Source organism: Rana temporaria, chromosome 3 (assembly GCF_905171775.1).
Source record: "Rana temporaria chromosome 3, aRanTem1.1, whole genome shotgun sequence".
Classification (NCBI taxonomy): domain Eukaryota; kingdom Metazoa; phylum Chordata; class Amphibia; order Anura; family Ranidae; genus Rana; species Rana temporaria.
In genome coordinates this window covers 233,737,271-233,809,359 of record NC_053491.1, presented here as the reverse complement: position 1 = coordinate 233,809,359, position 72,089 = coordinate 233,737,271, and the positions used below count along the sequence as shown (strand labels likewise).

The 72,089-nt window shown below is 43.2% G+C and overlaps 1 protein-coding gene across 2 annotated transcripts; it reads right to left on the bottom strand.

The window, feature by feature from the left end:
* Window positions 1–41,362: 41,362 nt before the first annotated feature.
* Window positions 41,363–60,210, bottom strand: THOC3 (THO complex 3). 2 transcript variants are annotated; one of them, XM_040344470.1, is made up of 7 exons: window positions 59,980–60,210; window positions 50,845–51,001; window positions 50,649–50,684; window positions 48,324–48,528; window positions 47,324–47,485; window positions 46,261–46,361; window positions 41,363–41,769 (listed from the first exon to the last, which is right to left on the bottom strand). In XM_040344470.1, the coding sequence occupies exons 1-7, from the start codon at window positions 60,148–60,150 to the stop codon at window positions 41,606–41,608; spliced, it is 996 nt and encodes a 331-aa protein (XP_040200404.1). In that variant the 5' UTR covers window positions 60,151–60,210; the 3' UTR covers window positions 41,363–41,605. The 2 variants fall into 2 exon arrangements, with proteins under 2 accessions (XP_040200404.1, XP_040200405.1); XM_040344471.1 differs by lacking the exon at window positions 50,649–50,684 and having other exon boundaries at window positions 59,980–60,208.
* Between the last annotated feature and the right edge of the window lie 11,879 nt (window positions 60,211–72,089).

Below are 72,089 nucleotides of genomic sequence, written 5' to 3'. Positions count from 1 at the left end.
GTGATCAGTGATGTGAGGGACACACCGCACCATGGGTTGCCACAATGCGCTCCCCTGAGGTGCATCATATGATGTCCACTCAGAATGGGAAAACCACCGCCCGCCCGTAGATCTGTTATAGGCCGGGCGGGAAGTGGTTAAAAACTTGGTAAATGCTGCATATTGCACATGAGGTTAGATGTGTTTAAGTTAATTTAGGTTCATCAAGCAATAATAGTTTCCATTGGCCAGAATATAAATTAACTTTGGCCTATATAATGCATTAATGCTTAAACTTGCCTAAATAGGTCTATTTCTTTTTGCTCTGCAGCTCTTCTCCTGAATGGCCCATTGCTTTTTGCCCATTGCGTTTTTTTTTCAGCCTGTAAACGCTCTTGTTCTAATACACTTATGTGTGCATGGACACATGGGCTAACATAGAGGTGCTTTTTCAGGCTTTAAAAAATTTACGAACACCTGTAAAAGCAATGTTTTTTAAGCTCATAGTGCATGAGCCCCAAAAGAGCAGAAATGTATAAACCTATTACAAGACAATTTTATGATACAGTTGTAGCGCCTAGTGGTGACCGGAGGCCTGGTGGTGACCACCAGAGACAGGGAGGGCCGACATTCCTCCTCAGGGTGCAGGTTACTAGGCATCGTGGGTGATGTACCACCAAGATAACCAATCACATTTATGCTTGAACAAAGAGAAGTTTATTTCTCACAAACAGGAAAATGTGGGAGAGAGGGGATGGGGCACAGGACACCCTTAGTCAAAAATAATAACGATCCTTAGACAAAAAGGTGCAATAACAGTACAGCAGTACAGGAAAAGAGCCTTTAAGCTTAACCAGCAAATCAGTACGTATTCAAAGCATCATACAGAATTATCTCTGGGTCCTTGATCCATGAAGAGTCACATCTAGTACTTCTCTAGAACTCCATCCCTCTCCACATTGTTTCCAGGTAGTGAGCAGGCTCTTCCTTGCAAAACCTTGAACACATGGCTAGGCCTCAGGCTTCAGTCAATGGCAACCATAAAAAAGCGCTAGTCAGGCAGGGCAGAGGTGGACTGGATTGTTGAAGAATTGCTGCGGTGGCGGAACCCTCATGCACCCCTACGAAATCTACAAAAGCGGGGAGGGGGAGGATGAACCCAACTCGTGTAGGGACCGGGAGACAATGTGGAGCCTCGACTGAGTCCCCGGTAGTGAACAGCGGTGAATGGCAGTACGGCTAGCCAGTTGTAGGTGAAGAGGGGGTCGGGAGGCAGTCGGAACAATCTCCAATAGGAACCAGTGAGCAAAGGACTCCCGGGCGTGACGTCAGATTCTCAGGGAGACCAAATCCAAAACAAGGGTTGTGGTAGTGGAGAGCAAGCCAAGAAGAGCAAGGAGAGAACATGGCTGTTGTATTAACAATGCGTTATCAGTAAATCAATATATGATTTATCTTATTGACTTTCACCTGGTTATCTGTCCGCACAAGACTGTCCCGACTAGCGCTTTTTTATGGTTGCCATTGACTGTTTGTATTTATATTCACACCTCTCCTGGTGTGCTCATCCATATAGCTGCTTATTGGGCACAAGTAGGACTCTGATATTGTCCCCAATGCTACAAATGTCTCAGCTTCCTGGCGCCAGACTTTTTTTGTTGTTCTCAGGCTTCAGGCCTACCCAGCAGGAGCTGTTTCTAACACCACCTAGACCGCAGTCTGGGAGGAGATGACCTAGATCACCTGACTTTCTCTAAATAAATACCCTCTCCCAGCATGCTTAGCGGCCAGTCTGATTGGCTGAGAAATGTATGTTTATTCATAACCTGAACTCACTGTAACTCATAATACTAATGCCAAAGGCAACAGTGCCACCTAATGACAAAAGTGAGAAGCCACATCTAAAACAGGATTAATTAGGAGGAAGCCCATTTGATCCATGAAGACTACAAATTAGCCAGGCTAGCTACCACCCAGCACAGTTACATTTACTTGTAGCCATGTTTTAGGACAAGGGTGATATACAGGTTATAGAGGCCCTAATAAAAACAATGATTTTAATGACTGACAAGTATCACTGGATATGTGCAAGGACAATGTGGTGCCTACAGTATTTTTAAAGAGGGATCAAAGCCCTTACCAAGCAACTACAGAGCTGTTAGTTTACCTTCTATAGTCAAGAAAATATTTGAGAGTTTTATAAAATATCACATAGAAGAGCGTTTGCTAGAAAACTAAATTTTAGGTAAAAGTCAGCATGGATTTACAAAATACCAAAGTTGTTTTCTTCTGATTTCTTTTTGTGAGGACGTAAGCAAAAACTTGGACAAGGCAGTGGCTGTGAATATAGTATACTTGGGCTTAGAAAATTTGGAGCTAGATTCACAAACCCTTTACGTAGGCGTATCTATTGATACGCCACGTAAGTTAAAAGATGCGCCGTCGTATCTATGCGCGCTATTCAGGGAACTAGATATGCCTGAATTCCTGCTTCATACGACCGACGTAATTTTTAGTACGCCGTCGTATCTAGGGTGCATATTTACGCTGGCCGCTAGAGGCGCTTCCGTAGATTTACGCTTAGAATATGTAAATGAGCTAGATAAGGTATGGACGTCGGAACAGCCATCGAATTTTACGTTGTTTACATAAGTGGTATGTCAATGAGGCTGTGCGTAGGTTACGTTCACGTCGAAAGCATTGAGCCAACGTTTCTTAGGGAGTATTTGCGACATGATTCAGAGCATGCGCGTATGAACGGCCATTCATTTACATGGGGTCACCGCTAATTTAAATGAAGCACGCCCACTACCTGCCTACTTTGAGTTAGGCGGGCTTACGCCGGCCTATTTACACTACGCCGGCGCAACGTACGGCGCCAGATCTTTGAGAATACTGGTCTGGGCTCCCTGTTTTACGTTGGTGTAGCGCATATGAGATGCGCTACGCCGGCCAAAAGAAGCGCCGAGCTACCTGAATCTAGCTCTTAGTGTGTAAATAGATAGAACACTGGCTAAAAAAACACATTCGAGAGTACTGGTTATTGATTTATACTTTAGTGGGCTAAGGTTATTAGTGGTGTACCCCAAGGTTCATTGTTGGGATCCTTACCTTTTAACCCCTTTATAAATTATATATAGTTTGGGATTAAAGATACCATTTTAGTGTTTGTAGATGACACCAAGCTTTGCAGTGGAATAACATCCTGACATGATGTCTCCAACTTACAAGCCGACCTCAATGCTCTATTTAATTGGGCAACAATGTTTCAAATGAGGTTTAATGTTAATAATTGTAAAGTTACGTACTTGGGGGGTAAAAATATGAGTACATCATACATTCTAGGAGGAGTCAATGGTGAAGAAGGATCTGGTAGATAAGCTAAATAATAAAATGCAATACCAAGCTGCAGTTTCTAAAGCTAGAAAATACTTTCTTGTAATAAAAGTGGTATAAACTCCAGAGAGAGAGATGTAATTTTTCCCCTGTAAAAAATCATTAGTAAGATCTCATCTGGAATATGTAGTTTCTAGGGCTGTGCAAATTAACTTTTAATTAATCGATTAATCTTTAATTTTTTTGATCGATCAAAATATTTTTGATCGATTCTCACCTCTCCGCCGGCTTCTGGGCCTTCAGGGAGTTCCGTCGGAGATCCAGTAACATCACGGACACCGGCGGGGCTTACCGTGTCCATCTGAAGGGCTCCTTTGCTGTGCCTTCATATCTGCATGCCAGTGGGACCTTACTATCTGCCACATGCAAGGGCTGTTACACTTCCCTCTATCAACCTGGGATTCTACAACCATCCACTGGGAGTTGTGATAGTTCCCTTCATGGGACATCTACATGCCGATCGACTGATGTTAACCTCTCCTCATCTGGATTCAGCAGTGGTATCGTTGTACACATTTTTATACCAGTATCATACTTAGCTACATGTTTTTATGACTGCTTTTGGTACCATTTGGTATTACTCGCACCATTTTTACAGTTTATGTAGCTACATCGATTTTATCTCCAGTGCAATATTTATTTGGTTACCTACTTGAAGACCATAAAAGTTTTAATGCTATTCCCATCGAGCGCTGTCTTTGTGTGTTTTTTGTATCCTGCTATCCATTTTTACAGTTGTTGGTAGTTGCACTGGGAATCAGCCTGCAAGGAGATCAGCTAAAAGTAGTTGGATCTGTATGTGCGTTATAATTAATCGAAATTAGTCGATTAATCGATTAAAAAAACAAACGATTAATCAAACAGAAAAATTTTGATCAGTAACAGCCCTAGTAGTTTCGTTTTTGGCATCAGTTCACAAAAAAAAAATCTGAGAACTAGAGATAGTGCATAGAAGGGCAACCAAACTGATAGGAGGCATGGAGAAGCTTGGCTATGTGGAAATATTAGCTGCACTAAATGTATTCCTTCCCGAGAAGAAGCGATTGGGGGGGATATGATCACCATGTATATATAGAAAAGTGATCCATATAGTGAATTTGGTGTTGAGTTATTCGCTTTCAGGTCACTACAGAGTACAAGGGGACACTATGTCTCTTATAGAAATGCCTCTTCACAGTGAGGCCTCGTACACACGGACGGACTGTCCGATGAAAACGGTCCGCCGGATGCATGCTAAGAAACATTTGTCCGCTGGAAACCTGTCCGATCCGCCGGAAAATTGTCCGGTCGGACGTACAGACGACCGAACATGTCCGCTGAAACTGGTCTGCGGACCAGTTTCAGCAGACAAGTTCGGTCGTGTGTACGAGGCCTAAAAGCTGTGAAAATGTGGAATAGACTCCCTCAAGAACTAGTTTTGGCCAGCTCAGTAGCTTGTTTTTAAAAGAAGCTGGATGCATTCCTAAATGCACAAAATATTATTATTATAAAGGATTTACAGTGTATATAGTGCCAACAGTTTGAGTAGCACTTTACAACATGATGGCAGACAGTACAGTTTCAATACAGGAGGAATCAGAGAGCCTTGCTTATTAGAGCTTACAATCTAGGAGGGAGGGTCAAGTGATACAAAAAGTAATAGCTGTGGGGGGATGAGCTGTCAAAAAAAAGTACAGTTGTTGTTAGGTGGAGGCAGAATAGGTTTCTCTGAAGAGAAGGGTTTTCATGGATCGTCTAAAAGTGAACCGAAAAGATAGTCGGACAGATTGGGGTAGGGAGTGCTATAGGATGGGAGAGGCCTGGGAAAAATCCTGGAGGCAAGCATGGGGTGACAAGATAGCTAGAGAGCAGGAGATCTTGGGAGGAAGGAAAATAACAATTAGGTTGGTATTTGGAGATTAGGTTAGTGATATGGCTGGGGGTCAAGTTGTGGATGGTTTTGTAAGTTGTTGTTTGTATTTTGAATTTAATTGGTTGGGTTAGTGGAAGCCAGTGGAGGGATTGACAGAGAGGAGTAACAGACACTAAACGGTTGGTAAGGTGGATGAGCCTGGTAGCAGCATTCATGATGGACTGAAGGGGGCATACCCTATGTAAAGGTAAAAAATTGAACAATTTCCCCAAGGTTTTCTTAGCAGTAAATTAATTGTAGAGGATTTGATTTTTAGTAAAGTCTTCTATTTTATCAAAAAATAAAATTCTAATTCACAATGAGTTTAAAATAATAAGATAATCCATCATTCCTAGCAATAAATTGCACCGTGGAGGCAGTTGTTTACAATACATTACAACATTGCTGTCCACATGTATACCCCTGTGGACAGCAATGTTTAATGTATTGTAAACAACTGCCTCTACGGTGCAATTTATTGTTAGGAATGATGGATAATGTTTTGTACATGTCATAAATCAGAGCTCATATTTAAAATTCATTGTGAATTTAAATTTAATTTTTTCATAAAATAAAAGACTTTACTAAAAATCAAATCCTCTACAATTAATTTGCTGCTAAAAAAAACCCTTGGGGAATCTGCTCCATTTTTTAATTCTTTGGGGTGCGCAGCCTTGCTAACTCTCATATAGGTGTCCTTTTTTTCTACCCTATGTAAAGGTAATCCCAGAAGTTGAGGCAGGAGGTGAACATGGAGTGAACTAGGAGCTTTGTGGTGCCATTGTTTAGTAAGGGGCATATTTTGGAGATCTTCCATAGGTTGAGCCGGCAAGATTTGGACAGTGTGTCATGAAGATCCTTCCAGTAACAGGCGCTCCAGGTTCCCTGGTTCACAATCGTGGGTGCCATTGCGCATGTACGCACGCACCTAGTCCCTGCTGTCTGCTCTACAGCGTTGTGTGCCTTAAAACCTGATCTGTGACTGATACCTGAGAAAGACCCGGCTTACCTGTGCCATCCTGTTATCTGCCTGCACCTGATCTTCGGCCTGCTTGTGACTAATCTTCTGCCAACACCTCTGTACCTTTGCTGCCTGCCTGATAACCGACCAGGCCTGTCTGACTATCTTTGTGTGTGATCCTATCTGTTCCTGGTCCAATCCAGTCTGCTAATCTGATCCTGTCTGCTGAACTGCTCCTGATCCAGTCTGCTGAGCTGATCCTGTCTGCTGAGCTTTTCTGATCCAGTCTGCTGAGCTGCTCCTAAACCAGTCTGCTAAACTGATCCAGTCTGCTAAGCTGATCCTATATGCTGAGCTTTTCCTGATCCAGTCTGCTAAGCTGATCCTGTCTACTGAGCTGCTCCTAAACCAGTCTGCTAAACTGATCCAGTCTGCTAAGCTGATCCTATATGCTGAGCTTTTCCTGATCCAGTCTGCTAAGCTGATCCTGTCTACTGAGCTGCTCCTAAACCAGTCTGCTAAACTGATCCAGTCTGCTAAGCTGATCCTGTATGCTGAGCTGTTCCTGATCCAGTCTGCTCAACTGATCCAGTCTGCTAAGCCAGTCAGCTGCTCCAGTTCCTGTATCCCAGTTCCTGCAAGGAAGTTCCTGGACGTCTGGTCTACTTCCTCCACTGTTGATCCAGCCAGGCACTCGTACCACTCTTCATTTCGGAGCCTTCTGTTACCTTACCAGGGGACCGCGAGTGGGAGTGCATCAGAATTGTGTACACGCGATCGGAATTTCTGACAACAAAAATTGTTGTTGAAAAATGTGAGAACCAGCTCTCAAATTTTTGTTGTCGAAAATTCCGACAGCAAATGTCCGATGGAGCCTACAGACGGTCAGAATTCCGATCGTGTGTACGCAGCATTATTAGTAATAACACACTTAAATCTGTCCAAACAAGAGTCTAGTAGACACACAAAATCATAAATTATAATATAATAACTAACTATAAATAATTATAAAAAATAATAATAATAATAATACAATTAATTTCCCCAGGATTCACTATCGCTCATTTCTTCAAGTGTTCTAATTTACTATCGCTGTTTTTCTAGCTGGTCTAAAACCACTTTTGATGTAAAGGGATGCTTTTTGGTTGCCATGGAAAATCTCAAGTTTCCAGGCAGAAAAGAACAGTATATACTGTATAATATAAAACTGCATGCAGGGCATTGGACAAAGCACTAAGGACAACAGGGATGTGAAATGTTTCATACAGTAATGTAATCTATAAGATTACAGTGAACTGTATGTGTTATGAATTTTGTATTTATTTAATTTGCCGCCAGGCCCTGCCCCATGCGTTGCGACGCTCACAGGGAACGGAGCCTGGCACACAGAGGCATTGGGCGGAGGACACAGCCTGCAGACACAGCAGGGGGACATTGCAGGATCCTGGTAACAAGGTAAGTAACCTGAACCAGGATCCTGAGATGCAATCCTGAGTGTGGCTGCTAATGGTACTTAAATTTAACTGAGAGCCACACTTGGGAATAGCGACAGGAAGGTTAAATTAAATTGAAAGTTTGTTGTGTTTTTGCCCACCAATAACGATTTTAGTGTACTTTTAGCGAAAATATAATTTTATATTTGCTGGTGGGGTAGGCTGCACGGGGGCCCCATCATTTCTATCAGCAGCACTGGGTTAGAGGCTGCATTTGAGTTGCATTTGCCAACAACACAAATAAATCTCAATTGGACCTGCTGCATCAAATTACTGCATTGCATATTAATTGCAACCTCATAGTAGCCATTTACATTTAAAATTTAAAATTAAATTTAAATGAAAAACAAATGACTTCCTTTGAATAGCACTTCAAAAGTCAAGCACAGAAAAAAACCTATAGATAGAAGACTTTAAATATATTTTATTAAATTCTACCATCTTTATATTTTTTGTTTCCTGTACAGCATTATTCAGAGGGTAATGGGCAAAGGGCAGCACTGATAGGCAATTCGGCTTTACTACATTGTAAAGTACAGACTAGACAGCTTGCTGATAGAAGATGGCAGCTCAGAAATGACTTCATAAATGCGCTGCTGCGCCTTTATTATCTAATCACAAGTTAGGGCAGTCCTTGAGCAAGCTGTATTGCTTTTGCAGCAATAGAGAAAAGTCAGTTTGAGTATTGATAGGTAAGGCCGCTCACATTTAGACCTTGCAAATGTGAACTAAGCTATGTTTCAGAACTTTAATATTTGGTGTGTCTCTACCCAATTTAAAGCGGAGGTTCACCCAAAAAACATCGATATCAGACTAAATTCTTTATACTTCTAACATGTACAATTGGCATTGTATTTATTTTTTTAGGCTGCACATACCTTATAATCTATATTTGAAATCCGGCTTCCTGGTACTCACTCCTGCGGAAGTAGGCGTTTCCAAGCTGAGCCGCAATGTAATCTGGGAGTTCGCCCAGATGATTGATGTCCTTCATAAAATGTTCCCCCCGGCAGATAAGGCCCCCCCCCCCGTATTGCGTAGTTGCGTCACGAGTGTCACGGAGTTTCCGAAAGAACCCGAACATGCAGAGCTGCGAGTCAGCTCTACACGGCGCCTGCGCACCGACTAGGAGCCGTGTAGAGCTGACTACGCAGGCGCCGTATAGAGCTCACGCGCAGCTCTGCATGTTCGGGTTCTTTCGGAAACTCTGTGACACTCGTGTTGCAACTACGCAATACGGGGGGGCCTTATGCGCCAGGGGGGAACATTTTATGAAGGGCATCAATCATCTGGGCGAACTCCCAGATTACATTGCGGCTCAGCTTGGAAACGCCTACTCCCGCGGGAGTTAGTACCCCTAAGCCGGATTGCAAATATAGATTATAAGGTATGTGCAGCCTATATAAAAACAAAAATATGCCAATTGTACATGTTAGAAGTATAAAGAATTTAGTCTGATATAGATGTTATTTGGGTGAACCTCCGCTTTAAAAAAAGTTGAGTATTTTGTGTTTTTCAACCCTGGTTCCTGCTATAGCGCATGTATTATTTAATCGCATAATATTTGCATGTGCCTACATGTCTTTCACAGTACAGCCCCATTTACTGCGACGCAATTACAATATGCATCAATTCATTGCTATAATTGCACAATTCACACTCACATCAATGCCTACACTCACCATAATGAAATAACATTTGTAATTACAGTTGAATTTGCACAATATTAACCACAATTTGAATAGGGATTTAAATGAGGTTAACTTGTTGGTAATAGGAAGGGAATTAAGTACATTAATTTCCATTCACAATAAAATCTATAAGCAGTTTATTGTGATTTGGAAGTACATGGCATACATAACAGGACTGAATCCATTTCCGTCCTTAAAAGGCATCATCTCTCCAGCATGTAACAACGATTCCCTCTTGCATTCATTGACTACAAAGTACATTTATCATTTGCCAAAAAAGCTTTTAGGGAATAGAAAAGCAGCTTTTCTTCCAAGGACCTATGGCATTGTCCCTGTAGATACAGCGCCATCTAGTGTTCTTTTCTAATCCTTAGTCAAATATTTCTTTAAAAAACAATTTATAAAACAGCTATTTCAGAGTTTTTCAAACATATGCGAAAAAGTAATAAACTCCTTAAACTGGTGGGCATTTCCCAGCTTTACAGTGACACTAAACTCTGGTATAAACTAAGTCTATTCAAGGACAAAAGGGAGGAGGAGTGGGATTCTTCCTATCCCCCCAGAGCACCTTCCAGGTTCTTCACTCTCCTCCCTCTCTTTACCTGTCATGCTTTTAAGCTGATTGTATACATCTGTTCTCTCCAACTTCCCTAAGAATTGCTGTAATCTACTGGCCCCCTGGACCATTCCTTGAGTTTTTTGCCTGGCTACCCTACTTTCTCTCTTCGGAAATTCCCACAATCCTTCTTGGTGATTTCAACATTCCTGCTAATACAATTACTCCTGCTACTTCTAAACTTCTTAGTCTAACCCAGGGGTGCCCAACCAGTGGCCCGGGGGCCACATGTGGCCCACGGAGTCCTCTGATGTGGCCCGCGACCTCCTGCTCTGGGATGGCTGGTTGGCAAGCCCAGATTGCAGGTTGCCGACCTGCCATCCGAGAGCATCAGTGTTGTAAATGAACCTGAAGAAGCAAGCAGCTTTTCAGAACGTGCACCGCACCTGCAGGATATAATAGACGTCTATGGCAAAGTGCAGATAACCATCGGGAAAACTGCAGGTACACTGAACCGCAATAGACTGCAGACAATCAGTGTAAAAGCAGCCTTAGACCCCTTTCACACGATTGGTCTGACCCAATCAGACCCTCAATTCACCTCTATGGAGTGGCAGATGTAAACAGACTTTGTCCGTTTTACACCTGCCTACCTCCAATCCGATCTGCTAAAAAAAGTGGATCTGTCCCCTTCCATCTGATTGGATCAGAGGGCCCATAGAGTAGATTGGGTTGTGCCTGTATCTGCTTTGCATATGCAGGCATCTGCCCACTCCACTCATTGCGGCCCATGGCTGGTTACCAAGTTGCTTAAAGGGGTGGTTCCCCCTAAAAACTACTTTTTTTTATTACACTGCCCCCCCACATTACAATCCGTTTAAGGCTATTATTATTTTTTTGATGCTGTACATACCTTTGTACAGCATATTCACCCGTGCATCCGGGTTGCGAGTCCCTCGGGAGTGGGCGTTCCTAACATGTCTGTGATTGACGTTTTGCCCAAAAACGAGCTCCCCCCCGTCGCGTAAGCCGCGTCACGGTTGGCGAAAGGAGCCGAACGGCGAGTCGGCGCTATACTGCGCATGCGCATCGCCGTTCGGCTCCTTTCGCCAATCGTGACGCGGCTTACGCGACGGGGGGAGCTCGTTTTTGGGCAAAACGTCAATCACAGACCTGTTAGGAACGCCCACTCCCGCGGGACTCGCAACCCGGATGCACGGGTGAATATGCTGTACAAAGGTATGTACAGCATCAAAAAAATAATAATAGCCTTAATCGGATTGTAATGTGGGGGGGCAGTGTAATAAAAAAAAGTAGTTTTTAGGGTGAACCACCCCTTTAAGTGGCCCTTGGCCTTCCAAAGGTTGGGCACCCCTGGTCTAACCTCTTCATTTGACCTAAAGCAATAGGTACAGGCTTTTACTCACTCTCATGGCAACACCCTTGACCTTGTATTCTCCTACCTATGCACTCCATGGAACCTTTTCCAACAATCCTTTTCCTCTCTCCGACCACCACCTTATTAGTTTCTCCCTCCTCGTCTTCCACCACCTTTCTCTCCAATAGTCTAACCATGACCCATCAAAACTTTCGCCACTTCAACCCTTCTCTCCTCTATTCTGCTACTGACCACCTCTATGACAAAATCTCTCCCCTGTCCTGCCCCAACCAAGCCACTTCCATCTACAATAAATCCCTGTCCTCCACCCTGGACAAGCTCGCTCCCCTTACTACACGCAGAATCAAGCCTCGACCCCTACAACCCTGGCAAACAGATGACACCAGAATTCTCAAAAAACATAGTTGCACTCTTGGCACAAGACTAAGTCTCTCAAAGACTTCAATCAATACAAATCTGCCCTCCAAAAATACTCATCTTTCCTCCACACTGCCAAGCAGACCTATTTTACTACTCTTATTAACACTTTCTCATCCAGTCCCCTTCAACTCTTCTATACCTTCAACTCTCTACTTCGTCCTCCACCGCCTCTACCCACTGACTCACTCACTGCCCAGGAGATTGTTATTCACTTCAAAAACAAGATTGATACAATCCACAATGAAATCTCCACTCTACAGGTATCTCCCCCAGGTAAGACCCCATGTCAACAGGCACAATTGACACTCAGGGCCACCATCAGGGGGGTTCAGGCATTACACCTCTAAGGGGCTTGATTGTACCCAGTCCCCCCCCCCCCCCGGATGCCTGAAGCTGTGTGGCTGCCCTGCTGCTACTACAGACGAAGTTGCTAAACTCCTTGCTAACGCCCACCTAACCACCTGTCTCCTGGACCCTATTCCCTTTCAAATACTCTCAGCAAATAGCTTGGGGTTTATACTTTCCAAAAATTGGTCATTTGGGGGGGGGGGGGGTTTGACCTGTCCTGGTATTTTATGCACTACATTAGAAGCTTATTCCACACATCACCCACTCTTCTAACCACTTGAAGACAAAGCCCTTTCTGACACTTTTTGTTTACATGGAAAGAAAAATACTCTTAACCCCCAAACATTATATATTTTTTTAAAGCAAAGGCCCTACAAATTAAAAAGGTGGGTGTTGCAAAAAACTTTTTTTCACACAGTATTTGCGCAGCGATTTTTCAAGTGAAATTTAAAAAAAAAAAACACTTTTTGGAATTTTAATGCACTAAAACATACTATATTGCCCAAATGTTTGGTAAAATATAAAATATGATCTTATTCCGTGTACATAGATACCAAACATGACATGCTTTAAAATTGCACACAAATGTTCAGCGGCGACAAACTACATACATTTTTAATAGCCTTTAAAAGCTTTTACAGGTTACCACTTTAGATTTACAGAGGAAGTTTACTGCTACAATTACTGCCCTCGATCTGATGTTCGCGGTGATACCTCACATGCATGGTGCAATTCCTGTTTACATATGACACAAGGTCGACACTTGCATTCACCTTTGCGCACGAGCATGGAGGGACAGGGGTGTTTTTTTTTATTATTATTTATTTTGCTTTTTTATTTTATTTTTACACTTTTCCTTTCATTATTTTTCAGAGCAAACGCTGTTGCTGTCAAGATAAATAAATCAGTGCTGAAGCTGAATGGCATACCTGAAAAGCAAACAATGGTAACAATAAAACATAAAAGGGTCACTAAAGGATTTTTTTTTTTAGCTAAATAGCTTCCTTTACCTTACAGCAGTCCTGGTTTCATGTCCTCATTGTTCGTTTTTGCTTTGATGTTGCTGTAATTCCTCTCTGTTCTGGACACTTCCTGGTTGTCTGTTTCCTGATCACCACAGTACTGAGAGATTTCTCACTGTGGTGACTAATCAAGGAGGTGTGATTACTGTGTGTCAGCACCAATCCAGTTTCGTTTTACAAAGCATCACTGCCCTCTATTGGCTCTTTGTCTCTGTACATCAGAGAACCAGGAAACAACGGCAAAAATGAAACTAAACTGTAGGCACATTATATGATTGGTTTTTATCTATTTTTATTATTTTTTAAAGGAAATCAGTTAACTATTATGTCTCTATACCCTGTAAACAGTAATTTCAGCTAAAAAAATGTTTTCCTTTAGTGACCCTTTAACTCAATAAAACAACAACAATCTGTGCCAAAAAAAAGAGTAAAAAATTTATGCTGAATCAGTCTTAATAAAAAATACTTTGAAACTCATTATAATGCATATACTTTCCACTGGTCAGACACCCTGTCTTATATAGACATAATTCTGACTCTCTCAGACAATACCCTGTATCACAGGAATTTTCCATCTCTATTTTGACAACTGAATTCTTTATTAGAATTGTGGCATGGTTTTGTCATATCCTTACTTGGACAGAGACAGTATATTCAATGAGGGAGATGTAGTCCCTTGGATAGGCATCAATGATATTGCAGAACTGCATCCCCCAGCAGACTATCTGCTCTGTAGAAGAATTGTGGGAGAAACTACATAGGGATCTGCCATCCAGACCTGCGCTCTCTTGCTTCTTGGATCTCATTGCATGAGCACCACTCAGCTTCTGTGTAAGAAGACACACAGCCCACTGCTCCAGCCTCAGTGAGTCCAGCCATTGTCCACTGCAGTGGCGGCTGGTGTTTAAAATTTTTGGTGGGGTGCAAACAAACGAAAAAAAAAATTGCAGCCTCACTGTGCCCATTAAACACAGCTTCTGTGCCCATCAAAGGCAGCCACTGTGCCCATCAAATGCAGCCACTGTGCCATCAATTGACGCTACTGTGCCATCAATTGTCGCCACTGTGCCATGCCATCAAATGCAGCCACTGTGCCATGCCATCAAACAAGGCCACTGTGCCATAATTTATCGTCACTGTGCCCATCAATTGTCACCACTGTGCCATGCCATGCCATTAAACGCAGCCACTGTGCCATCAATTGTCGCCACTGTGCCCATCAATTGTCACCACTGTGCCCATCGATTGTGACCACTGTGCCATGCCAAACACAGCCACTGTGTCATCAATTGTCACCACTGTGCCATCAATTGTCACCATCATGCCCATCAATTGTCACCACCGTGCCCATCAATTGTCACCACCGTGCCCATAAATTAGCGCCACTGTGCCCATAAATTAGCGCCACTGTGCCCATAAATTAGCGCCACTGTGCCCTGGTAAATACTGCCACTTTTTGCTGGGCTTTATTTGAACTAGCAATAAGCCCTGAAAAGAGATAAACTGATTAACAGAATTCCAATATTAAATGCAATGATATAATACAACTGCTCAGTAAATGAAAACAGGATTGGTGTTCGTTTATTTTAACCGTCAGTCCAGGGATGTCATATGTTAATCTGAGTGGGGGTCTCACTGTTCTCCTTAGGCCCCTTTCACATTGAGGAGTTTTTCAGGCGGTAAAGCGCTAAAAATAGCGCTGCTATCCCGCCTGAAAAACTCCTGCACTGCAGACTCAATGTGAAAGCCCGAGGGCTTTCACACTGAGGCGATGCGCTGGCGGGAGACAAAAAAATCTCCTGTCAGCAGCATCTTTGGAGCGGTGAGAGGAGCGGCATGTATACCGCTCCTTCACCGCTCCTTCCCATTGAAAACAATGGGAACCACGGCAATACCGCCCGCAATGCGCCTCTATAGAGGCGCATTGCGGGCGATATTAACTCTTTATCGGCCGCTAGCGGGGGTTAATACCGCACCGCTAGCGGCTGATACCCGCGGCAATTCCGGCGGTATAGCGCCGCTATTTTTAGCGGCGTTATACCGCCACCGCAGCTCCCGCCCCAGTCTGAAAGGGGCCTTACTCTCTGTTCTCTGGGCTCAAGATTAATCTCTTCACAGGATTCTCCATCAGGTTCAAGGTGGCTTTCCTCAAACAGTTCTTCAAGTTCAGGGGAACTCCCACCTGGAGACCCTTCATCAGGTTGATGGACTAACTGGTAGGCTTGCTCTACTAGCTCTGAATTGCTTTGCACCTGGGGCACAAATTCTGATGCATCAGGCCGGAGCACACTCGAGGGCTGATTAGCAGTTGATGTGGAGGGAGTGGCATCCATGGGCTCAGATGGCCACAACCATCATACCTTCAGGTCATCATCACTGTCATCTTCTATTGGCGTGGCCTCATCTGGCAGTAGAGGTTGAAACCTAGTAATTGGAACTTGCCTGGAAGAAGACGGTTTGGGTAATGAAGTCTTAGTTCTCACAGGTACCCTGACAGTTTCACTCAGAGGCAGTAAATGATTTTGATGCCAGGTCTTCAGGGAACCTTTTTTCCCATCAGGCCGGATTTGGTCTACAGGAAGACCAGGCAGTTGCTTACAGATGACATATTGTTGAGAACTCCACTGGTCAGCTAATGTATACTTTCCAGAGAGACACAGATTTCTCAGCAACACCTTGTCACCCGGCTTTAAATCATGAATCCTAACTTTTAAATCATAATTCTCTTGGTTCTACTGACCTCTAACACATATGTTTGGGCAGTTTCTCCCATTCTTCTTTGCAGGGCCTCTCAAACTCCATCAGGTTGGATGAGGGGCGTCGGTACACAGCCATTTTCAGATCTCTCCAGAGATGTTCAATCGGGTTCAAGTCTGGGCTCTAGCTGGACATTCACAGAGTTGTCCCATAGCCACTCTTTTGTTATCTTACCTATGTGCTTAGGGTCGTTGTCCTGTTGGAAGATGAACCTTTTCCCCAGTCTGAGGTCCAGAGCGCTCTGGAGCAGGTTTTCATCAGAGATTTCTCTGTACATTGCTGCATTCATCTTTCCTTCAATCCTGACTAGTGTCCCAGTTCCTGCCGCTGAAAAACATACCCACAGCATGATGCTGCCATCACCATGCTGCACTGTAGGGATGGTATTTTGCGATGAGCGGTGCCTGGTTTCCTCCAGACATGATGCTTGCCATTCACGCCAAAGAGTTCAATCTTTGTGTTATCATACCAGAGAATTTTGTTTCTCTTGGTCTGAGAGTCCTTCAGGTGCCTTTTAGAAAATTCCAGGTGGGCTGTCATGTGCCTTTTACTGAGGAGTGGCTTCCATCTGTCCACTCTACTATACAGGCCTGATTGGTTGAGTGCTGCAGAAATGGTTGTTCTTCTGGAAGGTTCTCCTCTATCCGCAGAGAAACACCGGAGCTCTGTCAGAGTGGCCATCAGGTTCTTGGTCACCTCCCTGACTAAGACCCTGCTCTTCTGATCACTCAGTTTGGCCGGGCAGCCCACTGAGTAAACTTCTTCCATTTACGGATGATAGAGGCCATTGTGCTCATTTGGACCTTCAATGCTGCAGACATTTTTCTGTACCCTTCCCTAGATCTGTGCCTCGATACAATCCCGTCTCAGAGGTCTACAGACAATTCCTTGAACTTCATGATTTGGGTTGTGCTCTGACATGCACTGTTAACTGTGAGACCTTATATAGACAGGTGTGTGCCTTTCCAAATCATGTCCAATAAACTGAATTTACCACAGGTGGACTCCAATCAAGTTGTAGAAACATCCCATTATAATTAGTAGAAATAGGATGCACCTGAGCTCAATTTTGAGTGTCATGGCAAAGGCTGTTAATACTTACAGTGAGGAAAATAAGTATTTGAACACCCTGCTATTTTGCAAGTTCTCCCACTTGGAAATCATGGAGGGGTCTGAAATTGTTATCGTAGGTGCATGTCCACTGTGCGAGACATAATCAAAAAAAAAAAATCCAGAAATCACAATGTATGATTTTTTTAACTATTTATTTGTATGATACAGCTGCAAATAAGTATTTGAACACCTGAGAAAATCAATGTTAATATTTGGTACAGTAGCCTTTGTTTGCAATTACAGAGGTCAAACATTTCTTGTAGTTTTTCACCAGGTTTGCACACACTGGAGGAGGGATTTTGGCCCACTCCTCCACACAGGTCTTCTCTAGATCAGTCAGGTTTCTGGGCTGTCGCTGAGAAACATGGAGTTTGAGCTCCCTCCAAAGATTCTCTATTGGGTTTAGGTCTGGAGACTGGCTAGGCCACGCCAGAACCTTGATATGCTTCTTACAGAGCCACTCCTTGGTTATCCTGGCTGTGTGCTTCGGGTCATTGTCATGTTGGAAGACCCAGCCTCGACCCATCTTCAAAGCTCTAACTGAGGGAAGGAGGTTGTTGCCCAAAATCTCGCAATACATGGCCCCGGTCATCCTCTCCTTAATACAGTGCAGTCGCCCTGTCCCATGTGCAGAAAAACACCCCCAAAGCATGATGCTACCACCCCCATGCTTCACAGTAGGGATGGTGTTCTTGGGATGGTACTCATCATTCTTCTTCCTCCAAACACGGTTAGTGGAATTATGACCAAAAAGTTCTATTTTGGTCTCATCTGACTCTCCCATGACTCCTCTGGATCATCCAAATGGTCATTGGCAAACTTAAGACGGGCCTTGACATGTGCTGGTTTAAGCAGGGGAACCTTCCGTGCCATGCATGATTTCAAACCATGACGTCTTAGTGTATTACCAACAGTAACCTTGGAAATGGTGGTCCCAGCTCTTTTCAGGTCATTGACCAGCTCCTCCCGTGTAGTCCTGGGCTGATTTCTCACCTTTCTTAGGATCATTGAGACCCCACGAGGTGAGATTTTGCATGGAGCCCCAGTCCGAGGGAGATTGACAGTCATGTTTAGCTTCTTCCATTTTCTAATGATTGCTCCAACAGTGGACCTTTTTTCACCAAGCTGCTTGGCAATTTCCCCGTAGCCCTTTCCAGCCTTGTGGAGGTGTACAATTTTGTCTCTAGTGTCTTTGGACAGCTCTTTGGTCTTGGCCATGTTAGTAGTTGGATTCTTACTGATTGTATGGGGTGGACAGGTGTCTTTATGCAGCTAATGACCTCAAACAGGTGCCTCTAATTTAGGATAATAAATGGAGTGGAGGTGGACATTTTAAAGGCAGACTAACAGGTCTTTGAGGGTCAGAATTCTAGCTGATAGACAGGTGGTCAAATACTTATTTGCAGCTGTATCATACAAATAAATAGTTAAAAAATCATAAATTGTGATTTCTGGAATTTTTTTTTTTTGATTATGTCTCTCACAGTGGACATGCACCTACGATGACAATTTCAGACCCCTCCATGATTTCCAAGTGGGAGAACTTGCAAAATAGCAGGGTGTTCAAATACTTATTTTCCTCACTGTATATACATGGGATTATTTTTATTTTTTATTTTTAATGAATTTTCAAGGATTTAAAACAAACTTCTTTCACGTTGTCATTATAGAGTACAGTACTGTAGAAAATGGTGCAGCGCTTATATGGAAACTGAATCACTCATAACATTAAATGTAATTGAACAAATAATAAAGTCCCAATAAAAATTCTTGTGGAGATCACTGGTTCGGACACCGCCACCAACACCCAAACACACTACTTCTTACCAAAAGGAAGATAAAAACTCGCAAGACAATATATCAATATAGGATAGGATCCTCAGCAGCATGAGCATAATCAGGCCCTTAATCGACCTTGTTAGTGGAGAACCCAGCAAAGAAAAGTAAACACTTCATAGTGCAGACATCCCAATAAGTAGTTTAATAAAGGATAAAGAAGTTGATACACTCACATTTTTGAAGTAAATATCAAGCAGATAAAAAACAGAAGAAACATCCAGTGCTTCTAACCATAAAGATGGCCACCATGTCCCAGTAAAAGCATCATGTCACGCGTTACAGGCACCTCCCTGCTAGTTCCGTCATCACTAACGTCTTCAGGGGCATGGCCTGATGTGCGGTGGGATGATCAAAAATAGGGGACAGCAGGAAATAGGCAGGTCAGTCATTGCAATCCGATCACAGGAAGCAAGAAGTAAAAATGCGCTCCACCAACAGGAAACAGTCATAGATATGATCAAGTTCTGTTCAAATGACAGTAACAGAACAAGTAATCGGTATTCTGATATTAAAATCAGAACACAAACACTAATCTTAAAGAGGAAGTAAACCCGATTTTTTTTTTCTTGCAAAAAAAAACCCTGCAACAGAAAGGCATAATGAGATAGTATGCATAGCATTCTAGCTCATTATGAATGACTTACCTGAGATCAAGGCCCCCGAAGCGCTTCTCGTTCCCCTCCTCCGCCACCGCCATGTCCCCTACGAGCGTCTTCCCTGTGATTGGCCGGAGTGGTGATGACGTCACTCCCACCCATGCACGTGGGACCGCCACGATCCGGGTGGATGCGGTATCTGTGGCTGGGCTCGTGGAGTTGTTTCCGGCTGCTTAAACCTATTGGCCTGGCTGGGCTAAATATATACTTTTATTCCACAAACAATGTACTTTTAAATGATAAAGGCATATACAAGATGGCGGTATTCCCAAAGCATGGGGCTACGAGACTTGGGGACAAAATAGCATTGGGATAATGTAATGAAGGTCCTTATATGAGCTGCATGCCATCTACCCCTATTGTTATTGTGTTAATTATGTTAGATCATGACACGTAGATAAAAGGTGTGAAGACGCATCCCAGCAGGGGATATGTAAGGAGGGGCTGTCTGTTTATCATAATCTCTTTATGTATTTCAAATGTAGTTTCTGTTTCAATGTACAAGTGTTGAGTTCCCATTGGATCTTCCTTGTTCCCTACCCCCTCTATGACAAGGCTAAGGGGAGTGTCCCTAACTGTGTTTAAAGGTGTATGTTTTGTACCTAATTAACAGTTTATGCTGTGCATGTTTAACCCTCGACACCTGTGTGTTTTGCCTCGTGATTTTTAAGGGCTGGTTTTGGCGAGTCTGCCAGCTGCGGGTGCGTTTGGCTAACAGGAGACACAGGTCTGATGGAGGTGCCCAGCCGGGGGATCTGAGACCCGTCACAGGATATATCTACATACCATCTAAATAAAATGACATTTAAAGCGATCTAAGTATAAATTTGGGGTTTATTCTATAAACATGGGATCCAATAAATCGAACCCAAAACTGTAATCTATGGATTTTTAGTCTCAGAGTACCATCTACTGATCAAGTACATTGCCTTGAAAAAGTATTCATACCCCTTGACATTTTCCACATTTTGTCATGTTACAACCAAAAACATAAATGTATTTTATTGGGAATTTATGTGATAGACCAACACAAAGTGGCACATATGTGTGGCGTGTATATTCATACTTTGACTAATTTCACTGCAGTTACAGCTGCAGGTCTTTTTGGGTATGTCTCTACCAGCTTTGCACATCTAGAGAGTGACATTTTTGCGCATTCTTCTTTGCAAAATAGCTCAAGCTCTGTCAGATTGGATGGAGAGCATCTGTGAACAGCAATTTTCAAGTCTTGCCACAGATTCTCAATTGAATTTAGGTCTGGACTTTGACTGTGCCATTCTAACACATAAATATGCTTTGATCTAAACCATTCCATTCTAGCTCTGGCTGTATGTTTACTGTTGTTGTCCTGCTGCAAGGTAAATCTCTGCCCCAGTCTCAAGTCATTTGCAGACTCTAATGCCCTGTACACACGATCGGTTCATCCGATGAAAACGGTCTGATGGATTTTATCATCAGATATCCGATGAAGCTGACTTTCACTAGTCTTGCCTACACACCATCAGTTAAAAAAAAATTATTGTGTCAGAACGCGGTGACGTAAAACACAACGACGTGCTGAGAAAAATGAAGTTCAATGGTTCTGAGCATGCGTCGACTTGATTCTGAGCATGCGTTGATTTTTAACCGATGGATTTCCCCACAGACAATCGTTTTTTCTATCGTTTTTTAACCATCAGATAATTTTAAAACAGGTTCTAAGTTTTTTCACCAATGGGAAAAAAAACGATGGGGCCCACACACGATCGGTTCGTCTGATGAAAACGATCCATCAGACCGTTTTCATCAGACGAACCGATCGTGTGTACGCAGCATTACAGGTTTTCTTCTAAGATTGCCCTGGATTTGGCTCCATCCATCTTCCCATCAACTCTGACAAGATTTCCTGTACCTGCTGAAAAAAAGCCTGCTCATAACATGATGCTGCCACCACCATGTTTTACAGTGGGGGTGCTGTGTTTATGGTGATGTGCAGTGTTAATTTTATGCCACACATAGCGTTTTGCTTTTAAGCCAAAAAGTAAAATTTTGGTCTTATCTGAACAGAGCACCTTCTTCCACATGTTTGCTGTGTCCCCCACATGGCTTCTCCCAAACTGCAAATGGGACTTCTTATGGCTTTCATTCAATGATGGCTTTCTTCTTGCAGCTCTTTAAATAAAGGCCAGATTTGTGGAGCGCACAAATAATAGTTGTCCTGTGGACAGATTCTTCAACCTGAGCTGTGGATCTCTGCAACTCCTTTAGGCCCCATACACACGATAGAATCCATCCGCTGAAAAATCCCAGCGAATGGGTTTCAGCGGATAGATCCTATGGTGTGTACACTCCAGCGGATCTGTTTCCGCGGATATTTATCCCCTGGGATGGATTCCAGCAGATCAAATATTCGCTGACATGCTAAACAAATCTATCTGCTGGAATACATCCCAACGGATGGATCCGCTGGTCTGTATAGACTCACCGGATCCATCCGTCCGAAGGGATCCCCCGCATGCGTCGTAATGATTCGACGCATGCGTGGAATTCCTTATATGACAGCGTCGCGCACGTCGCCACGTCATAATCGCGGCGACGGCGCGACACGTCATCGCCAGAGGATTTCTGCGCGGATTTCAATGCGATGGTGAGTACACTCCATCGCAGAGAAATCCGCTGAAATCCTCAAGAGGATTTATCCGCGGAAACGGTCCGCTGGACCGTATTCGCGGATAAATCCTCTCGTGTGTATGGGGCCTTAGAGTTACCATGGGCCTCTTGGCTGCTTCTCTGATTAATGCTCACCTTAAAGGGCCTGTAAGCTTAGGTGGACGGCCATGTTTTGTTTTGCAGTTATGCCATGCTCTTTCCATTTTTGGATGATGGATTGAACAGTGCTTCATGAGATGTTCAAAGCTTGGGATATTTTTTTATAACCTAACCCTGCTTTAAACTTCTCAACAACTTTATGCCTGACCCGTCTGGTGTGTTTCCTGGCCTTTGTGGTGCTGTTTGTTCACCAAGGTTCTCTAACAAACCTCTGAGGGCTTCACAGTACAGCTGTATTCATACTGAGATTAAATTACACACAGATGGACTCTATTTACTGATTAGATGTAAATATTACTAACTACACCCTCTGGGATGATCCCTAGGTTAAACATTTTTGGGGGGATAGATAAATAAGCAAGCTCAGAGAAAACAAGAGAGATCTTCCATCATACACACAAAAGCTTCCAACATACACACATCATCTATTTCTAGGGACTCATCACCATTCCTGTTTACCATTGATGCTCATCTGTAATCGACTGCATTTTGAAAGACAGGCTCCATCTTGCTTGATCCAACTCCGCCCATCAGGAACCATTTTGATGGTTTGGTCAGCAGCCATCGTAAGGCCCTATCCTTTTATCCAAGCGATCCACTTCATCTACTTGGAGGGTAATTAACAATGTGCTTTAATGTAAAGATTCTTGTCTGTTCCCCATTGCAATAGTTTGTGCTGGTTAATTTGCTATTCAGCTCGCAATATCATAACCTCTAGGTTAGATTTAAAAAAAAATCCTTATTTTTTATTATTAATATTTTTGCCCTTTTGCTGTATAGGCACAACCCACAGATAGATTTGGTCCTTATTCTTCCTGCAGGGGAATAATGGTTGTAATTGGTGAAATGCAGACTAGGTTCCGTTATAATGTTTTGTTTTTTACAAGAGGAAATTCTTTATCTGATTTACTCTAGTTCCACTATATATATATATATATATATATATATATATATATATATATATATATCTATATATAGAACGATATATATATACAGTTGCAAGGGTAGGTAGCCACGGCATCCTTTGCTTGAAGTAAATGCCCAGGTGCTCACCCACAAAGAAATCCATATAAATCTATAACTGGTTTAGAGGCACTCACAGGTCCTGCAGAGTAAAAAGATCAAAAACAGCAGTGTTTTTATTAGATTTGAATAACCAGATATCAGATTAGCACACGGCTCAATGAATTAGGAGGGACACATCCTCTGTTCTTTTTTATTTTACAGCAGCAGTTAATAGGCTAAATGCTGAAATCTATTATTAGAATAACCAGCATACTCTGCAACACTGTATCATGGAAATGCTCTATATTAAATGGTTATTTGAGAAACAATACATTTGTACAAAAAAAAAAAAAAATATTTGATAAAATAATTTAAAATAAAAAAAAAAGAACAAAAACCAAGTGGAATTCAGTGCAACCATAGTCTATTGTCTATGGGAAATCATCATTTTGATTTCTCCATTAACATTTATGTGAGCAATTTATCCAGTAGCATGGATCCATGTGTATAATGCAGATCTCACCATATCAGGTCTTCCTAGTTCATTCTCCTTCTACACAACAGTGTAGTACATGAATTTGTTCACAGCTAGCAGTTAGACTGTTAATAAATCACATTGGGAAAGAGTACCCGCTGAGTTGAAACAGTGTTGGGATTTATGCTTGCAATCATTTAACTGTGGGTGAAAGGAGGTTACATTTTAATTGGCAACATTTGCCAATACGATTTTTGTAAAATAAGAAGATATTGACCAAATGCCATTCTATGTTTAGTTAGTCTGTCTAGGTCAATTAAATTACTAAGTACATGCATTGTGTTTTGCTTTTTTCTCTCTCTCTGACTGTACTGGAAAAGGAACTCTCAAGACAAAACCCAACATTTAAAAATAAGCATGCAAACTGAATATCTATCTATCTGAGTCTGCTTTATGCACTGTACAGAAAAAACAATTCTTGACCACCTTAGTACTGGCATAGTTCACCATTTTAATCACTAGATCATTTTTCAGTTTTCATTTTTGTGATATTTTAACTGACAATTACTCGGTCATGCAAGACTGATCCCAAATGAATTGTATATCATTTTTAATTCTTTTACCATATAAAGAATAGAAGACCAAACGTGCTGTGAATTCACATGAGATTTTCGTTTAGTTTTGTGTATTGCAATGTCAGCCCATTCATCTTGAATGGGCTGAAATCGCACTGCAGCAAAAGTAGTGCACGCAGTTCTTGTGGAAATGCACCGAAATATAAATATGAAAGACTTTTAAGTAAAACAGTCTTTTATATGTGAGGGCAAAAGCCTTGCAAATATCCATAAATTTCAGCTTGCACAAAATCAATATAATTTTCCCTCAATAAGTTAATTTCCTGAATTTCTAAACACCTTCAAGGATTTTGTACCAACTCATGTAACCAGGAAAGATCCACCTTCACCTACCCACCTTTACCACCCACCTAACAACACATTAAAAGTCAGCAGTCACGTAACCAGGCTTTTTTTGTGGAACTAGTACAGTAAAGACTTCTTTCTGGCAACTTGACCATGCAGCTCTTTTTTTTCCAAGTATAATCGTATATTGCTCCTTAAAATCAACCACAATTCTTTTTCCAGAGCAGCCTGTATTTCTCCTGCTGTTACCTGTGGGTTTTTCTTTGTATCCTGAGCAATTTTTCCGCCAGTTGTGGCTGCATTCTTTCTTGATCTTTGCTTGGCAGGGGACATTAAAAGTTTTCTAGGGTTGTGTATTTGACATGTTTCACAACCTTGACAAAACTTTGCAGAAACAGTTGAAAACCCTCGGGCCACGCAATGCGCAGTAATGGTTAACACCATGGCACCTTTGGACAGATGGGAGAGTCCATGCGATGCCTCAGCTGAATATGTGTACAACATGAGAGACGCAAAGTACCTGCCATCGCCATGAGTCCAAAGGCCATCTATTTCCTTACACCCCTCATCCCTCTACTTCTGCTTTTCAGTTTGCAACTGTAATTTCTTTAAGACTGTTAAGCCTACCTGATCAGGTTCCTCAGGAGAAGAAGTAGCTACAAAGATGTCCATAGGCTCGGTACCATTTAGTATAGCTAATTTAGTAGTGACGTAAAAGCTTTTTCATTTCCCATTGAAATTTCATCAGTGCCCTTGGTATGGGCTTTACATTTAATAATAGTGTAACACTGTGCATTGTCACTGTATACAGAACTTTATTTGACCACAAGATGCAGTGTTCCACAACTTGGTTTATCACAAGGCCCAGTACAGGAGTGATGGATATGCTGAAAGTCGAACTTTTCATCCAGATTAGCTGGGACTGAAACAGCCCAAGATAAGTTGCAAAGGGGCAGAATTATTTAAAAAAGTAAAGCCCGGGAATAGGAGAGGAGGAGAGAGAGGGACTGTGCAGGAGTCCGGACGTGAGAGAAAGAGAAGAATGGAAAAAAGACAATGAAAATATCCTCACATGTAGTGTACATGTGGACATTTGATTGTAGGAAAGTGCCACGTCCTGATACGTATGAACAAGAGAGTAACTAGGGGCGAGTTGATTGGACTTTTCAGGCACTATTGGTTAGTTAGAGTATAGTCACACTGAGAATTTTCTCTAAAAAATTATTTTGAATTTATTATAACATACATATATATACATATATAGAAATATACAGTACATGTTAAAAAAGGAGATTGCCATCAGCAGCAAAACTATCTGGACGTAGGATAATTGTAAAATAAACCCAAAAGGGCAAGAAGTCTTCAGTGGAGAGTATTGGTACCAAGAAGGGAAAAAGCCAGAAAGGGGCATCCCTGATGAAAGATATATAATATATAGAAATTGGCAACGTGCCTGAGTATCAGCCTTCAATGGCTATTCGGCACCAAAAATCTTGTATGATAATGACAGCGGCACCCTCGATCCACAAGCCTCCCGGGAGACTGCAGTATATAGATATATATATATATATATATATATATATAGAGAGAGAGAGATAGATAGATAGATATATCTATCTATATAGATATATCTATATATAGATCGATATATATATATCTATATCTATATATATATATATATATATATATATATATATATATATATACACAGTTGCAAGGGTAGGTAGCCACGGCACCCTATGCTTGAAGTAAATGCCCAGGTGCTCACCCACAAAGAAATCCATGTAAATCCATAACTGGTTTAGAGGCACTCACAGGTCCTGCAGAGTAGGAAGATCAAAAACAGCAGTGTTTTTATTAGATTTGAATAACCAGATATCAGATTAGCACACGGCTCAATGAATTAGGAGGGACACATCCTCTGTTCTTTTCTATTTTACAGCAGCAGTTAACAGGCTAAATGCTGAAATCTATTAGTAGAGTAACCAGCATACTCTGCAACACTCTATCGTGGAAATTGTACAGTGCATAAAGCAGACTCAGATAGATAGATATTCAGTTTGCATGCTTATTTTTAAATGTTGGGTTTTGTCTTGAGAGTTCCTTTTCCAGTACAGTCAGAGAGAGAGAGAGAAAAAAGCAAAACACAATGCATGTACTTAGTAATTTAATTGACCTAGACAGACTAACTAAACAGAATGGCATTTGGTCAATATCTTCTTATTTTACAAAAATCGTATTGGCAAATGTTGCCAATTAAAATGTAACCTCCTTTCACCCACAGTTAAATGATTGCAAGCATAAATCCCAACACTGTTTCAACTCAGCGGGTACTCTTTCCCAATGTGATTTATTAACAGTCTAACTGCTAGCTGTGAACAAATTCATGTACTACACTGTTGTGTAGAAGGAGAATGAACTAGGAAGACCTGATATGGTGAGATCTGCATTATACACATGGATCCATGCTACTGGATAAATTGCTCACATAAATGTTAATGGAGAAATCAAAATGATGACTTCCCATAGACAATAGACTATGGTTGCACTGAATTCCACTTGGTTTTTGTTCTTTTTTTTTTTATTTTAAATTATTTTATCAAATATTTAGTTTTTTTGTATAAATGTATTGTTTCTCAAATAACCATTTAATATAGAGAATTTCCATGATAGAGTGTTGCAGAGTATGCTGGTTACTCTAATAATAGATTTCAGCATTTAGCCTGTTAACTGCTGCTGTAAAATAGAAAAGAACAGAGCATGTGTCCCTCCTAATTCATTGAGCCGTGTGCTAATCTGATATTTGGTTATTCAAATCTAATAAAAACACTGCTGTTTTTGATCTTCCTACTCTGCAGGACCTGTGAGTGCCTCTAAACCAGTTATGGATTTATATGGATTTCTTTGTGGGTGAGCACCTGGGCATTTACTTCAAGCATAGGGTGCCGTGGCTACCTACCCTTGCAACGGTATATATATATATATATATATATATATATATATATATATACATATATATATATATCGATCTATATATATCTATATAGATAGATATATCTATCTCTATCTCTCTCTCTCTCTATATATATATACTGCAGTCTCCCGGGAGGCTTGTGGATCGAGGGTGCCGCTGCCATTATCATACAAGATTTTTGGTGCCGAATAGCCATTGAAGGCTGATACTCAGGCACGTTGCCAATTTCTATATATTATATATCTTTCATCAGGGATGCCCCTTTCTGGCTTTTTCCCTTCTTGGTACCAATACTCTCCACTGAAGACTTCTTGCCCTTTTGGGTTTATTTTAAAATTATCCTACGTCCAGCAGCCCGGACCTATTTGTTCAATCCCTTGCTAGGAAGTTACCTCTCCTATGCTTTACACTCACTACTAGTGGATTACTAACATGCTCTTAACACTATCTCTAACCATACTGAGACTCCGTGAGGAAGCGCTGTAACAAGCGCGAAACCGGTCGAGTCAACTAACTCTACAAGCTTTATCATCTCAGACAATTATTTGTCTGCACCTCCATTACTACGCAGGACCACTAATCTATATACGGGTGTTCTTACATGCTATGTAAATTTTCAACCCCATCTTTGGACCTTTGTTATGTTTCTTTGATCTATGACCATTTATATATTCCTGGTATACTTTTGGAGGTTCTTGTATTGTTAAGTCGGTTTGCCAGATAGTTTTGCTGCTGATGGCAATCTCCTTTTTTAACATGTACTGTATATTTCTATGTTATAATAAATTCAAAATAATTTTTTAGAGAAAATTCTCTGTGTGACTATACTCTAACTAACCAATAGTGCCTGAAAAGTCCAATCAACTCGCCCCTAGTTACTCTCTTGTTCAGAGAGAAGAATGGGTCCACTTAGGCCCAGGCCTGATCGGTACGAGCTGGAAAGTTGCAAGAGTTGCCAGAAGGCTGAGCATCCTGAGGCAGGTTAGTGGTGCCTGTGGGTGGACAGACCAGGTCACCACCATCTTCTCAGTCACATCCGTTGAGGACATTGGGGGCCCCCTATAAGGAAGGTCATTGCTTTGCCCTGCTGTGCTGAATGAACAGGTTAGAGTGTTCCTAACTCACCCAATGCTGCCCTTGTTTTAAGTGTATTTTGTTGTTTCCAGGTTGCACAGACGCTATAGCACATTCAGCATTGTCAATTATAACCCTTAACTGTCTTTACTGTCTGCAAAATATCAGAGATAGCCCCTTTTGCCTACCTGCTAGGCAGAACCCTGCACACACTCCACTTCAAACTCAAGCCATCCAACGAGGGAAATAGCTTCTCACGTCCAGTTTTTCTATTTAAAGGAACATATCTTTGACAAATCCTTTACCCCCCCTCCCCCTTTCTGCTAAATCAATTTCTGTCTACCATCTGCTGTCCTTAAAGTGACTCTTCATTGCCCTCATGTATTAAAGGGAAATCTGCTGCTATTTTTTGCAAATTTTATCATCCCCTGGGGTAATTGTGCTTCCTGTCAAAGATTTTATGTTTCCATTGTGCACCAACGTATGGGCCCCAACTAGCTGGCAGAAGAGTTCTTCATATATCTATGGTTCATTTATGTGATACATTCTTCTTTTTATTTTTTACCTAAATTCCTGAGAGTTAAACGCTGACTTATCTCACTGGAAGCCCACAAGTGAGCTAGCCTGGCATATTGTTCCTTTCTCTTTTTGCTTACTTGGGGGAATTCTCTCAGTTTGGGAGCTAACGTTTAAATCTTCAGTCCTGCAGGATGTGTGTGTGACTTAAAATGGTACTGTTGTGTGGTATATCGACTTTTCTCTGTAGTATCTTGCCTGGCCAAGGTATTTTGGTGGTTTATAGGCTAACCACTAATTGTTAGAAAGCCTCCCAGTTTCCACAATTGGTAAAAATAATAACATATGCCAAAAGCATACCTTGAGAGTGCATATTGATTTGTATTCCTTGCCCTATTATGCTGGCCTGCATTACAGCTAGCAGCTTTACCACCTGGGCTGAGTGACTTACATTCAATTTGTTTGAAACTGAATTTCACCTTTAGTAAAAACAGCATATGCTAAAACTGGGTGTCCCTCCTTAGGGTATAGTGAGACCCATCTACAAAAACAACAATGTCAGAATCTATAATGGGGAGTCTTTTACACACTCTACTTTCTCATAGTGATCTTGCATTTCCTCGCTGTAATAATGACTTCCTATTTCCCAACATTAGTTCCGTTTTTTTTTGTTGTTTTTTTTAGAACAAAATAGTAGCTGGATGTAAGGTGCTACATCTTTTCAATGTGACCTTTTCAAGTCCTAGAAGTGCCAATTTATATTTGGTCAGCCTTGCTGCTGAAATGTATTAGACAGCATGTACTTCATGGGGAAATTTTTTTTCCATTGCTGTCTATGAGATGGTTCACATCTCACGCCGAATGCCGAAACGCCGTACGCCTGCCGCCTGAAAACAAGTCCCGGACCCTTTTTTTCAGGCGGCAATGGTGTTCGGCCATAGACAGCAATGGAAATAATTTGTGAGAAAAAAAAAGTTAAACAAATCGCGGCGTTACAGTGTGAATGCAGCCTAATTGTTCCATGATATTCTGAATTTGGGGTCAATATCTTATTTGAAGTAGGATAAGATGTTTTTTTTAAATCGCTCCTGGCATTCTTGGTAGAAAAGGGACATACGCAGAATTTGCTTACTCACAGCCTTCTAGATTTCTTTAGGCGTATTAGTTCCTTCAACACTTATGGAGCTAATTCTGAACCTACCCGAATCTCCTTTATGGACTGTACACTTTTTGTATCTCCCTGACACTTTTCCAAATCAGTAGAGAGATGGTCGAACTCTCTCAACTCAAAAAAGAGTAGTTCAGAACTCTTTGGTTTTACAGCCAAAGGACTCCCCTCATCTCTAAACTCAGTTTTACCTTTAACAATTATCCTTGTTCTTTTCTTTTTTCCATTTTAGCTTTTGCTGTAAGTCTAGTTCTCATTGCAAGAGTATTTATAGTTAAAAAAATGTTATCACTATCTGATCTGTGCATGGATGTAATTCATCTGATCCATGCTCTCTTTGCATATGGGTGGGTCATTACCACGGAACTCCGTCCAGTTTCTCTCAAACCTCAGGCTTGAAATATCGTTTTTTAAATGCCTCCTACCAATCCACTGGCCCCAGTCAACCTAACTACTTACTCCCCAAATTCTATGTTATCCCTTGAGGGATAGGGGGCACCAACCTCAGTCTTGCTTTTGAAAAGAACACCTTCACCACTCCAATAGGGTCTTGTACGTAGTCAGGGGTAGTTTGCCCTTGAGCTGGCTAATTCCTTAGTCCAATGACCTGACTGGGTAGGTACTGGTACCACCCTTGTCTCTTTTAGTGGCTTCACTGAGTCTGTAGTGTTAGTCCAGCTGACAGGGAGTGTCTCTGACTTGACCTGGGTCATGCAACCTTGTAGTGGATTCATTCTTCTATTTGATAAATTTACCCTATCAGCAGTGGCGGCTGGTGCTCAAAATTTTTGGGGGGGCGCAAACGAAAAAAAAAAAAATTGCAGCCTCACTGTGCCCATCACATGCAGCCACTGTGCCATCAAACGCAGCCACTGTGCCATGCCACCAAATGCAGCCACTGTGCCATCAATTGTCACCACTGTGCCATGCCATCAAACACAGCAACTGTGCCATCAATTGTCACCACTGTGCCATGCCATCAAACAGCAACTGTGCCATCAATTGTCACCACTGTGCCATGCCATCAAACGCAGCCACTGTGCCATCAATTGTCACCACTGTGCCATGCCATCAAACGCAGCCACTGTGCCATCAATTGTCACCACTGTGCCATGCCATCAAACACAGCAACTGTGCCATCAATTGTCACCACTGTGCCATGCCATCAAACACAGCAACTGTGCCATCAATTGTCACCACTGTGCCATGCCATCAAACAGCAACTGTGCCATCAATTGTCACCACTGTGCCATGCCATCAAACACAGCCACTGTGCCATCAATTGTCACCACTGTGCCATGCCATCAAACGCAGCCACTGTGCCATCAATTGTCACCACTGTGCCATGCCATCAAACGCAACCACTGTGCCATCAATTGTCACCACTGTGCCATGCCATCAAACGCAGCCACTGTGCCATCAATTGTCACCACTGTGCCATGCAACACAGCAACTGTGCCATCAATTGTAACCACTGTGCCATGCCATCAAACGCAGCCACTGTGCCATCAATTGTCACCACTGTGCCATACCATCAAACGCAGTCACTGTGCCATCAATTGTCACCACTGTGCCATGCCATCAAACGCAGCCACTGTGCCCCTCAACTGTTGCCACTGTGCCAATTGTCACCACTGTGCCCCATGATGCCACTGTGCCCATTGTCACCACTGTGCCCCATGATGCCACTGTGCCCATTGTCACCACTGTGCCCCATGATGCCACTGTGCCCATTGTCACCACTGTGCCCCATGATGCCACTGTGCCCATTGTCACTCACCACTGTGCCCCATGATGCCACTGTGCCAATTGTCACCTCTGTGCCCTTTGTCACCACTGTGCCCCATGATGCCACTGTGCCAATTGTCACCTCTGTGCCCTTTGTCACCACTGTGCCCCATGATGTCACTGTGCCCCTTTCCCTGTAAAAAGCACTTACCTGAGGATTCCATGTGCTCCCTCGATGTCTTCTGCCGCTGTGGTGAAGCTTCAGCCAATCAGGTTCCTGATAACCAGAATCCGGGAACCTGATTGGCTGAAACGGCCGTTTGTCTTATACAATGAGCGCAGATTGCCTGCGCTCAGAGTATAGACAGCTGAGAGCCGGAGAAAAGCCTATCAGAGTCGCTGGCTTTGATAGGCAGTTCCCCTCAGCCAACCAGCTGCCGCTATTCGGGTAACCGGCGTCCCGCATCCGGTTATCTGAATAGACCAGGCAGCGCTGGCAACCAACAATAACATACATTTGTGCATTTATGCACGAATGTGTGTTATTTGCGAGAGGGGGTGGCGCTGCAGCGCCCTCTATAGACGGCCGCCAGAACTGCGGCTAAAATGTCAAAATTACATTTTAGCCGAATAAAAGTTCTTAAAGGGCCCGTTTTTTTTTTGTGACTGTGGGAGGGGGGGCGGCGCCCGTGCGTCCCTATGGACGGGCCGCCACTGCCTATCAGTATGTGAATCTTTCCTAATTTTCTAAAGCAAATATCTCTTGCTGTGTGGTTACTTCTACTATACAATTTCCCCATTAGTAACTACAAAAAAAGTTCCCTTGCAAATATGTACCCCATATTCATTCACATGTAAGGTGTAGAGAAATAAATCCATATTCAAGAGAAAAGAAAGGAAATTTGTAGGGTATTTATCAGATCTTGTGGTATGTCATTGTCCTTAGAAAATATCCTTGATGAGGTTAACCATTTCTTTGGTGTCAAACCGTGGCTGGAAAGAAGATCATGACACAGGAGGTGGTCAAGGTAATACAAATTGTTATAAACTTTAAATATACTGTGTTACTTTAAAATCACATTTTTTGGCCATTGTTATGATTGAGCGGTGTACTGTAGAGTTCTAAGGTCCAAAGCCAGCACCCAGAACAGTGTGCTTATCTATGGAAAACTATAGTAAACATTTTTACTCAACCTATAATGTCATAAAGAGTCATAGATTGTTAGTTTTGAGTCAGGGTCCGTGCACACTAAGAGCAGAAAAAATGCACAAGAGCTTACAAGTGTTTATGGGTATTTGCTTAATAAGCGTTTTTTTAAAAACATTCCCCACTGCTCATTTATCACTATAATTTATGTACACTTGAAAACGCAGAACATTTAGGTGCGTTCTGCTTATGAGTGTTTAGTGTTTTTTCTGCCTAAAGACTCCTCTCAAAAATGCACGTGATGGGATTTATTTTTTATTTTTTGCCTCGAAATGCCCCAATGTGCATGGACACATAGCATAACATCGAGCTACTTCTACAGGCAGGAGAAAAAACAAAATGCAAAACTCCTGTAGACACAGCATTTTTTTAAGCCTGGTGCACATGGACCTTCAAAGTATATTAGTATTTCAGATGTCTACAAATGGTTGAATCAATGGTTGTATACTATCTCTCATTGTTTCAACAAAACTCAGAAAAATCTGAGAATGCATTTTAGTTCAGTTTTTAATAACAACTAAAAAGTGTCTTGCTTTTCTTAACCACTTGACCTCCGGAAGGCATTTTTTGCTATTCAGCGCTGTGCTTATTTAACTGACCAGTTGGTCAAAGGGAAAAGACATAAAATGGCAAGAAAAATTAAAGGGGTGGAAAAGAACAGAGGAAAGGGAACACAGGAAGGTGGGAGAAGAGGAGTATAATGAGAGATGCTGCCTAACAGGACTGCCATCCTTAGGGATTAGGCCCTGGAATCAGTCCACAAACTATAAAAAGATAGAACTCCCAGGGTAGGTAAAGTCCATATTGTCATAGAGTCTCCATGAAATGTGAGAATAACATAGGACTTGATCAACAGCTCTATGAGTGTCTTCACAGAATAATGCCACGTACACACAAGAAAAGTCTGATGTGAGATTTTGGTTGGAAATTCCGACTGTGTGTAGGCTTCATCTGAATTTTTCTGTTGGAATTTCCACCAAGAAAAATTTGAGAGTTGGTTCTAAAATTTTCCGACAGGAAAAGTTCTTGTCGGAAATTCCGATCGTCTATATGCAATTCCGATGCACAAAAAACCCTGCATGCTCGGAATCAATCTTAAGCATGTTTGGAATCATTGAACTTAATTTTTCTCAGCTCGTTGTAGTGTTGTACGTCCGCAGTTTTCTTGTCGGAATTTCTGATCATTTGTATACAGCGTTAGTTTGTATAGCAGTAAATTTCTCAAAGAACATGACTTTGGTATCTCAATGGTTTACTTTTTATAGTTTTTTTGGCAAACACTGAATTATTTTTTTTTTGTTGCTTACACCCGTGTTTGTATAAAGCAGTTAGTTGGCCCTGCTCCAAAAGTGTTTGTTCTTGGGGTTGTCACACCAGCCTAGTTTCTGTTAAAACAAAGCAACAACAGTGGAGGAGTTTGTAATTAGCTTCTACAGCCAGTTAATGAGCTGAGCTTTTAGCCACGATGTCCAAATCTGATTCCAGGTAGAAAAGATTTGCCAAAGTCAGATTCCCATTTTAGCATGTTGGAAGGAGAAGTATTCTGGACTGGTGCAAGGTGCTGTAAAGGCAAACAAGACAGAGTCTTGGGAATGTTTCATTTGGGAGGTAGTGTATTAGAAAAGTTCTCCTATATTTATCTTGAAGGGTTTGAAAGGATTTAGGCCCAGATTCACAGCGGAGATACTCCATCGTATCTCTCAGAGTCTATGTGTCTGATTCATAGAATCAGTTATGCATAGATATCCCTAAGATCCGACAGGTGTAATTGTTTTACACTGTCGGATCTTAGGATGCAGTACCGCGGCCGCCGCTGGGGGGAGTTCGTGTCGTAAACCAGTGTCGGGTATGCAAATTAGGAGTTACGGCGCTCCACAACGGTTTTCCGCGTGAGCTACGTCGCCGCTAGTCTAGTTTCCCGTCGCAAAGTTAGTCGTCGTCTTGGGTGCCTTAACTTTAGTCAGCAATCGTATTGCTGTCTAAAGTATGGCCGTCGTTCCCGCGTCGAAATTTAAAATTTAACGTTGTTTGGGTAACACGTCCGGGAATACGGAAGTATGCTACGCACGTCGCCGTTCGAAAAAATGACGTCACTTCGCACAAAGCACGGCGGGAGTTAAGAAACAGAGCATACGCAGTAGGTCCAGCGCGGGATCGCGCCTAATTTAAATGTTAGCCGCCCATTCGATTTGGACCGCCTTGCGCCAGACGTATTTACAATACAACGCCGCAAGTTTCCAGGTAAGTGCTTTGTGGATCGGGCACTAAAACTGAAAACTTGCGGCGGTGTAACGTAAACGGCTTACGTTACACCGGCGCTAATGTACCTGAATCTGGCCCTTAGTGCTTAAAGCGGATGTGCCATGGGAAAACAATATTAAAAGTCAGCAGATACAAATACTGCAGCTGCTGACTTTTAATATTAGGACACTTACCTGTCCTGGAGTCCAGCGCCGATCGCAGCAGAGGACGAGCGATCGCTCGTCTCTCTGCTGCTCCCCCCGCCATCCACGCTGAGGGAACCAGGAAGTGAAGCGCTGCGGCTTCACTGCCCGGTTCCCTACGGCGCATGCACGAGTCGCGCCGCTCCCACTGTGTGCTGGGAGCCGAGTGTTCCCAGCACACAACGGGGGGTGACGGAATGCCCGTCTTTTGCCCGTGAATGCCGGGCCAGAAGTGGGTGCAAATACCTGTCTTTAGACAGGTATCTGCACCCCCCCCCTCCCCCTGAAAGGTGTCAAATGTGACACCGGAGGGGGGGAGGAGGGTTCCGATCAGCGGGACTCCACTTTAGGGTGGAGAACCGCTTTAAGTCTGTAATCCATGCCTCATGTGTAAATGAGCCCTGGGTGTAAACATTAAAAGTTTTATCTTAGACCCCTTTCACACAGGGACATTTTTTTCAGGCACTACACAGAGAAAAGTGTAGATTTACCACTAGAGGCAGCTCTGTGTTGGACATATTTAACCTCCCTGCATGATACACACACACAAGGTATGTATTGTCTTGAATGTTACAGTTCACTAATAAGCTTGTATTGAAAGAATTGATAGTAAAGCAAAACTGTGTACTGCCCTACAGCCCAGTCTCCGAAGGGAGGGGGATCATGCTCTGCTTCCATATGTTACAGCATATGTTGGCATTCATGGTTCCCTCAATGAACTGTAGCTTCCCCAGTGCCAGCAGCACTCATGTAGCCCCAGACCATGACACTCCCACCACCATCACTTAGGGGTGTACTCACGTCTGTTGCCTGCGTTTTAGACATTATTGCTGTGTGTTGAGTTATTTTGAGGGGACAGCAAATTAATAGGGATATACAAGCTGTACGACAACTTTGCTACAATATAAAATGTCATTTCTACAGTGTTGTCACATGAAAAGATAATAAAATATTTACAAAAATGTGTGGGGTGTACTCACTTTTGTGTGTGTGTATATATTTATTACACACATATACATACACACAGTACTACAGCTGTGTCCAGCAGCAAAAATAAAAATTACATAAAAAAGTGTAAGACAAGCCCTTCTATACAAAGTGGCCAGCGCTACAGCTGCCTCTGTATCAAACACCACACACATAGCCTCTGTGCCATTCAGGTGGTGCGCTCACATAGGAAACGGCTTCCTATGGTGGCGCACCAAAAAGAAGAGGAGCCCTGGAGCAGACTGGTTTATGGCTGCTCTGAGCAATACAATTGCAAAGAGCAGGGAAGTATATTTATTAACAAAAAATAAACAAAAACAAAGTGGTTGTAAACCCACATTTTTTACTTTTTCCTACAGGTAAGCCTATAATACCTGTAGGTATAAAGAATATCTCCTAAACCTGTACGGTTTAGGAGATATTCCACTCGCAATGCGCCGCTGATTGCAGCGGCGCATGCGCAGGGGGATCCTCGACTGAACGGCTGGCCCCGCTGACCCATGCCGGATTGAAATCTCCCGCGCGCATGCGCGGCAGTGACATCATCGCCGCTCCAGCCAATCACAGCGCTGGAGCGGCGATACCCGGAAGACACACTCGGCGTGGACCAGGTAAGTTCCATACCTCGTCCCGAGGTAAGTATTTCATAATGAGCCAATATGCAGCGCATACTAGCTCATTATGGCTTTTGCCTTGCAGGGTTAAAAAAAAAAGTGTATATGCGGGTTTACAACCGCTTTAAGCTTTACAATCACTTTAAGGACCAGTTCATTTTGAGCACAAAGTATATGCAAACTTGACCACTATCCATCACCTCTGTAAAAGGTTTAACACAAAGTAACCAGATACCTGGTTATCCTACCATAAAAATCTTGTTTAGAGACAATAGGCTGGAGAGTGCGAATTCAGACTTACTTCTGCATAGTGACCAATCAGCTTCTAACCGCCGCTTGTTCAATTGAGCTTCGGCAATAAAACCAAGAGGCCGATTGGTTTCTATGCAGAAGTGAGTCTTATTTTTCATTCTCCAGCTTTAGTAAATAAACCCCATTGTGCTCTATTGTGACCACACTGTCCATGTCTCCCAGTTGTGCGCCTGCATGGTCAGCCTATCACACAGGCATCCTGTGTGCTCCAGTCTTAGTAGATGCTCCTCAACATTTTAGCAAGCTAAACGTCAGTCTGGGCTCATGGCCACTTTAAAGCACAACTCCAGGATATTAGAATGCTTTGTTTTACTTTGACATCTTTGTGCAGGAGTTTCCTACAATACAGATGGGTTATTGCTGCTCTCTTTCTCCTTGAGCAAGGTGATGGTCTTGTGCCAACCCCTCTTGTAAATTGCTGCAGGCACCTTGCAGTGGTTGCACCAGCTAAGTTACTCCCACAGCTCTACTTTCTGCACAGGCTACGTGCAGGACAGTGATGATGTCACTGCTAACTTTTACAAAGTAATAACAAGGCTTGCAGAGGCATTTGGTGGGCAACACCATTAGGTAGTATGTTTAACCCTTTCATGCCTAAGCCTATTTATGACATTTGGTGTTTAAAAGTTAAAAATACATATTTTTTGCTAGAAAATTACTTAGAACCCCCAAACATTATATATATATATTTTTTAGCAGAGAATCTAGAGAATAAAATGGCGAGTGTTGCAATATTTTATGTCTCACAGTATTTGTGCGGCGGTGTTTCAAACGCAACTTTTTGGGAAAAATTAACTTTCATGAATTTTAAAAAAAATGAAAAAGTAAAGTTAGCCCAATTTTTTTGCATAATGTGAAAGATGATGTTACGCCGAGTAAATAGATACCAAGCATGTCACGCTTTATAATTGCACGCACTCATGGAATGGCGACAAACTACGGTAACTAAAAATCTCCATAGGCAACGCTTTAAACTTTTTTTTACGGTTACTGGGTTAGAGTTACAGAGGAGGTCTAGTGCTAGAATTATTGCTCTGACAATCGCGGCGATACCTCACATGTGTGATTTGAACACTGTTTTCATATGTGGGCGCAACTTTCGTATGCGTTTTCTTTGTTGCGGGGAGGGGGGCGCTTTAAAATAAAAACTTTTTTTTTTTTTTTATAACATTAGGTTTGGTTTTTTTTACACATCCCTTGCGACAGTAATAGGTGGTGACAGGTACTCTTTATGGAGGGATCGGGGGGGGTCTAAAAGACCCCCGATCCCTCCTTTGCACTTCAAAGTATTCAGATCGCCAAAAACGGCGATTCTGAATACTGTGTACTTTTTTAAATCCAGCGCCATTGGCAGCCGAGAAACCCGAAAGTGACGTAATGACGTTGCTTCTGTGTTTCCATTGCAGAGACTGAATCAAAGCCGTTTACGGCTTAGTTTCAGTCAGCGCCTGGACACTGAAGGCGCCGGATGGAGGATCAGGTCTCCCGGTGGGACGGGTGGCCCGGTCAGAGCGGCGAGATGGGGGGGGGGGGGGGAGGGATGTCCCCTCCTGCTCCTCCGGCATAACAACCGAGCGGCTTTTAGCCGCATCTGTTATGTCTGGATAGCCAATCGCCCGCGCTAAACAACGGTACCGGGATGATGCCTGCAGCTGCAGGCATCATCCCGGTATAACCCCGAAAGCCAAGGACACACATATGCGTACGCTCGGCGTAAAAGGGTTAAATGAAAGTTTGTGTGACTGAAGTTGAGCTTTTTAAAAAAAAAAAAAAAATAGAAGTTTGTAGGAAACACACACACACACACACACACACACACTCCTATGCTGCAGCTGTCCGGCTCTAAGCACAAGAACCGATTGATCACATGCCCGCTGACTGCTCAGAACAGAGAGTGGTCAACTAACTCACCGCACTCCATTCTGCCCCTCCAGCACTCACTGGAATGTTGAGCCACGATTCTCTTTTGCTACATTTCTGTTTTATCAAAATACTTCTCAAAGTGCTAAAACTCATGATAATTTATTTTCTAAATAATGTATTTCTGTTAAGAATATTGAGTATGGCATTTTGTACCAGCTTGGACCAATATAACCATGCATACACCATAAATGCAAGATCCTTCTAGAAGCTGCAAATAACTGTAGTAAACAGCGCTACTCCAACAATCCCCACTAACGTCCTGTGACAAGCAGCTGCCCTGCTGCATTGTGAACAGCCACTGAGCATTGGTGCCATTCAGAGAGCATGTTGCATTTTCTCAATTAATGCAAAGCATTCTCTGATTAGACAAGGTGGAGATGCACAGCAGTGGTATCATGCTCTCTATTCTTGTCCAATCGGAGAACGATTTGCATTAATTGAGAGAATGCAACCTCAGTCACTGTGACTGAGCAGGCAACCTCCCATATGTTCATAAAGCAGCCATTTGACATGGACCGCAGAAGCTAGTGGAGATCTCTGTAGTATAGCTTTGTCTACTACAGCAATTTCCAGCCTCAAGAAGGATCCTGGGTATGGCAAATGTATAGTTACATTGGTCTAAGCTGGAATTCCTGATTAATATCAATTTAACATAGGGATGGGTTCACACCATGCCTGCACATGAATCACAAGAAAAAGCTATGTGTTCTTGCGCGATTCAGACTCCATGCAAAATGCACCCCATTTGCAATCTGCAGCAGGTGTCAGTACTTTTATGCCATGCGATCTTGTTACAGCACATCTTAAAAGTAGTGCATGCACTACCTTGGTGCAGTAAGATTGTAGCCTATTCAAAATGAATGGGCCGATATCGTACCACACAGAGCCGCATGTGCCTCACACAGGAATGCACATAGTTTTCCCGTGAGATACAGGTGTATGCGCATGCTGTGAACTGCCTCTTAAAGTTAAAGGGGTGGTTCACCCTAAAAACGACTTTTTATTTATTACACTGCCCCCCCACATTACAATACGATTAAGGGTATTAATTTTTTTTTTATGCTGTACATACCTTTGTACAGCATATTCACCCCAGGCATCCGGCTTGCGAGTCCCGCGGGAGTGGGCGTTCCGAACATGTCTGTGATTGACGTTTGACCAAAAACGATCTCCCCCCCCCCCCCCGTCGCGTAAGCCGCGTCACGGTTGGCGAAAGGAGCCGAACGGCGGGTCGGCGCATGCGCATCGCCGTTCGGCTCCTTTCGCCAATCGTGACGCGGCTTACGCGACGGGGGGAGCTCGTTTTTGGTCAAACGTCAATCACAGACATGTTAGGAACGCCCACTCCCGCGAGACTCGCAAGCCGGATGCCAGGGGTGAATATGCTGTACAAAGGTATGTACAGCATAAAAAAAAAATTAATACCCTTAATCGTATTGTAATGTGGGGGGGCAGTGTAATAAAAAAAAATCGTTTTTAGGGTGAACCACCCCTTTAACAGGAGGATATTAAATGCTGAAATAAAAGATCTTTGCTGAGGGGCTCAATCATTTGTATCATGCTGTAGGTTTTAGATACACAATGTAAATGTGATGATGAATTGAAACTCACTAATATTACAATGTCAGAAATTTTTCATTTCTCTTTTCAGAACAAAGAATGATCTAAAATAAAACACACAAGCAGTTGATTACAAAAAGTTTAAACACTAAAATATATCCATATAAAAAAAAAAGTTTTCACTTAATCATGGTTACAAAAAGTCCAGAGTCACTTTGTTAAAAGGAAAGGGTACAGTTCAATCACAGCCTGGGTATTTTTTCTTCAGCCATGTCAGTCTGTAGGTAGTGGCATCCATCCAACTGGTGCCCGATGGCATGCACAGCTTTTTTTTTTTTCTTTCCTTTAGCAGGTGGATATCACCGATCCTCAAGAATCATTAGGAAGACCAAACAACTTCACTGTCCCAGCTTCACGACTACTGTCATACTTTCCATCCTTGTCATCACAAGCAAAGGCTAGAATATACCTCTTAGGGTGCCAGGCCACTGTGAAAGTGGGAGATTCACACTGAACTTCACACAACTTTTCACCTGCAAAAATTACCAAACATTAACATATATAAATACATAATCCTTAAAAAAATAAAAAAAAGCTCTGCCTCTTTCTTAGGCCTTGTGCACACTGGACATTTTTAAAGCTTGAAGGTTTTTTTTTCCCGCAGCCAGTAATCTTCCCAGCAATGTTATCCTATGTGTCCATGCACACGTAGGCTGTTAGTGTTTCTGGCTGAGAAAAAAAAAAAAAAAAAAAAACACACCCAAGAACTAGTGGGTTTTGAGAGGATTTTTTTTTTAAATGTAAAAAATGCTCCAACTCTGATAAAAGCTTAAAGAATGCTGAAAAACGTGGCTAGTCATTGTTTGAGCCATACGCTTTTGTGGAGGTGTAGTTTTGCTAAAACACGGTACTGCAAAAACACATTCTACAGCTTACGCTACTGGCATTCTTATAAACATCCAGTATGCATGAGGCCTCATACATACTAAGGGGCAACTTTGACAAAACATAAATACTACACAAGTGCATAGTATAACAAATATCAGTCTTTAGGAGATTCAAGTTCTATACCCCCTGCTAAAGCCTGCCATCCCTCGTGCTTTTTGGAGGTGCTAATGAAAGATTATCACTTTGTCCAACGGAAAAACAACAGTGTCTACAAATAGCTCATCCCTCAAAGATTTTATACTTCTACAACCATAAACCCTCATAGTCTCCCCACTGCAGTATCCCAACTTATCTAAACTTCGGCATTGGCTTTTAATTTGGGATGACATCACAGCCCTCCACATGACAATGTTTGTGGATAGTGATTGGCAGCCCAGCAAGAGCTCCAGTGGTATGGAGAGGTAGGCGCAAGTATAATTGCCTGGCAAAAGTGGTTGTAAACCATAGACATGAAATATGAACAGAGCATATCCCTCTATAGTGTATACTTGTCTCAATCTAATGAACTAAGTGCCATTTTTGTCTGCTGCCTCGTTCCTCTGCTATAAACATGAGTCACTTTTGATGAGCTTTCCCGATACCAAGAGGAAAATTGTGACAAGGCAGGGTGCTCCAGCTGATTTACAGCCTCAGCTCCTTTCCTGTGTGAGAGTGTGTCCCTTCCCTCCAATCAGCTCTCAGAGCCTCTCCTCATTGATGAAACTTCAGCTCTCAAGACCCCTGCTTTTCAGAGCCAAGAGATCCTGTGAAACTGCAATTGTAACTGCTGCTGCCAAAGACAGTGCGCCAATGAGGAGAGAGAGAAGCGGCCAAGTCGTAGCTTCGTACCTAAATGGACACCCACCCAGAGCAGTGGCTCGGCTCAGGTGCCCCATACAAGCTGTTTGCTATGGGGGTAGGAGGTAGGAGCCAAGAGCACCGGCAGGGTACTGACAAGAGGAGGATCTGGGCTGTTCTGTGCAAAACCACTGCACAGAGCAGACATTTTTTTTTTGGTTTAAAAATGACAAAGTAATAAGACTTTAGTATCACTTTAAGAATACACTGTACACAGAACACTGAGGCATTGGCCTGCAGTGGAATATACAGCATTCAGGATTACATTTTTTCTTGGTGCATAACATTTTTTTTTTTATGAACACACAATCAGTAGCTTTGTTTGCATACACTTTTTAAGACCTGACAGATTCATGTTAATTACAACATTATACAAGAAGCAGCCCTCAAAATTTCCACACACCTGATCACATTTGGCAAATAGAAATAAGCTGAGGGCGAGTGTGGAGTAGGGGCAGACTTGGCCTGGGGGGGCAGGAGGCAATTGATCCCAACCCCCCCCTTAACCTGCTATGATGCCCTGTAAAAAGAAAAAAGCAGCTTTGCTTCTGCCAGCAGCCGGCATTTCAGATCCGAGCTGTGTCACAGCAGAAGATCCTTTGTCAGATCCGGCCAGCTCTCCTCCCGATTCATTGGCTGCATTGATTGGCAATAAAGAGCTGCACCGTTTTATGTTAATATTATTTTAAAAAAGGTGGGAACTAATGCGCATACCGAAGGGAAATAATCTAAAACCTAAAATAAATAGCAGCAGCCACCGAAAAATGTTCGCACATGAATAATAATATTAAAAAGAAGGTAGGGGGCGCTCACTGACTGAATAACTATGCAACTAAATGGGAAGGATAATTGATAACATAAAAACTGATAAATTAATGGGGTGTTCCAGGCTTTTTTTTTTATGTTTATTAAAAGTCAGCAGCTACAAAAAGTGTAGCCGTTTGCTTTTAACATACACTTACCTGTTCCCCGGTCCAGCAAAGTGCCGCTGGGAGCTTCGTTCCGGTTCCCCCCCTTCACCGCCAGCGCCTCCACTGCAACTGTGGGCACCCGGCCGTGACAGCATTCGGCTTCACGGCCGGGCACCCACTGTGCATGCACGAGAGGCGCCATTTGATTGGACAGGCGATCGCCTGGGACCTGTCACGTGTCCCAGGCGATCGCCTACAGGGAGGGGCTGCCAAAAGGCCATTAGCGTATTCGCCTTTGCAGCCCCTCGGCGGAAGGAGGAAGTGGGACAGGAAGTCCCACCACTCCTGAAGCCCCCACTCCCCCCCAAAAAAATGACATGCCAAATGTGGCATGTAAGGGGGCGAGGAGTGGATAAAGCGGAAGTTCCACTTTTGGGTGGAACTCCACTTTAATAAAATGTCCAAACAAATCCAAAACATGCAATTCCAGTGCAAATATAAACTTCTCAAAAGGAAAGTGACATAGTTTGTCACGATACACATGAAGGACTTGGAAGCCGTGGTGACGCACTCCCGGCCGAGACTGGGGTTCATATGTTTATAACGCTGACTGTTCTGTTTTATTGTAAGTGATTTTTATGTTTAATAAATCCCCCCTTTTTTAACCTACTGCACTATGGAGCGCTCCTTTCTCTCCTCTATGTTATTGTGAGCCGATGTGAGGAGGCTGGCCATGTTTGGAGCTTTGGATCTGTGGATTATTGGATCTCATCAGGAACTTGTGTGTGTAAGCCTGCTGTGGATGTGAAATCAGGAGCTGGGACGGCAATGAGAAGAGAGCAGTAATCAGTCCTAAAGAGATATTAAAGCAAGGCTTTTACTTTAAGCCTAATAAGGCGAGGGGCTGGGGAAACTGTTTTTAGCACCTGCACTGGAAGAAAAACAGCACCTGCACTTTTGTAAATCACCGTGATCCTGTGAAGATTGCCTGCTTGCACTTTGAGTTTTTTTTGCACATCAGTATGAAATATGAACTTTTTTGAAGACTTTATTTTGTATGACTTTTCCACTTTTATGCACATTGATTGATGTCAGTTGCACATTTATCTATATTTATTTACTGGATTTTTATCCACCCGTCTTATATGGGTTACTGATTGCCTATTTCACTTCTTTTTTTTTCCCACTTGGTTTATTTTTGCACTGGAATTGCATGGACATTTTATTAATTGATCAGTTTTTATATCTTATCAATTATCCTTCTGTTCACCCATTTAGTTACATAGTTATTCATTCAGTCAGTGAGCGCCCCCTACCTTCTTTATGTTAATATTGTTAAAGTTGCCATTAAAATTAATTTTTGTAACTTAATTCTGCATAAAAAATTTAACAGCGTAATTTCATGATTTACAGGGGTGTGTTTAGGGGCGGAATTAGGGGCTGAGTGGGGAAACTGGTGGCAAGTAACTCCTAATGCCTGGCTAGCAGCCCTGCAAATAGTATTGCATGGGTCCTTTTCACACGAGCGGGCCTCCTGGTGGACTTTGGTTTGCTCAGCAGGGGATCGCTCCACTGATCCCCACTGAGCAGGTGGATGACAGGTCCCTCACCGCTCACTGTGCTGAGACAGACCTGTCAAGAGTCCTGCTCTGCTCTATAGGGAGATCGAATGAAAACGTACAGTATGTCAGTTTTCAGCCAATCTGCCAGATGGATGGAAAATAGGGTCACTATCCATCTGGATTTCATGGACAGGATCGGATAGCAGCAGGTGTCAGCGGACATATCGCCGCTGACATCCGCCACTCCAAAGGAGTGAATAAAGGCTCTGATCAGGTACGCCTGAAAAACCAACAGGTGGACCTGATTGGAAAGCCCATGTGAAAGGGCCTTATCGCTGCACTGAGTAAAAGGTCTAGACCTTTATTTAACCTAAATAAGGTAATTCAAAGCCACCAGCAAGGGATAGGAGTACAGTAGGCAGCCTAAACAAATCAAGTGCCTGTATGCCAAAGATTGTCCATTGGGAACAGATTTCATTTTAAATGGAGTCTTTTGAATTTGCAGCTTAGCACCTGAGCTGCCAAATATTTCTAAGGATTGCAACCCTTGGGCTGAGGAACCTTGTTGGCTTCATAATACATATAAGTTGATAAGGACTATACTACGTTTGAGTAGAACTTAAATTCATATATCAATAGGGATTTAAAAAAAAAAAAAAAAAAGGGGCACATAATATATTGGACTCTTAAAGAACCCCAAAATATTTTTATGATTCTCTGCTCAGTTTTTCTGTATAAATATGTTTAAAAATGATCTGGACAATACCTGTTTCAACATGGGCGATGTCAATGAAATGGTCCTCGGAAGCAGACGCCAACATTTTTCCATCATAGCTGAAACTTAGTGTTCTCACAGGCCAATCCAAACTATAAACAAAGTAAAGACAGCAATGTAATTATTTTTTTTTCATATATACAAGAATTTTGCAGTTACAGGTCACTGAATCAAATAGACAAAGCAATCACTTTCTGAAAGTTGGTATTTTGCATATGCATAGGTAGAGTCTAGCTCCAATCACAGTACTTAGGCTCTTTGAAAATTAATTGAAACACAAGCACTGCAAATTGGGTTGGGGCTTATGTTACTGTGCAATTTTTTTTTTTTTTTTTTTTAAGCTGTAGGGGCTTATTAAAGTGGCTTGCATGTATGGTCTTTTACCTTATGGTACACATACAGCTTCACTTGTAGCTGCCAACGTTCTGCTTGAGGAAAAGATATAGGAGCTTCCATTGCTATAACAGGAACAAACATGCAAATAAAGACTGAAGTCAGAACTGCATACTTATTCTACATCTGTGCTTCAGTACCTAAAGTTAATTGTTTTTTACCTCAATGCATTCCCTGCATCAATCCACCACTGTCTCGCCTGCAGCACCACTGCTCCAACCCCCTAGTCTCACATGAGACTCCAAGAGCAGCTGGAACTATAATCAGTCAAATCCTGTGAGGAGGGAGCAGAGGGCATGGCCAAGCCACACTGTAGGTGTCTATGGAAACGGCTTGCTGAGAGGGCACTCAGGGGAGAGGAGCAGCAGACAGCACCAGCAGGGTACTCCAGAAGAGAAAGGTAAGGTACTGCTCTGTGCAATACCATTACAGAGAGCAGGTGCTGCAAGTATAACATGATTTTTTTTTTTTATTTGAATAAAAAAATAGCTTGCTTGTGTTTTTAGCAATAAGAGCTAAAAGTCATTATGGCAAACAACATGCGTTATAGCTTAGAGAATTAAGTTAATACATTCTCTATGCTTCAAAGTTAAATATTCTCACTATGTGAACATGAGTGACTGTTTATTGGCGACTGTGCTGTCAGAGCTCAGAAACATACCGTGAAAAACAGCGTACACACACTAGCTCTTCTATATCCCATAAACTGACCAGGGCATCGGCACTGCCTGTTGCAAAGTATTTCCCTGTAGGATCAAACTTAATGCAGATGCAATTGGATGGGTGCGCGTTGATCGATTGAATTGGCTTTAACTCTGGGTAGCTACAGAAAAAGAAAAAAATATATATTAGCATATCAAAGTTATATAAATTACAATGAAACCAAAAGAAAAAAAACATAGACCCCCATAAAAAGTGGAACTGAACTCAAAAATAAAACATTTCTGTATTACAGGGGAAATGTAGAAATGCCAATTGTGCATATGCAGTACCCGGGAAAAACCATTTACCCAATTCAGTGGCTTTGGAATAGAATTGTCTGCACCAGTGATTATTTGGGTACTTATGGTAACTGCCTGTGGTCTCCCCAACGCTGATCTTTTCTGCATTTACCACCCCTTGTTTTGGGTTTTTTCAGCACAGTAGTGACAACATTAAATTTCACTCCAGAGATCCTGAGACTAAAAATGCGCAAAAATTCCCTCTAGGTCCCTTAAATAGCCTGGCTCCATATGCAATAGGCCTTCATTCATATAATCCAGGTTTGGGAGTCCCTAGCATATATTCCATGAAATAAATATATATATATATATATATATATATATATATATATATATATATATATATATATATATATATAAGTTTTGGACTCAGAACCAGACCCATCATAGAACCAGGTTGTTTAAATTAACTCAATGCGTGTAGGCCATTGCACCGATTTTATTGCACATATATAGCACAAATATTTATAAAAAAAATATCCTGAGACTAGCAGTGCCTTAATTCTCACACGCATACTAGAAGTGCACCGATATTTTTCCCGGATGAATGCTAGATAAAAAAGGCACATTTTTTTTCCCCTGCTCTAGGGCTGGTTGCAACTGCATTGCATTGTTTCAGAAAGTCACTGAACAGGGAATAAACAGTGGTAGGTCACATACCTCAGAATGTTGATGCAGCCATTCCCATTTGTGAGGAAGAACATATTGTTATCATTGTTCCACGAGATTTCATTAACCTCAAATTTGAACTGCTCCTCCGCTCTGGGGCGGTAGGTTTTCACATCTATAAAAGTGACTACATCATCCTTATTGCCTACTGCAATAGTCTGACCATCTGGGCTCCAGCAGATATTTATGTTTTCACCTATAAGCAAGCATACAAATAGAGATAAGACAGGAATCATTGTAGTACAGTGCACACATTTACAGAGGCAGCCTTAATTTTTCCCTTAAACCCCTTTCACACTGGGCAGGGGAGGCGCAGTGGCATTATAGCGTCGCAATTTTTAGCGCCGCTATACCGTCGTATTTACCGCGATATTCGCCACCATCGGTGTGGTTTTAACCCCCGCTAGCGCGCGAAAAAGGGTTAATACCGCCCACAATGTGCCTCTGCAGAGGCGTATTGCCGGCGGTATTACTGCAGTTTCCCATTGATTTCAATATGAAGGAGCGGTATAGGAGAAGTAAACACCCAGCTCCTATATCGCTCCAAATATGCTGCTTGCAGATTTTTTTTTCCTCCCACCAGCGAGCTTTCACATTGAGAATGCTGGGGCAGGATTATTTCAGGCGTTATTTATGCGCTATTTTTAGCGCTAAAACGGCTGAAATACGCCTCAGTGTGAAATGGGCCTTACAGTAAAAGGTTTCCTGCAAAAAAAAAAAAAAAAATTAAATATCCAGTAAACATATCAAATGGAAGGTGCACTTGTGCTACGTAAGGCTGGGTTCACACCCAAGACGAATCTGCCGCACAGCAGGGGTCCGATGCGTCCTGGTTCACCGTTTTAGGTTCAATTTCAGACTGAATTAGGGTCTGAATTCTGACCTGAAACGGACCAAAAAGGCACACGTTTTTCCTGCAAAAGGCACCGGACCTGCTGCGGAGATATGTAAACCGTCTCTATAGAGCGCCAATCACATTCTCCTGCTATGCGCATCCAATTCGTATAGGTGTGAACCCGGCCTTAAGAAAAAAAAAAAAACATGTGTGCCTGCTGAGAAACCTTCCACTCACTCTTTATTACCATTGGTCTCCAGGTTAAGAGGAAAGGGGTAATCTCCCAAATACATACAGAAGTGCTAAACCCCTCTCCAATTTATGTTTAAGCTAGAATTGGGGTTTTAAAAGGAATTTCCAGTCAGTGTTAAACAATTGAAACATATGTAGGAATTGTTCTACCAGGCAGAGAAAAGTGTAACGTCATGACAAATGCTACACAGGAAAAGGAGAGTGGCAACACTTTTCAGAGCCTGCAAGTCTCAAGTTTAGAATGCTAATGAACATCATATTGAGAACACATCTTGAGCTTCCTCTCAGTACCTCATTTTCAAGGCCTGACTACGGAGGAATATAAATTGTGATTTTAGATTTTCAGCTCATTTCAGGAGTGAGTCGTGACCCAAGACTTGGTGTCAGAGACTTTCAGGCATTGTGAAAGTGTACTCAAATGCCTTAACCACTTCCCGCCCGGCCTATAGCAGAATTACGGCCAGGGGGTGGTTCAGTTATCTTGACTGGGTGACATATGACGTCCAGCAGGATAACAGCCACTGCACGGCCGTCAGTCTGACACACGGATCTCTGTAAAGAGCCTCTGATGGAGGCTGATCACGATATAAAAAAAAAAAAAAAAAAAAAAAGGGAGCAGTTGATCGAATTTTCCTTTACTCGCGTCAGATAGACGCGAGTAGAGGAGAGACGATTGGCTGCTCTCCTGACAAGGGGGGGGTCTGTGCTGATTGTTTATCAGTGCAGCCCCCCCTCGGATGCCCGCCCAGGACCACCAGGTATGCCACCCTAGACCATGAGGGATCAGCCAATCAGTACCCAGGCAGCTGCCAATCAGTGCCCATCAGCAATGCCTGCCAGTGCCCACCCATGCCCCATATGAGTGCCCCCCCCCCCCCCCCCCCCATGAGTGCTCAACAGTGCCGCCTATTGGTGCCACCTTATCAGTGCAAAAAAAAAAGAACCATAGAGATGCTCAAATACCACCAAAAGAAAGCTCTATTTGTGAAAACAAAATGATAAAAAATCCGTTTGGGTGTAGCATGACCACGCAATTGTCATTTAAACAGTGACAGCGCTGAAAGCCGAAAATCAACATTAACACAGAATCACAAACAAATGCAGCTTTGGTTGATCACAGGCCACTGCAGCACCATATGATCAATCAAAATCAGAATAAAATCAAGGATTGCATCAACAACTTTCTAAAATGCATTAACCAATAGATAACACAATATGAATTATTTTACCCCATGAGTCATCTGCTGTGTGCCCTTTGCTGCCAACTGTTCAAATAAAGAAAAAACCTTTAATATATTGCAGACAAGCAGGTTTGGCAGGTGTGACAGAGGCGTGGCTGCGTTGCATTTTTAAACATTTGGAATGTTTTCTCTGGTAATGAAAAATTCCTGGACAGCTACAAACTAAAGTACTGAGGTTACTCACCTTTTGTTGTAACAGTTGTGACGCACCTTTCAGATCTAACATCCCATATGCGTATCGTCTTATCTCCTGAAGCAGTGACAAAGAGATCTGGGTTTGTGGGGTGCCAGCACAGTTGGTCCACACTGTCTCCATGGCCACGGTAATTAAGTTCTCTTACCTACAATAAAAAATAGTCATATGGAAAAAAAAAAAAATATAATAATTAGTCAGGAGAGTTCACCCTAATATAATTGATTGTGTGAAGCGAGATGTGTATTTGATCATATGATAGGGAAAAAAAAAAAATGTAACACATCAATTATCCACTAACAGAAAACCAGATTACCCAATATGAGTTTATTTAAGGCATGTTCCTCTGAATTAATACAAAGTGAAAAAAAACCTAGGGAAGGGGAGAGGGGGCAAGCAGGAGTGTCAGGACGCCCATTATCACATAGCTCTTTTCTCTATCTGCAAAGTAGAGAGTGTCCTGACACTCATGCTCGCCCCCTCCCCCCTCAATGGGCTTTCTCCACACCAAGGAGAAAGCCTTGCATTACTGTGTGTAGTTACAGACAGAAGTACAGGAAGTGAGGATTTCTCAGAAGAAATAAGGACATTTAAAAGCAAAATCGAAGGATGAGGTAAGTGAAGAAGGACTATTTAGGGAAACATTTTTTTTTACCTTTGCAACCCCATTTAAATTGTCACCAACCACATAATTAGATACCAATTATATTAGCCTAAAGTGTAACTCCACTTTCGTTGAGGAAAACAAAAACACACCACAACATTCTCCCTCTGGGTAAATCTATGTACATTGCAAGGATTTAACATACGTTGTTGCAGATTCCTACTTGTTTCTGCTCTGAAGGAAAACAAAACAGTTTGAATCTGAATGGGAGTGGCTCTTTCATTAAATCGGCCGATGCACTTGCAGTGTTCTGAGGAAAATGCAGGGTCCGTATCCCTTGAGGAGCATCTCACCAAGAAATTGATTTGCAGGGGATGCACAAGGCATTTTACAGGGAAAAAAAAAATAAAGATAAAAAGCACTCCAGATTGAAAAAGGTAATTTCTGAGAACATTGAATTACAATATGGATTGTGTAGCATTTGTATATGCTATATATATATATATATATATATATATTTTTTTTTATTTACTATTATTTTCCCCCCAATAAAGTGTTGTTACCCTTTAGTTATATACAAGAAAGGCATCAACAAATGATTACAATGTTTAGCTGAATCATTGTAATAAATCTACAGCATACATGAGATTAACCACTGGGCATGTAAACCCCCTTCCTAACCAGACCAATTTTCAGCTTTCGGTGCTCTCACAATTTGAATGACAATTACTCAGTCATACAACATTGTACCCATATGAAATTGTTGTCCCTTTTCCCTCACACAAATAGAGCTTTCTTTTGGTGGTATTTAATCACTGCTGGGTTTTTTATTTTTTGCGCTATAAAAGAAAAAACTGAAAATCTTTGTTGCCGTTATAAAATGTAGCAAATAAGTAATTATTCCTTCATAAATTTTGGCCAAAATTTATACTGTTGCACATCTTTGGTAAATTGGTGGATATTATTTGGTCTTTGTGAAAGTTATAGAGTCCACAAGCTATGGTGCCAATCCCTGAAAATTTATCGCACCTGGAGTACTGACGGCCTATCTAATTTCTTGAGACCCTAACATGCCAGAAAAGTACAAATACCCCCCAAATGACCCCTTTTTAGAAGGAATACATTCCAAGGTATTTAGAAAGAGGCCTGGTGAGTTTTTGAAGTTGTTATATTTTTACCACAATTCTTTGCAAAATCAGGGGTTTTTTTTCTCACAAAATTGTCATATTAGCAGGTTATTTCTCACACACATCATATGCATACCACAAATTACACCCCAAAAACACATTCCGCTATTCTTCCCGAGTATGGCGATACCACATGTGTGAGACTTTTACACAGCGTGGCCACATACAGAGGCCCAACATGCAGGGAGCACCATCAGGCGTTCTGCAGCACCCAGGCCAATTCTGACATTCCTCTCCTACATGGAAAAATCATCATTTATTTGCTAGAAAATTACATAGAACCCCAAAACATTATATATGCTTTTTTAGCAAAGACCTTGGAGAATACAATGGCGGTCCTTGCAACTTTATCTCGCACAGTATATGCACAGCAACATTTAAAAAAAAAAAACACAGAAAGGTTAGCCCAATGTTTTTGCATAATGTGAAAGACGAAGTTACGCCGAGTAAAGGGATATCCAACATGTCACCCTTCAAAATTGCACACACTTGTGGAATGGCGCCAAACTTCGCTACTTAAAAATACCCATTGGCAACGTTTTAACATTTTTTACTGGTTGCATGTTTTGAATTACAGAGGAGGTCTAGGGCCAAAATTATTGCTCTCACTCACATGTGTGGTTTGAACACGATCCTGGCTTCGATTGTAGCGGTGAGTCGGTAGAAGCACCGGAGGGCGAGACATCCCCTCTCGCCTCCCATAAGAACGATCAAGTGGCGGAACAGCCGCTATGATCATTCTTATGGTGTAGGGAATCGCCGGCTGAAAAAGCTGATATCTGAATGATGCCTGTAGCTGCACCCATCAGATATCCTGCACAAAGTCAAGGAACTCTCCCCCCCCCCCTCATCTCAGAAAATCTAGGGTGAGGAGTAGGTTATTGTTTAGGGTGGAGAGGTGGGGTGCAGCCTATCAGTGTTTATCAGTGCCCACCAATGCAGCCTATCGGTGCCACCTCATTAGTGCCCACCAGTGCAGCCCGTCAGTGCCACCTCATAATTAAAAAAATAAAATACAATGGTAGTCATTTTAGAGGAGGGGGGGGGGTACAGAGAGGTGGCTGTGGAGGAAGGGGGGTACAGACTAACACCCTCCTGTGGAGAAGGTTGGATGGTGCTGGCAGCTGGGCGTGGGTGGGGATGTGTTGTGGAGAGGGATAGATGGTGCTGGGCGTGGGTGAAAATGCATTGTTGAGGGATGGATGGTGCTGGGTGGGGTTGAAGATGATTGCATTGCGAAAATGGAGGAGGATGACTACGTGGTGATGTGAGTTACATTGTGAAGAGGATCTCCACAATGTAACTTTCATATGCACCCAAAGTCATCCTCATCCATTTTTATTAATGTCAGCTTGTCAGCCTCTGCCAGGTTTCCCTTTAAAATTAGTTTTAATAAAGTCTGCAGGGGGCACAGTAACCCAGACTAAATTTTTGTGACTTACCCTCCATCCATAATGCTTTCTGGTATCTATCTGTATGCACCTGATAGGGTTAGGTGCATGCAGATAGACACTGATGAGCTGACCAGCCAATCACATAAAACACAAGCAACCAGCAGGCTCTGCCTCAGCAGGGAAGGAAGAGGAGCTTAGCTAGTGCTGACCACGATCTCCTGCTGGGGGGAGTTACTAGTCAGACAGCGGAGGCTCGGGCTTGTGACATGCTAATGATGTATTGTTCCTCTGCTACAGCTCCCGGAGGGAGGGGGGGCGGGGCAGTGCGGTACCAGTGAAACTTTCTCTTTCCCTTCTATAGTGGCCGGCCGCCGCGGAGGTGAAGGATTCATTTTACATGCTGCGGGAGCGGAGCCCTCGTCAGTATTGCTGGCGACCCGGGTAAAGTATTAACAGCCGCAAATCGGCCTGGCTTCCACAATAATCGGCCGATGCCGATTACTTAAAAATGGCCAAATATTGGTCGACCTCTACTCATACATCTATTTCCCAAAGACAACCTCTGCATATGACACTGAGCACGTGCACTCAACTTCTTTGGTCGACCATGGCGAGACCTGTTCTGAGTGTAACCTGTCCTGTTAAACCACTGTATTGCCACCGTGCTGCAGCTCAGTTTCAGGGTCTTGGCAGTCTTATAGCCTAGGGCCATCTTTATGTAGAGCAACAATTTTTTTCAGATCCTCAGAGAGTTCTTTGCCATGTTGAACTTTCAGTGACCAGCAAGAGTGAGAGCGATAACACCAAATTTAACACCTGCTCCACATTTACACCCGAGACTTTGTAACACCAATGAGTCACATGACACCGGGGAGGAAAAATGGCTAATTAAGCCCAATATGGACATTTTCACTTAGGGGTGTACTCACTTTTGTTGCCAGTATTTTAGACATAAATGGCTGTGTGTTGCGTTATTTTAAGGGGACAGCAATTTTACACTGTTATACAAGCTGTACACTCACTACTTTACATTGTAGTAAAGTGTCATTTCCTCAGTGTTGTCACGTGAAAAGATAATGCAGGAAATCAATAAATCTGGTCAGAAAGATTCCAGATCAGGGGTGTCAAACTAAATTTCATTGCGGGCTCATCAGTATTATGGTTGCTCCTAAAGGGCCGGTTGTATCTGTAAGACTATATTAACCACTTAACCCCCGAACCATATTGCTGGTCAAAGACCAGAGCACTTTTTGCGATTCAGGACTGCGACGCTCAATTGCGCGGTTGTGCGACGTGGCTCCCAAACAAAATTGGCGTCCTTTTTTTCCCACAAATAGAGCTTTCTTTTGGTGGTATTTGATCACCTCTGCGGTTTTTATTTTTTGCGCTATAAACAAAAATAGAGCGACAATTTTGAAAAAAAAATAATATTTTTTACTTTTTGCTGTAATAAATATCCCCCAAAAATATATAAAAAAAAAAATTTTCTCCTCAGTTTAGGCCGATACGTATTCTTCTACATATTTTTCGTAAAAAAAATAAAAAAAAAAAAAAAAAAAAATCGCAATAAGCGTTTGATTGGCGTTATAGCGTTTACAAAATAGGGGGGATTTTTATGGCATTTTTATTAACTAGTAATGGCAGCGATCTTTTTTCGGTACTGCGACATTATGGCGGACACTTCGGACACTTGACACATTTTTGGGACCATTGGCATTTTTATAGCGATCAGTGCTATAAAAATGCATTGGATTACTATAAAAATGGCACTGGCAGTGAAGGGGTTAACACTAGGGGGCGGGGAAGGGGTTAAGTATGTCCCTGTGTGTTATCTTACTGTGGGGGGGGGGGGGTGGCCTCACTAGGGGAAACACTGATCCTCTGTTCATACATTGTATGAACAGAAGATCAGCATTTCCCCTGCTGACAGGACCGAGAGCTGTGTGTTTACACACACAGCTCCCGATCCCCGCTCTGTAACGAGCAATCGCGGGTGCCCCGCGGCGATCGAGCCCGCCGGGCACATGCACAGGAGTCGGGGGCGAGCGGGGAAGAGCGGACGTATAGCTACGAGCTCTCGCCCAGGAGAGCCGACCTGCCGCCGTATAATGACGGTGGCTGGTCGGCTAGTGGTTAATGCATTTGATTACTGGTTTTAGTAATACCTTTAAAGGGCTTGTAAAGCCCCATGTTTTTTTTTACCCTAATGCATTCTATGCACTAAGGTGAAAAACCTTCTGTGCTGCAGCTGCCCCCAGAGCGCACGCTCCCCCCTTTCCTATCCTGAACGTTCCAGCGATGTGCACGAGCCCAGCGACTTTGCCACTGTCTAGGGTCCTCATTGGATAGATTGATAGCAGCAGGAGCCAATGGCAAATCCAGTGACACAGGAGCTGGGGGCGGGGCCACTGTCCAAGTCAATAGAGGCAGCAGCGGAACTCCTAAGCGCACGGGTGCCCCCAGGGAAAGATGCTCTACATGGGGGAACCCGATGAAGAGGAGGGCGGCCACCATGGCACCCCAGAAGAGGAGAATCAGCCCTGAGCTCTGTGCAAAACCCTTTACACAGAGCAGGCAAGTATGTTATTTAAATAAATAAATAAATAAATACGTCAAACACCTTTACAATCACTTTAAGCGTTAAATTGTGATGGGCAGGTACAGACTAGAATGGAGCCCATTTATACTCCTATAGTAGATGATGCAAGTCTAAAAAAAGGAGGGTCACATTCCACTCGTATCATCCACAAGAAACTTTATTGGAGACTGCTCAGACAGAACATGGTTCTTCCATGGTGTTGAGTTCAACCTGAGCAATCTCCAATAACATTTCTTGTGGATGATACCAGTGGTGTGCGATCCTCCTTTTCAACTGTCAAGGAATTATATTCTCATAATTATAAGCAGATATCCAGAGCAACACCCCACACATACATAATATGTAAAGAGCCCCCCACCATCAGAAGTCAAGAGTTCCCCCACCCTCCCTTACTTACTTCACACCTCCCTTTACTTGTGCTGATCCTGGACAAAGCCAATGGCGAAGCTAGGAAGCAAAAAGTGCATCTGCTTATCTGCTGCTGACTGCTATGGCAAGATGGGGACAGACATGAGAGGGGTACGAGGGCCACATGAAATGGCCTGGTGTTTGAGACATGCTCTAAAGCAGTGGTTCTCAACCTGGTCCTCAAGTACCCCCAACAGGCCACGTTTTTGGAATTTCTCTTAAAATAACTGTCCAAAATACCAAGCCATTGACCTATCGACTTAAAACGCCTGTGCAAGATAAAGGAAAATCTGCAAACATGGCCTGTTGGGGGTACTTGAGGACAGGGCTGAGAACCACTGTTCTAAAGAATGCTGGAGTGAACTGCTATATAAGTAAATGTAACAGCCGGTAATATAAGGAAGCTGCTTGTGAAATGGTTAGTCCCACAACAAAATGACTAAGGCCGGGTTCACACTGGTATGACATACGCTCCGACTTTAGAAGTACATGTCGCATCATGAAGTGTGTAAATCAATGGTTTCCTATGAGAGCCGTCTTAACTGGTCCGACTTTGAAAAAAGGTTCTTACACTACTTGGTCCTACTTCAGCCCATTGAATATCACTGAAGTTGGATCAAAGTCGGATCATTGTCCTAACCATCCGACATGGTAATTACAGCAGAAGTAAAAGGTCAAAAGACAAGTCAGACTATAACAAAGTCGGAGCAAAATCTTATCCTGGCAGTGAAGTCGGATGGAAGTAGGATCGATGTCGCAGGGCAAAGTAGGACGATAGTCGTACAACAGTCGTGTCGTACCAATGTGAACTCGGCCTGAAGCAGCAGCTACTAAACTCATCTCTAGCCACAACTGTCTTTTTCATTTTGCAGTGTTGAAGGGTTAGAACTAGGGATGCACCGATATATCGGCCAAAAACAGCTGTTTTGGGGAAATGCCGGAACAGCTTAAAAATTGCCGATAATGACTGCTTGCACGATCACCGCTGACTGTCCCGTGTCCTCCTCCAGCCCCCCTCCGTTTTGCTGCAGTCTCTCTCCCTCCGTGTCCCCCTCGGCGTTTCCTTCTCCTCCGTGTCCCCCTCGGCGTTTCCTTCTCCTCCGTGTCCCCCTCGGCGTTTCCTTCTCCTCCGTGTCCCCTGCCCTGTTTCTCTCTCCCTCCGTGTATCCCTGCGTGTCCCCCCCCCCCCCCCGTGTTTCTCTCTCCCTCCATGTATCCCTCCGTGTCCCCCGCCGTGTTTCTCTCTCCCTCCATGTATCCCTCCGTGTCCCCCGTCGTGTTTCTCTCTCTCCCTCTGTGTAGCCCCCGTGCTTCTCTCCCTCTGTGTAGCCCCCGTGTCCCCCCCCCCCTGAGTTTCTCTCTCCCTTCGTGTCCCCCGCCGTGTTTCTCTCTCCTTCCGTGCTCCTCCTCCAAACCCTGGAACTGTACCGGTAGGAGCCGGTAAATCCGGCTCCTTACTGTTCCGAATGGACAGAGTCAGTGATGACTGACTGTCCATTCACATAACTGAAACATCGTAAACTGTGTTTACAATGTTTCAGTTTATGAATGAAGAGAAGCCGCTGTCTTCTCTCCATTAATTTTCCACGCAGCTGAAGCTGCAGAGAAAGAGATTGGGGAATCTGTGTCCCTAGTCCCTTTCCCTGTCTCAGAGGGGAGATGTCAGAGGTCTGTTAAGACCCCTGGTATCTCACCAAAGCCCCCCCAACAGGGTTGATTAAAGAAAAAAAATTGCAATAAATAAAAAATGAAAATAATAATAAAGAAAAAAAAAACACACTGGCAATCCACTAAAAAAAGAATAGTAATTATTTTTAAAAAAAGTAATTTTCGGCCTGACTTTTTATTTCAGTTCTGAAATTTCCATTTTGGTGCACCACTAGTTAGAACCTTTGTCAGTAAGCGGCAAACCCAGCAATAAATCGCGATAAACGTGTCAGACAGAAAGGGATGAAAAATCTCAATGAGCACTAAGAAAGCAATAAAAATAAATAAAAATAAATTCTAACAGAGTAATGATTAGATTCTATGTCAGGATTATATTGCGGCCTTTGTTATTCTCTACCCACAGCCCATGCCCCGATTCGCATGAAGCTCAATTTGGGCATATTTGTTGCGTTTTCGAAGTAGCTGAAAACAAACACATACCAACAAACGATGTAACAAATGATAGTTCTCTCTATTGATGAATACAAAAACACCAAAGTTCCAGAAGCTTGAAAAACATGCGTACAAATACGAGAGAAGACTCCCTTGGGGGCTGTGCATTTGTGGGATTCACATGTGATTCTGTGCGGTGCGATTTCAGTCCATTCATTTTAAATAGGCTAAAACCGCTCTGCACATGCTACTTTTTAAAAATGGACAATACAAAAGTACCAAGTACCAAGTCCCAAAAGTGTTATCCAGTGCGGGGCAAACACTATGTTTGGGACTTGCATTCGGGGGGCTGTTAATCTTGTATTGACGCCGGCTGCAGACCGCAAATGTAGTGCATTTTACATGCAGTGAGAATCACACTGTGTGGGCATTGTGTGAACTGGCTATAAAAAAATAAACATAAAAATGTGATGCTCAGGTGTGAATTCAGACTAACCAAAAAGGTACACACTGGCCAATGGCTTGGGCTAAACACTGCAAGAGCCTGTGCATTCCACCCACAACACACACTTGCTTTATGCAACACAAGTTTCAACGCAGGAAAAAAAAAGCCATAAATGCTCCTTGATCATAAGGTCAACTTTCGCCTTCGCTTATTTTATGCAGATAGTGCCCTCAAACATTCCCTGAATCAGAAAGCCCAAAACACAAGCTGAGCCCACGGATGGGAGTGCACAGCATATACAACTCTGGGCTGACAATGAAAGGTCCTATCACGTGACCGGCTACCAGCTGGGTACCGTGCAGTGTATGCTCGTGTTCCTCCCCTCTTACCAGTCGGTCTTTCTCCAGAACAAACACGCTGGCCGTCTTGTCGAAGGAGCCGGAAGCGAGGCGGCGCCCATCGCAGCTCCAGGCCACCGAGTGCACCTTGGCGCTGTGTGCCGGGAATTCTCGGGTCTTGCTGTTTCCGCGGAAATGTTCCTGCAGCGCCTGAGCCGACATGGCGAGCCGCACTGCACACGTCACTAAGCTGCGACGACCGGTGGCCCACTGCCATGATTCTACTTCCGGGTTATCGGCCCCGCCTTCTCTGGTTATATACAAATCCTATGAGAAACCAATGCCTTTCAACCAGTTCCTTTCATTTTGCAATTCACCTTAGACCGTTGATAACTTTAATTTAACAGGAAGGTACAATGGGAATATACTTGAATATGTTAACAAAGCCCACAGGACAAAAATATTTAATTAACGTTGAACTAAAGGCGAAACTTTTTGCCATGCTTGCTGTTTAACCACTTCATTACTGGGCACTTAAAGCGGGGGTTCACCCTATAAACCCAAAAAAAAAAAAAAAATGTTTTGTTCTACCATAAAATCAGGCATTGTAGCGCGAGCTACAGTATGCCTGTCCCGATTTTTTTTCCCCGTACTCACCGTTTACTCGTACATCGAAGATACCGACTCCCCTCGGTGAATGGGCGTGCCTATGGAGACGGAGGATGATTGACGGCCGGCTCTGGCGCGTCACACTTCTCCGGAAATAGCCGAAATAGGCTTGGCTCTTCACGGCACCTGCGCATAGCCTGTGCGCAGGCGCCGTGAAGAGCCGAGACCTACTCCGGCTGTCTTCGGGGAGAGTGACGTGCCAAGGCCGGCCGTCAATCATCCTCCCTCTCCATAGGCACGCCCATTCCCCGCGGGAGCCGAAATCTATAATGTACGATTACAAGGTGAGTCCGGGGTTAAAAAAATCGGGACAGGCATACTGTAGCTCGCGCTACAATGCCTGTCTCGATGGTAAAATCATGTGAGTGAGGGTGAACTACCGCTTTAAACCCCCTTCGTGCCCAGCCCAATTTTCAGCTTTCAGCGCTTATCATTTTTTTCCCACAAATAGAGCTTTCTTTTGGTGGTATTTGATCATCTCTGCGATTTTTATTTTTTGCGCTATAAACAGAAAAAGACAGAAAATTTTGAAAAAAAAACGCAATATTTTTTACTTTTTGTTATAATATCCCATTTTTTTTTTTTTTTTTTTTCCTCGGTTTAGGCCGATACGTATTGTTCTACATATTTTTGTTAAAAAAAAATCGCAATAAGCGTATATTGATTGGTTTGCGCAAAAGGTTTAGCGCCTACAAAATAGGGGATAGATTTATGATTTATTTTTTACTAGTAATGGCGGCGATGTGCGATTTTTTTTGTCAGGCCTGCGATATTGCGGCGGACATATCGGACACTTTTGACACAATTTTGGGACCATTCACATTTATACAACGATCAGTGCTATAAAAATGCACTAATTACTGTATAAATGTGAATGGCAGGGAAGGGGTTAACACTAGGGGGTGAGGAAGGGGTTAAATATATTCCCTGGGTGTGTTCTAACTGTGTGTGGAGGGGGACTGACTGGGGGAGGTGACCGATGCTGTGTCCCTATGTACAAAGGACACAGCATCAGTCTCCTCTCTCCCTGACAGGACGTGGAGCTCTGTGTTTACACACAGAGCTCCACGTCCCTGCTGTCACCGCTGATCGCGGGTACCTGGCGGACATCGTGGCCGCCAGGCACGCGCATCAGCATCTCAGCGATGCGCCGGGCACAGTGTTTCCCCCGCTGCGCGCCCCCAGCGGCGCGCGTGGGGAATGCACATAAAAGGATGTCCAGGGACGTCCACCTGGCAGTTGAGAGCCGCGCTGTGGACGTCTTTCGTCTATAGCGCGGCTCTCTAGTGGTTAGCTAATTCTATTTTGTTACTGTTGCCTTGGGGCCTTGATTTGTACATCACTGTACCTACTGTAGTACACCTGTAATGTAATGCTGATTTGTCTAATAAACTTTTCCCTGTTAAAAAGGCGAAACTTTTCTTTCATTTTGCGTAACGAAAGGGAGATTTAAAATGAAACAATAAAAAATGTTGCCTCGCTAAACATAGATATTAAATAAACAAGTCTCCATAAAGTGTGAACAACCGGCGCTGTTCTAAATAGTGAAGTAGTGCAGATGAATTCCTTGATGAACATCCGGTAACAATGAGTATAATTGATGTGCGTTTTGATCACCCAAGTGAATGCACATCAGTTTGGTTTATTCCATCATTTTAATTCTTCCAATGCATGCAATGTTATGTAATTATTCAATAATATTATATTATGGTGTGGAATTCCAAAAATCCAGCTATTCAAAAATCAAGACCTGCATTTCAGCCCCTTCAGATATGGTATGGACTTTAAAGCGGAGGTTAGGCATAAAAAAAACACTGTAACTGCTGACTTTTAATAAGGACACTTACCTGTCCAGGGTGCCCGCTTAGGGTGACCACGTGTCCCGGATTGCCCAGGACAGTCCCGCATTTTGCAGGTCTGTCCCGGGCACATTCATTCCAGGACAATACAGTGTCCCGGAATGAAGCTGACACAGCCACCCCCCCGGGCCAATCTGATGCCCCCAAAAAAGGCCGCCATATCACCGCTTTACTCACTGACAGTACTTGCCCTGGCCAGGAATGCCTGGAGGAGCACAATCCCGCCCCCTGCTTGTGGGTGGGGAAATCATAAATCCCGCCTCTTGTGTCCAATCACTGTGCTGTGATTCGTTACAGCAAAAGCCGATTTTTGGGAAGGGAGGGTTTCCCTGAATGGTAGTGTAACACTACCCGCGAAGGAGCTGCTGGTTGTTTTGGATGGCACCTTACCTTGTGGCTCCTCTGCCATCCTAGGGGTGTATAGTGAATATAGCAGTAACGGAATGTCCACGACAGGTGTCTTTTTCTGTGCTCTTTATTACCCAGCCAGATAAAAACATTAAAACTTGTGATGAAGAGTAGAGGTGAAACAAAAGGAGAAGTAGCAGACTCAGGCACAACAATAGGGAAACAGTCCTGCTTCCAACAATACTTTGTATTCTTTGCCACTCCAGTCAGAGTGGGTATAGCATACCTGGACAGGCCCACTCTTACTGACCTGGCAGCCAGGGTATCGCTCGAACTTGAAGGAAAAGTCTCTGCCACAGACCCTCCTGAATGGATTCAGGGAAAAGCCTCTGCCACAGGCCCTCCCTGTGATTACAGAGATGATCCTCCTTGATAGAATTGCGCCTGGATCTCCTTCAGATAGTTTTCAGGTACCGACTGACAGGTGACCAGCCTCTCAGTGTCCGGCTACCTTGATCCCCGGTGGTTTGTCGAGACCCTATTGGATCACCAGCCTCTCACTGGCTCTTCTCAGATGGACTCCCCACCAAACTGCTATCTCTCTTGGGATCTTCAGGATTGGGAACCCAGTCAACTACTGGGCTCCCTGCCACTGCTTAAATGTTCCGGACCAACATGGTCACGGAACCAGGAACACTGCGTCGCACACGCACCCTGGCCCGGAAGGCCATTACGCCGGGGCGCCGTGATGCAGTCACCCTGAAGGTGGGTGCCACACTCCGAAGAAGACCCAGACCAATGGCGTCTGCCCCATAAATACCTTCCGCAGCAGGCACAGCGAGGCTGAACCCTTCTGATAGGCTGCTGGGGAAGAGCACTTAAACCTCGACTCCACTGCTGCCACCCATCGCCCTGGGGTATGAACTACACCACAGCAACAATAGACAGCCCACAGCACAGCCAAACTGGAACAGAGACCCAGTTTTGAACATAATAATTGGATCAGAATCAGTTAACACTCTAATCCCCATCTAAATTTAACTAGCACAGGTACTTTTTAAGAAACCAGGCGCTATAGTAGTTTGGAAATGTGGTCACCCTATGCCCGCGATGTCGGCAGCCGAAGTCGAGCAATTGCTCGGGTCTCAGCTGCCCCGCCTCCATCCTCAGTGAGGGAATCAGGAAGTGAAGCGTTGTGGCTTCACTTCCCGATTCCCTACTGCGCTATGTGAATGGGCGGATGTCTCCTGGAAAACACACAAGGTCCTAGAAGACACTGCTCCCCATTTCCCAGGAGGCAGCGCGGGGAGGAGTAGAAAGAAGACCACCGCGTACAAGGAAGTGCCTAGAAACAGCCACTTCTGGTAAGTATTTTTTATAATTTTATGTAGCCTTTTTGGCTATTTTTTTTTTTTAGGGTGGACCTCCGCTTTAAGGGGAACTCCATGCCAAAATTAAAAATTTTTTTACATGGGCCCCCCCAAAATACATACCAGGCCCTTCAGGTCTGGTATGGATTTTAAGTGGAACCCTGCACCAAAATAAAAAAATGGCGTAGGGTATTTAGAACAGCGCCGGTTGTTCACACTTTATGGAGAGGTCAGGAAAGCAGGGGGGGTGTGAGTGAGCACCCCCCCCGAACCATACCAGGCCACATGCCCTCAACATGGGGAGGGTGCTTTGGGGTCCCCCCGAATAACCTTGCCCCCATGTTGATGGTGACAAGGGCCTCTTCCCGACAACCCTTGCCTAGTGGTTGTGGGGGTCTGAGGGAGGGGGGCTTGTGGGAATCTGGAAGCCCATAGATGCCACCCCTACCCATTCACCAAAAAAAGCAGTAAAATGTGACAAAAGACAACTCAGACATTGCTTGCTAAATTTGTGTGGCCGACCTTTGTGGCACCCTAAAGCAGACATAACCCTAAACCTTTGTGTGAAATTGGTGTGCTGTCAGTGAGCCAATTTATTATTCTCATCATACCACAATCATGGACTGTTTTTTGCTTGTTTTGCTGAAGAAAGCTATTTTAGTTTCATTGTTTCTGGAGTGGACAATAACGACTGTATACGTTTTCAAATTGCTGCTTGGTGATTCCAAGTTACCATGTTACTATTTATATATATATATATATATATATATATATATATATATATATATATATATATACACACACACACGCGCACACACACACTATATTACCAAAAGTATTAGGATGCCCGCCTTTACACGCACATGAACTTTAATGGCATCCCAGTCTTAGTCCGTAAGGTTCAATATTGAGTTGGCCCATCCTTTGCAGCTTTAACAGATTCAGCTCTTCTGGGAAGCTGTCCATAAGGTTTAGGAATGTGTCAATGGGAATGATTGACCATTCTTCCAGTAGCACATTTTTGAGGTCAGAAGGCCTGGCTTGTAGTCTCCGCTCTAATTCATCCCAAAGGTGTTCTATCAGGTTGAGGTCAGGACTATGTGCAGGCCAGTCAAGTTAATCCACCCCAAATTCACTCATCCATGTCTTTTTTGGACCTTGTTTGGGCAATGGTGCCCAGTCATGTTGGAACAGGAAGGGGCCATTCCCAAACTGTTTCCACAAAGTTGGGAGCATGAAATTGTCCAAATGTCTTGGTATGCTGATGGAACTAAGGGGCCAAGCCCAACCCCTGAAAAACAATCCCACATCATAATCCCCCCTCCTCCAAATGATTTGGAATAAAGACATGGATGAGCGAGCTTGTGGTGGAGCAACTTGACTGGTCTGTACAGAGTCCTGACCTCAACCCGATAGAACACCTTTGGGAGGAATTAGAGCAGAGACTGAGAGCCAGGCCTTCTCATCCAACATCAGTGCCTGACCTCACAAATGCGCTTCGGGAAGAATGGTCAAATATTCCCATAGACACACTCCTAAACCTAGTGGACAGCTTTTTCAGAAGAGTTGAGGCTGTTATAGCTGCAAAGGGTGGACAACTCAATATTGAACCCTACGGACTAACCAGGTGGTATTTAACCCCCTCTAAACTTACATCTATATACCCTACAGCTGATCCGACCTGTTTAAGGGGATGCCAACTTTTAGGGTCAATGACCCATATCTGGTGGGAATGTCCTAGAATCCACCCCTTTTGGGGAAAAATGTTCTCTATGATTTGCAAGGTCACTGGTTGACAGATTTCTAGGTCTCTTTCAATAGCTCTCCTAAATGCTCAAATACCAAAAACGACACAAAAACTAATCAATTTTGTTCTCACAGGAGCCAAGCTTACAATTGCCAAAGTGTGGAAAAAATCTAAACCTTCTTTCTTGGATAATGACTCAAGAAAAGCTAGCTAGTATTCTAACTGATGCTGTTTCCGAAATTCGAAAACCTTTGGGAACCTTGGGCTAGATATGTAGGAATCTCTCTTATCCAGGGTGTTCCTCCGGTTTCTACATAACTCTATGGCCGAGTACTCACGAGCAGACATGTCCGATGAAAGCGGTCCGCGGACCGTTTTCATCGGACATGTCTGCCCGGGGACTTCTGTTCGATGGCTGTACACACCATCGAACAGAACTCTGCGTGTAAACAATACGCGGGGCGTGTCCGCGGTGTCGCCGCGACAATGACGCGGCGACGTGGGCGGGCCTGCCTTTTAAATGCTTCCACGCATGCATCAAAGTCATTCGACGCATGCGAGGGATGGCGGGCGGCCGGACATGTACGGTAGGTCTGTACAGACGACCGTACATGTCGGGGGGACAGGTTTCCAGCGGACTGTTTTAAAGCAAGTCCAGGAAACAGTTGTCCACTGGAAACCTGTCCGATCCGCCCGAAAATGGTCCTCTCGTGCCTACAGACGGCCAAACATGTCTGCTGAAACTGGTCCGCGGACCAGTTTCAGCAGACATGTTTGGTCGTGAGTACGGGGCCTATGTTAGGCACGTTTCCTATCTTCCCCCTTTCCTATCCCTTCTTTCCCTTTTCTCTCATACTTTTCCCCTCTTCTTTTTATTTTTCCCTCCTAAAGGGATTTCTGGTGATGTTCTGAGGGAGACCTATCTCTCCCTTTTTTTCCTTTCTGATTATACATAGAAATGATAGATAAAATATCCTCTTTAATAGATAATAAGGCTGATCTCTTTTTGCCTGGCTTTCCCGGGGATCTTTAAGTAAAACTGCAAGTATGGTGAGAAGTTTCCTCCCCTGGTGCAGTTAGTTCCCGATAAGGGGAACCAGGAGGACAGAAATGTGTTCGTTTATCAGTTGTCATATATAGGAGAAACTCTTATTTAAATTCTTCATATTAATTATTTAACATTCTAAAACCACATCTATCGTTTTAATGATATGTCTTTATTTATCTACAAAATAGTAGTATTTATTCTAAAAGGTCATCTACCAGATTTTATTCATAATGAGATGTACCGTAATGTACTGAATTGTAATATTTATTTTCTGAAAATAAAATATTTTGAAAAAAAATGTCATTGCCTCCTTCAGTGTACCAAGTCCACATTGTTCTTATCCCCCAAATCTGGTAAGGATTGGTCCCAAAGTTCCTACTACAGGCCAATCTCTCTACTCAATTATGATTTAAAAATATTAACAAAAATCTCTGGCCCAGATTCACAGCAGAGATACGACGGAGTATCTCAGATACTCCGTCGTATCTCTCAGAGTATCTATGCGACTGATTCATAGAATCAGTTACGCATAGATAGCCCTTAGATCCGACAGGTGTAATTGTTTTACACTGTCGGATCTTAGGATGCAATACCGCTGGGTGGAGTTTGCGTCGTATTCCAGCGTCGGGTATGCAAATGAGGTTTTACGGCGATCCACAACGGTTTTTCGCTAGTCTAGTTTCTCGTCGCAATTTTAGTCGTCGTTTTACCTGCCCTAACTTTACACAGCCCACGTATGTGCTGTATAAAGTATGGCCGTCGTCCCCGCGTCGAAATGTAAAAAATTTTTGTTCTTGCGTAAGACGTCCGGGAATACGAAAGTACGCTACGCACGTCGCCGTTCGAAAAAATGACGTCACTTCGATAAAAGCACGGCGGGAATTTCAAAACGGAGCATGCGCAGTAGGTCCGGCGCGGACCCTTTTGAATTACGCGGGCTTACGCCGGAGGCCGCCGGCGTAAGTTTTCATGCAAGTGCTTGGTGAATCAGGCACTTGCGATGAAAACTTGCGGCGGTGTAACGTATCTACGATACGTTACGCCGCCGCAGTTCTATGTGAATCTGGCCCTTAGCTACTAGAGATTGTTGAATGTCCTTCCAACCAAACTGGTTTTATGCCAGGGAAGTCGACTGATGTTAACCTAAGAAGGGCTTTCCCCTCCTGCAGTTGCCTTCGGCTGACTCCTCTACTAGAGTATTGGTGGCACTGGACATTGAGAAAGCTTTCGAGTCAGTTGCCTGCCCCTACATGTTCTTTGTATTGGAGGCTATGGGGTTTGGTGTGGAGTTTCATAAGTGGATTGAAATACTTTATAGGTCTCCGACAGCTCACATTAAATTGGGGGGTGATCTCCTATCTTCCTTTTTGGTAGAGAGAGGTATGAGGCAAGATTGTCCACTGTTCTTGGCCCTATTAGCCCTGATGATGGAGTGGCTGACCTTGGCTCTTAAGCCCTTGTAAGATTGGGGTTATTAGACTCCAGTGATAGGTGCGTTTTCCAGTGAGTACGCCAGTCCAGAACTGAGTTTTTAAGGGCCTGGTAGCCCACTTTTATTTAAAAGCACAAAAGTTCACAAATACAATAGCAGCCCTCGAAGAGGGTTCCACCATTCCTGTATCTTGCCAAATCAACAGTGTAGCCTCCTGGCTGTCACATTTGCTACCCGGCTGTTTCAGGCCTTTAGCCTAGGCCCCAGTTCTGTTCCTCAGAACAAACAGTTTCCCAGAGTTAAGCACAAACCTAGCTTACTCCCATTAAGGACATCTGCCTCCTGCAGACATCCACACAGCCTCCGACTTCTCTCAGAGAGATTGGGAATTCACCTGATTCCCAGGACAGACTTCATGTCTGTGGGTGGGGCCCTGAGCTATAGTCAGGTCACAACTAAATAGCCCAACACACAGCTGTGCAATCAGCATGCCTTTCTCTCTAAAATATGGCGTAAACCAGCAATCTTTCGCATAGCACAGAGTCCCACCCTCACACCCTGTACACACGATCGGTCCATCCGATGAAAACGGTCTGATGGACCGTTTTCACCGGTTAACCGATGAAGCTGACTGATGGTCAGTCGTGCCTACACACCATCGTGTCAGAAAAAAAACGATCGTGTCAGAACGCGGTGACGTAAAACACAACGGCGGGCTGAAAAAAACGAAGTTCAATGCTTCCAAGCATGCGTCGACTTGATTCTGAGCATTCGTGGATTTTTCCTATCAGTTAGGTATCCATCGGTTAAATTTAAAACAAGATTGCTTTTTTTAAACCTATGGATAAATAACTGATGGGGCCCACACACGATCGGTTTGGACCGATGAAAACGGTCCATCAGACCGTTCTCATCGGTTTAACCGATCATGTGTACGCGGCCTTAGACTTTTAACTGCAGTAGTGGGTATCCGTTTTGGTACTCTAGTAGAAAAACTAGTTATGTATGCAGATGACCTTACTTTATTTCTTAACAATCCCTGACCATCGCTTTGTGAGGCATTGCATATTCTCTGCGGTTTCTCTGAATTCTCAGGGTTGAAAGTAAATTGGGATAAATCTCAAATTATGCCCATTGACCCAGAGGCACAGCGGTTAGCAGACCTGACCCTTCCCTTAGTATGGACAAATACGATTAAATACCTAGGTATTTTTGTCTCTCCCTCTACATGAGATTAGTATTTATTAAATTTGGATCCACTGCTAGTAAATTGAGTACTGTCCGTGATACTTTTTTTATTTGCACATACAATTTTTCAGGACAAGCTTTCAGGTTATGTCCCCTTCTTAAAAGTCCAAACAGTACTAATTCACAAAAGTTTTAGAAAAATGTAAAAAAAAACAAAAAAAAAAACACACAATCTGAGGGAAAGGAAAAACCAAACAAACACATACAAATCAATGTATATGGCAATGGTAATAAAGCTAGCTTTTGAGTTGGTGAGAGTTACAGAGGGGGAAACCAATGTCTAAATTTAAAGCGGTGGTTCACCCTGCTGAACAACATTTCAGCATAAAATTCGGCATCGTAGCGCGAGCTACAGTATGCCGGTCTTACATTTTTTAACCCCGTACTCACTGTTTAATCGTACATAGACGATTCCGTCTGCCGCGGGGAATGGGCGTTCCTAGCAAGAGGGAGGGTGATTGACGGCCGACTCTGCCACGTCACGCTCCCCGAAGACAGCCGGAGTAGGTCTCGGCTCTTCACGGCGCCTGCGTACAGGCTATGCGCAGGCGCCGTGAAGAGCCAAGCCTATTTCGGCTATTTCCGGAGAAGCGTGACGCGCCAGAGCCGGCCGTCAATCACTTTCCGTCTGGATTGGAACGCCCATTCCCCGTGGGCAGACGGAATCGTCTAGGTCGGATTAAACAGTGAGTACGGGGATAAAAAATGTAAGACCGGCATACTGTAGCTCGCGCTACGATGCCGAATTTTATGATAGAATAAAAAAAAAAAAAAAAAATTTTTATTCTAGGGTGAACCCCCGCTTTAAGCTATTATTTTTTGTATCAAAAGGTAGTATCTCCACTGCTACAAAGTATGAAATCTAGATTGAAGGTCTGGTTGCATCTACCCCTCTCCTCGGTTGGGCGAATCAAACTTTTCAAAATTAAACTTCTGCCTGCTATTTTATACGTACTTAGACATTACCCTGAATGGTTACCCAAGTAATATTTTCAGCTTATCAACTCAGTCTTAGTCCTGTTTTTGTGGGGTTTGAGTCAGCCAAGGTTCAAATTAGGGGTCCCCAATAACCCTGGCATCAGGACAGCCTGGCCTGACCTGATCTTCATAAATATTTTTGGGCTGCCATGTTATTGCATGTTCATAACTGGCTGCTTGTGGATAATTCTAAAGCATCAGTGATTTTTGAGGCTTCCTGTATAGGTTCATTTGAGGTTTTGCGGAATCTTCTGTATGGAGGCCCCACCACCCCTCTTCCACTAACAAATGGGAGGGGGGCCTGCACGCCATTTTTCTTTTCTTTTTTTTTTTACCATTTTTTATATCAGCTCTTTTGTTTAAAGGGGTTGTAAAGGTTAGTTTTTTTATTTTCTAAATAGGTTCCTGTAAGCTAGTGCATTGTTGGTTCGCTATTCTTTTCCTTTGATTTCCCTTCTAAATGTTTTTTTTCTTTGTCTGAATTTCTCACTTCCTGTTCCTCCTCAGTAAGCTGTTCTGGCTGACTTACCCCAAGCCAGAACGGCTCGGATGATGGGGGCAAGCTTACTGAGGAGAAACAGGAAGTGAGAAATTCAGACAAAGAAAAAAAAATTTAGATGGGAAATCGAAGGAAAAGGTAAGTGAACCAGCAATGCACTAGCTTAAAGGAACCTATTTAGAAACTAAAAAACAAACCTTTAAAACCCCTTTAAATTAGGCTATCAGTGGGGAATCCCCCACTGACAGCAGGGATGACTCATTGTTATTAGGACTCCAGCAGGTGCAGGATCCTTAACCAGTTCAGCTCCAGAGAATTTTTTTTATTTTCTGAGATGAAAGAGTGATGGAGGGAGAAAGAGAGGCAGAGAGAAAGAAAGAAAGAGAAAGGGGGAAAGAGAATGAGAGAGAAAGAAAGAGAAAGAGGTAGGGAGGGAAGAAGAAAGAAGAAAGGAAAGAAAGAGGGATGGAGGGACAGCAGGCCCAAATCCTACACCACAATAGCAATATGTTTATTCCAGAAAGTTTAACAATCAGCATATAAAAAATGCTCCAAACACCTGGTGTTGGTTCTTCAATCATCCCGGCACCATGGTTGATATGGTAAATAATATAATATGAAATAGTTAAACTCATAATGCAGAATCAGTGGGAGCCCTGAGCGTGTGACTTGCCACTGTCACCTGCCACCAGATGCAGCCTGTTACTTGCCACCTTCGCATGCCACCAGATGCAGTGTGTCACTTGCCACTTCACTTGTCAGCAGATACAGCTTTTCACTTGCCATGTCACCTGCCACCAGATGACGCATGTCACTTGCCACACTGCCTGCCACCAGATGTGGATTGTCACTTGCCACGTCGCCTGCCACCAGATGTGAATTTGTCACTTGCCACGTCGCCTGCCACCAGATGCAGCTTGCCACCTGCTAAGTCCTTTATCATCAGGTGCAGCACTACTACAG

Bases quoted from the DNA above. Each gene is read 5' to 3' on its own strand.
- THOC3 (XM_040344470.1), bottom strand. From the start codon at position 60,150: ATGTCGGCTCAGGCGCTGCAGGAACATTTCCGCGGAAACAGCAAGACC. The intron at 51,002-59,979 runs GTAAGAGGGGAG...TTTTTATTGTAG, and splicing joins TTCTGGAGAAAGACCGACTG to GTAAGAGAACTTAATTACCG. The intron at 41,770-46,260 runs GTATTGTCCAGA...TAATTTTTGCAG, and splicing joins CATCGCCCATGTTGAAACAG to GTGAAAAGTTGTGTGAAGTT.